This window comes from Myiozetetes cayanensis, unplaced genomic scaffold (assembly GCF_022539395.1).
Source record: "Myiozetetes cayanensis isolate MyiCay16 unplaced genomic scaffold, myiCay2020 scf12, whole genome shotgun sequence".
NCBI classification, from domain to species: Eukaryota; Metazoa; Chordata; class Aves; order Passeriformes; family Tyrannidae; genus Myiozetetes; species Myiozetetes cayanensis.
The window spans coordinates 17,067,725-17,139,813 of NW_026086826.1; the positions used below are offsets into that span (position 1 = coordinate 17,067,725).

Consider the following 72,089-nt stretch of genomic DNA (forward strand, 5'->3'; position numbering starts at 1 on the left):
TTCCCTGTGACGTGCTTCATGAGCACCTGCACGCAATACCAAAAAAATAGGCTCATGTGGCACGTGTGTTGTATTATCCCCTCACCTCACATGCCTTGGTTTTAACAGCTGTTTTAAGTACCAGCATTTTATTTGTTTTCTTATTTCCAGGCTTATTCCTGACTTTTGACTACAAAATCAAATCTGGTTAAAATTCTGTTTGTCCAACAAATTCTAAAAAAAATCCCTAGTAATCTCTCCAGCACCACAATATTTCTCTAAAATTAACAGAATTTAGAAATTACCTGAAAAGAGAACTTCGAAAATATGCACACTCGTGTATAGAGTGTGCTCATAGGCCAATATTTTAATTTTCAAGAATAATGCTTTCCAGCACTCAAACCATTTCTTAATCAGATATTCTGACCCAGGCAGAAGAGCACATCCCTGGACACAGCCTCACTAAAAAGCTAACACAATTAGTGCTAACCCAATTTTGCCTAGGCTAACTGCAGGAGTGGGTGTGTATAAATAAATCTTCTATAGATAAGCAAACATATCTATGTGTGTGTAAAGAAACCTACACATACACAAGTCGTGGCTTTCTCATTTAAGTTTTGCACCCAGCTATCTTAAACTGCTAGGAAAACACAAGTTGAAGGTTTTTAGCTGTTTCCTATGTATTTCAGGGGCCTTGTCCCATAAAATAGGTAAGGAGTGACCTGAGGAACAAGAATGGCAAGTTCTGTCAAACTGGGATCAAATGATAAAAAGAATCTGAGTTACTAAGAAAAGGCTCCATGAAACCTCTGTTTGAAAGGTATATTTTTACTAATCAAAGACAATCAGAATCAGACTCTTCCACATGTCAAACACAGGGAATCTTAAATAGATTCCATGCATGTGCAAAAACAGTGGTTGGCTAATTACCCCAATCTGTGGATAAACATGCACAAAAGCACGGCGAGTAGAAACTCAAAAGGCATGTTTTCTAATTCTGGCATAATTCAGTTTACTTCATATAGACAACATTTTGTCATCCAGCTGCGTAAGGGCTGAGGAGTGAGGATTTTCCTAGAATTCACCTTCCTCAAACATTTTACATTTTAGAAGATTTAGGATAGTTTTTTCTTCTACCTGTGAGTAAAAACACTTTCCATGGATCCCTTGGATCTCTAAATTAGAAAAAGAATTCTCCGCTCTCTGAATAAAAATGGGCATGGAGATGGAGCATTTTATTTAGAATGGCTTGTCTCCAAAGAACCCTCCTGTGAAACTGACTTGCATGAATATTCAAAATAATGTAGTTTGTAAATATCAGACATTCCCTGCCCCTCCCTCCTCCAACTTTGCTAATGGAAGTTGTAACATCTGGTTTGTTTCATTTTCCCAAAGTATTAAGTTTATGTGTACATTGACAAGCGGGATGGCCCAGTAAGAGCAGCTTCATAGTGAAACAGTGAGTGCTGAGGACCCGGGACACACACACTGCTTGCCTAAGGGTTACTTCAGATGAGCTCCATAGACTGAACAAGCATTAGCAGCTGCAGCACATCAGGTTTGCTGCTGAAGCACACGTTCCAGTTTAGTCTCACCCAAAGAGAATCAAGTTGTGTGCTCTGAGCTCACTCTGTACCGTGAGCCACAGTGACACGCAGAGAAGTCACTTGAAAAGTACAAACATGCTCTGAGCTGTTACCAACATTAGCATATGTGCACAAAGTGCCTTCGCAGAGCATGTCGTGTCTGCTTTCAGATTAATTCTATTAGGGCTCTGTTTTGCTACAGAAGCTAAAGAATTCACAGATTTTTCAAGCAAAACACAGACTTCTTAAACAGAAGCAATAAAAAGTTTGAAAACTTACCACAAAAGCTTACCTCATGTGCAGCACTGCTGAAAGAGGAAGGTTTCTGAAGGAATGTTCAGCTTGGTGGCAAAGAAACACATATCTTAGATGCAGTTAGTGCTTGCAGAATAACACCGCTCAGTTATAAGGAGATTGTTTTAATCCCCTACTCGATACAGAACAGCTCAATCGGTGAGTTTAAGGACTCCTGAATAAAAATACTCGCAAATATCCAATGTCACCAGCACAAGCAGTCAAGTCTGTACGAGGAAGCTGATATTTCTGAGTGTGTTTCTTCCTATCTGAACAAACTCTCTATTTGAAAAGATGGTAGTTCTGGGAGCATCAGGGGCCCTACTAAATCAAACACCTGCCATGACTAATTAGGTCAGAGACTTACAGAAGTCGGTAGGTTGCCAAAGCTTTAAGAGGGATGAGGCAGTGCATTACGACTTCAGAAAATGCAATTACCAACCAAATCTGACAGAAAAGGTTTCCTCCCCAGAGGACAAGCCGCAGGGTTACGACACTTTGCATGACCTGGGGCAGGTGGGTGGGATTGCTGCAGTTCGGTCAGTGTGAAGCCATTTCAGAGCAAGACCAAGGGAAATCTGCATCAGAACCGAAAGAAACAACAGGGGCCATTAATAACATTTCCAGTCCCGAAGGCAGTCGAAGTCTTTTCCACCAGGTTTAAGGCTCTGCTGCCGTGGCTGGCTCCTCACGCCTCTTCCTGTGCCGGCTGAGGCACCCGCCACCCCCGCTCCCTCACAGGGCGGAGGAGGGCTCTGTGTACGAGCCCGGACAAAACACGGCCGTGACGCCAGCGTGTAAACATGGACGAAAATTTACCAATTAACAAGTCACACACTGGCCCTTCAGCCGCTGCCTCCCAGCCTTCCCCACTGGCTGCCCTGTCCCAGGCCTGGCTGGAGGGCTCCTGAGGACCACCCCTCCCTCCACCTTCTGTGGTGCTGGCAGGCTGGGCAGCAGGGTCACAACTCTTACATAAGCTTCAGAGGTTTAATTTCCAAAGAAGTGGCTTTGCTCCTTCACCTGTATTGCATACAAACAGTCGAAAGCATTATAAAGTTGGGTCATGCGTAATTCATCTATTGAAATTGATTATATTTTTCATGAAATATCGAGATCTGAGACCCCCGTCCTCACTCACAGTGGCGCTGCGCTACCCGAGCCCGGCCCAGCCCGCTGGCACCGGCCTGGCTGTGGGAAACACCAGAGACCCAAAGTGCATTTCAAAGAGCAGACACCTCTCTCACTGGCACAACAGGGAAGGACATGATACATAAAAAGCAGTATGGCAACAACCAGTAGAACCTTGTATTATGACTTAATTAAGAAACATTTGTCTGTTTCTCACAGATTAGTATTTGATGTTGTAATTCTCCATCTCAGCAGCTTTCTCTGGCCCTAATCAATACCGACCAGCAGCATCCTTTCACAGCTGTGCTATCAAGTTCTGCTCCAATGTCTGTAATGATTCATTAACCAACTGTGTGCATTATATTCGGCTCCTCCATTGTCAAAGTAGAACAAACTCCACCCATGTCAAGAAGCCTTTATCTCTCCACTTATTTTGTTATGCAACTCACAACACGCATATGGGCAGACAGCATCTGGGATCTTCAGCTTTTCTGTAGTATGAGCTCCCCAAGGAAACAGTCCTAGCATGGCCAGAACCATCCAGTGATAGCATGGCCTTTTCCAAGAATGCAAGCTATGCTTCCATGGAATGTGATAAGGAAGCAGAAGTTCAGCTTTGTGAGTTTAGTATCTTTTGTTCTGGAAATTAAAATCAGATTATTTTACTTGGGATATTTTGGGAAGATGAGCAAAGGTAATAGAGTAGGAAAGTCCAGTGTGTTTCACATGGTAAAAACAGAAAAGTGATCCTTTGCTTTTGCTATCCTTGCAGAGTCATTTTCATTCTTATATCAGTAGAAAGTACCATACCAAAGTAACTGTACTCTACAGTATGAGAGAAAGGGTCATACTAATAGTAATCCCATTAAAAAAAGTGTGCCCCATCCCCAGAAGACAGATGCAGCAGAGTACTATACTATTGCAAAGGCCAAATGTCTGTATTTTAATAAGTTAGAAGAAATCCAGATATAGAAGCCGTAGAGTCACTGAAATGTTAACACGTTAATATATTTTAAAGTAAATATAATGCAGTGTACACATAAGAACCATTTAATACAAAGTGAAAACCATTAGATGCACCTACCAATGCAGATTTTTGGTTATTTTCAGCTCTTTCACTGAAACTTGGAAACAATGCTCTTCATTTCAGTTACACCATGTTAAGTGGTGAAACTGATCTACAGCAAGCAAACCACTGCCTTTTCATTCACCTGGGAAAGACAGCACCACTGCAACTGATAGTCTCTCCAGAAGGGCATCCAAACAAAACAGGCTCTGCACATTTGCCCCACTTGCTAAGCTATACAAGAAACCAGATGTGAATTGATTGCTGCTTCTGAATAATAAAGCTCAGTAAGTGCATCCTTGCTGTACAAAAAAAAAAAAAAATTAAAGTGACAACATAGAAAACTGGCAACAGATAACCATGTCTGTCTAAAATATACACATATTATACATAATTGTGGCCATGCTGGCCAGTATGTAAGCCTGTTCAGGAGCAAAGCTTTAATTGCACAGATTAGAAAAATGAACAAATGCTTTTACAGAGCAAAGCACAAGCTTTGGTTTATGCTTAGATGGTGAACGTTAAATCTTCCATTTTTATTATAACATCTATTAAAAAAAAATAACTTTCTCTATGAATAAGCACTCCATTCCACACAATGAAATGAAGCTCAGTGTCTTATTCAATTAAATCTTTAACTGTATCTAGACTGGGAATGTGATACATCTTTATTGAAAGCTACTGAACTACAAAAAGTTTGACTTATTTCATTCACAATTCCCCAGCCCTCCCCCCAGTTTTAAAATGCTGCATATATAAAAATAACTCCAATATGGCACAAAAGTGGGATTCTCCAGGGAAGGCGAAGGATAAAGGGGTAAAGGGAAGCCTCCACTGGCAACATCAACAATTTGCATACAGTCCAAGAGGAATTTGCACCCTATACAAAATGAGCTTCCCTGTGTTCCAGTTCTTGCATCCTTTTTGGTCTCAATCTCTGGTAAGCAGGCTTCAGATCTGTGGGGTGAATATCCTCTGAGCTAGCTTTCTGTTCATCTGTGTTTTGTTCAGGATCACCTGATGGAAGTGCAGAGCTCCTAGCCAGTTTCACAGTACTGTCCTGGTGAAGCACAGAGCTAGCACTGGTTGGTGCACCAGCTTTAGCAGAGGAACCATCTCCATTTTCTTTTGACTTGTTAGAAGGTGGTTTATAAAATGTCCCTGGGGGTGGCTGCAATGTTCGTGGTGCCCTAAAGGCAGCAAGAGGATTAACATCAGGACCATTCTCTTCTGTTGCTGTCCTTCCTGACCCAACAACAGAATATGGCTTACTAGGAAGAATGGCATTAGCTGAATTGTCATCAACACTGCATGATGAAGATAAAGCACCTGCAGTTCCACTCTCAAGTGCTCGGTTCTCCTGGGGCACATTAGTCACAATCATTGCTGTCCTTGCTGTGATATCATACTGTTTATATTGCTTGTCCCAAGTTTTTCGCAGCATCTGGGTGTCGTAACAAGGAAATCTACAGCAGGTATTACCACCAGGGAGTGCCTTCACCTCTGAAACTTCTTCAATAGTAGGGCTCCTGCCCAGCTTCTCTGAACTTACTGCTCCTACATTTCGTGAATTTCTTTCATTCAGAACACACGGGGGAAGTATTCGGTCCACAGGCAGGCTCACAGGGCGAGAAGCTGCTTTTGTCCTTGGAACCCGCAATGGAACTTTGGTAATCTGACGGTTGGGTTTTGCAGGAAGTAAGTTCATTTTACAGCTGTCTTCCCCTAGAGAAATGAATGGATCGCTGTCTTTCTCTGAAGTTGGGCTCACAGCATCACCTAGAAACACACAAATAGATGTGACTGGATCTTTGCGCCAAATATAAAGAGAAGTCAGCAAGATTTTTATTAATGATCCCTTAGTAGTTGGTATTTTAATGGGATAATAATTTTTAGGGATAGCTTGTATACATACTAGGAGTATCCTACTCTAACCAAGTGTTAGCACTTCAATAGCAGTAAAACACATACTGTACAGCTGTAACCAAGGAAGACACCCAGGAGAAAACAGCCAAAGAGACACTGTTTTTATGGCTGGTGTTTTCCCACCCCTGAATATTTTCAGTTTTAGTATGTTTTAGGATGTTGCACTATTAATGTACAGGACATGACTGAACAGGAAGTATCAGCTGAAAATCAGTATAATTAAAAGGGATTATGCATAGCTACTCCTAAATAAAGTAGATGAAATCATACCTACATTAAAACAAACCACTGTAGTAGCACAGGCAGATAAACAGAAAAAAATGTAGAGTTAGTTAGGTTAGCAAACCTGGCATTTTTTGAGCAGAAATACTGATATCCAAAATGCTCTTAGCTGATGATTCTGTCAGAGAATTACTGTTCCCAAAGCCTTCTGGTTTAATTCCAGTGAGCAGCATTGATACACATTCTGGGGGAGAAAAATGGTCAAAACACATTAATTGCTGGGTATTAGTTTGCAGCATTGTAGTGGATTTCAAAGATCCATGGGCACAGTCTGTGACTTGGTTTTGTTTAATTTTTCTAAAAAAGGGAGAAACCAACACAGTTGTATTCTCTTACCAAATATTTTAAACTCCAATTCCATAAGTTTCTTGAAAGCCTTTGGAAAGATTTAATTCTCTGTTCTTCTTACAAAAAGAAACAGCATATCAAGTAGTGATAAGCAGGTTTTATCACTTGCTTCTGTCTAAATTGAAGAGCTACATGCACTACAACCTAACGCATTGAGGACTCCTATTCACCCACTCCCCAGAGTTCATAGCATACTAACCAGTTACACATGTATCTCTGTTTTCTTTTGTATTCTTGCTGTTGTTCAATTCCAAAAACGCTGCAGCTGTTTCTGAAGCTCTGCTTTCACTCGGAGCTATTAGAATACCCTGCTAACAAAAGTCAGAGCAACAGTAAATGAGAACTCAAGAGAAAAGGCACTCCTCAACAAAAAAACCCACAAAGATTTATTAGAAATGTGCTGTGGAATGCTGCAGCATTTAACACAGAAGTTAAGATGCCGCAGGTAGCATTGTGGCAGCACAATAGTCACTCACTTCCTTTACAGCAACAAATGATTTCCTCTGCTGCTGTGGCTCCTTCTCATCTGCTCCTAAAGCAACTCTGACCGTAACAGCTGTTTCTTCAGACTGAGATGTGCTCAGAAGTGGCTTCAATGAGACGTCAAATATCTTTTCATAGTATGTTATGAGCAGCTCCACTACCCGGGCCTGATAAGGGTAGTCCTCAAGTGACGACAGAGAAACTGTAGCATCAGTTTGACGTGGTCTGATCAGAGTTGGGCCAAATATTATGCCAAGGTTGCTGGCTGACATTTTATTTTCATCAGACTGTTCCATGACTCTGCATAAGGAGGGGGAAAAGAAAACACAAAACAAACCTCCAGGAGTTAGAGGGTTTTATTACTTTAGAAATATTTTAGATATTAAATTATTATCTTATGTCTAAAGAGGATAAAATGCAATGAAAAACTGAAAGTGGGTTTGGTAGGCAGGCAGAATCTTCAGTGCAGACTGCTTTTAAGAGTAGCTTGGACTTTCCACATAGGGAGATTTTATGTCCAGTTTGTTAATATTATCTGTGGCTATTTGGCATTTTTGGTGTTGGGGAAAAGAGCATTTATCACTCTCAGTAATAATATAGCTGTGGCCCAATATTACCCACTTCTGTTGGTAGTCACCAGCTTGGTACACCACCATACAAACCAGCATTTCGAAAACAAGGAAGTGAAATGAAACTGGAGAACAGTCATTTAAGAGACATGATACAAGTTTAAATGCTCTGTTAACAGCCTCCCAATTGCTGCCCCGCCTGTGTGACATCACAATTTAAATCGCACCTAGGTCCCTGCACATGACACTGGTTACTACTGACTGACCACAATGCTAACAGTGAATAAAAAATAATGGAGCTCAGGACTTTCTCTGCTTCACTTCCCTTTCATATTCTTCTCTCACTTGAGAATTCATTACAAGGAAAAAAGAAACAGCAACAGAAAAGTGTTTTCTAAGGTATACTCGACTTCTTCCTCTAAGTCATTAAAAGTGTAGAAGAGATTCCCTATCATGCAGCATGTAGCAGTTTATTTTTCACAATCAGTTTGCATTTAAAGTCTTTTCTCACCTGTGAAGGTGTCCAATAAGGTACTGAAGAGTGTTATAGTTTGGTACAGGCAGTTGTTTCAGAAGATCTTTAATTTTAATGATGATCCTATTCAGTTCAATACAGATTGACTGCCTTTTCTTTGACCTGGGACTAGCTTTAGCATCCAACTCCTCATTAACGTTCTGGCTTTCTTTTGCAAGTCCAATGAACTCATTATAAAGCCGAAACAAAATCAAGGGCTCCGGAAGCTGAAGAAATAAGAACATTTCAGAAACATACTCAAAACTGAATTTAAACTTGAGTTTCCTTCCTGATTTTCTTCAGCTTTTGTCTGGTCTAGGATCTTTTCTTTGACGATGACTTTGTTCAATCCTTGTTCATTAGCTCAAAGGCCAATTTTCTCAAAACCAATCCCAGGTTAACAAGAACACTCCTTCCTACAATGGTCTTCATAAATCTTTTGCTAGCCCTTTCCCACAATAACTTCAGAACTGAGCATTTATCAATACTTTATTGAAATAATATTTCAAGAAAGTGATTGCTATGAGGGAAGGGGTTACACCACATGTGCTCAAAATACCATAGTAATAGAGCAGTTATTTTTTCTTCCAGTCTTTGACAGTATATCAATAGTATATGATTAGTTTTAATAATCAGTCTCAAAATAGGGTTTAACTCAGGATTCTCTCTAAAAATACCTTAACTGCATGCTTTTAGCACTGCTCCTGTGTTTAAAACAAGCAGGTTTACCTAAAAGCCACACCAACAGATCAGTGACAAAGGAAGTAACAAGACCAGAAGAAAATATTTTGATATTTTTCTTTTTAATTATAAGCCCTATTCAAAATACAGCACAGTACCCTAGTATTACGTATGTAGCATGCTACCTTCTTACTTGAATGTGTAGGCAGGGTACATCTTAGTAATTTTTCAGGATCACTTAATGGCAATGATCACAGGATTGGAATGCTCATCTCTGACAGCCAGTGTAAGGAAGAGGACAGGACTATGCAGCTAAGGATTATTTCTTTCAGGGCTAACAAGTTTTCAATCACACGGTAATTTCCCTTGGCAACATTCCAGCTTCATTTTTTCAGATACGTATTGAAACTGGTTTGGAAAATTCAATCATGAAGCTTTAAAGCTTCATTTTGAAAGAAAAAGATGGATAGTCCCTCCATAATGAACAAATCATAACTATTATGAGTGTTTCATGAAATTTTTGGTTGTGGATATTAACAGCAATAGCAGCATCTGTCTGCATGAGAACACAAGAACATGGGAATCTTTTAAGCTTCACCTTAGACAGGCAAATTCACTAATTAGAAAGGTTTTAGAAATTAAAGCTTCACTATGAGCAGACAAAAAAAAGCTTGTTCTGCATATGGTACTAATAGTTAAGGAGCCATAACACATTTCACATATATGAAATACATATTGTTATACCAGCAGCTTTCCCTGCCCTTGTCACAGGCTCCACGTGCAAATAAAGAAGTCTTCTGCAAATATACAAGGCCCTCATTTAATCTTCTGCTGTGGGACTACGGAAAAGGATTGGTATTTCCTATTGTACTGTAGAAATATACTAGAATATTTCAGTCTTCCATCTGACCTCCCAGCTCCATACCTGGCGGAGATACAACTTGAGAACGTTGCTGATATCATGTGCATAGAGTTCAGAGAGCTCGACCAAATCCTTTCCATTTTCAAAAGCTTGACAAAGCTTTTCAACTCTTAATTTGGCTCCATTCACACGATAGATGCCCTGAAATTAAAAGACCAGCACAACTCTATTTCATTTTGAAAAGACAGTGTAGAACAGAAATATTGACAGTACAGCATTACCACCCTAAAAGAATTTTTTTTGGTAAAGATTGTCTATAAAACTTAAGCATGACCAAACTTGAGTATACCTTGACATTCAGTGCTCTGCTTTCAATTTCTGACGTACACTTTTTGATGATGAAGGGAACGCCATCGGGAACATTTTTAGCAGCTTGGGCAAATTCCACTCCAAACAAGTGAAGCCTTCCATGAAGTTTTTTGTGCCCACATTGAATAGCTAAAGTCTCTAAACATTTTTTATGGCATGCAAGTGAACACTACAGGGGAGACAAAAAAAAGGCACATCGTTTGATACAAATTGACACTATAAGAAACATCTTTGATGTTTGTCACCCCATATGTGAGCAAAAGGCAAGATTTATTAATGCTGTGCCTCTGCTTTGAGTTCACAGTGATTATATGAGCCACAAACTGTATAGTGTTTATACAGGAACATAATTCAAGTTTCCAAAACTCTCAACTTTACAAAAATCCCAAGCAGAAATGTAAACTAATTTTTAACTTACCTCCTCACATTCAGCTCCGTGGAACACCACTAAGCTGTCACACTCTCTGCATTTAGATGGAGCTCTCAGCTTCCGTAGTTTGTGTGTTTGTGCTGCTTTAGACATATTAGCATTTCTAAAAGGTCCTGGAGAATTTGCAGTTTCACATGTCAGATCATTTAAACCTGGAGAGAATTTCTCTATTATAATCATTGTATTATCTACTACTGGGATAGTATTTATTCTGATTTTTTACAACTGTGGTGCAGAACACAGAATTCTGTAAGTAATAACAACTATCAAAGTAATTAAAAACATTTCAGCCACAAGAAAGTAAAACTATGTTACAGTTTACATAACAGACACATTAACTATCAAAGAATCTTACATAAAAGTGTAATCAAACAATACTTTTTGCATTTTTTAGTACTCCAGTTTTCTCCTGTATTAATGGCACGTAAAAATATCAGGACATAACATCCAGCTGCCCTGCACTTCAGGCAACGATTCATTAAAGTTTCATTTTATGTATTTCAAAGTCCTGTACGAGAGGATGAAAGATGACAATATGCTTTGGCCTGTAATGTTTCTGAAATACTTAAAAAAAGAATACTTTGCAGCAGAGAAGAATTAACACTCATGGCTGAATGCATATAAAATAAAAAATTACTGATTCTCAGTTTCCTATAACAACATCAAACTATTTTTTAGAGGATTCTAAAGCTAAAGAGAATAGCAACTGGTCCTTTTTGTGTCCATTTTTTTTCAAGCAATTTACTTAAAATGCTACCAACAACTTTGGAAACCAAAATACTTTGGTTTGCAGATAACTCAAAATTAGCACATACAGTTAATTGTCCAGAAAGCTTTTAAAAGCTCAAACATAGATTAAACAATATCACTCCAAGTGAAAGTTTGCATCCATTACCACACTGCCATTAACACATGCTTTGAATCTTGATCTAAACTAATGTTGTTAACCACAGATTCATTCCTAGAAGGCAAAGTATACACTTAGGAAATAAGGACTAACTGAATAATTTCTTAGGGGCTTTACTCAGCAAGTGCCACAAGTTTGTGAGTACTGTAGAACTATTCCCATAGAACTATTTCTGAAAATCCAGTTATTCAGGTTTCAATGCCTGTGGCAACATTGTCTTTACACAGTCAAAATTAATTTGAAAATTAGAAATGGCCTGGTCAAATCTGGGACAGACATTACTGAAGTTGTTTATGTTAGTTGAAAGGGTAGAATCTCAGTTATTACCCTAAACATTTGGAATTGTGTTTTTCCAATTTTCCAATTACCAACTCTATGCATCTGTGCATTTTACCTCAAAGTTTAGAAGTCACCTTACATAACTCAGTGCCATGCAGCTAAATTTAAATGCAAAAGTCTGGAGGGAATGGTTAGTGGGTCATTTGTTTTACCTCAGGAGGGTGAAGACACTAGAAATGTTCAGCAGCTGCCCAGAGAGTTCCCCTAAATGTATAAAGACAATTCTGCACCACTTAATTAAAATGACTTGAACTTTATTCTTCAGCTCTCAATCTCAAGTGGATGCCCACTGTATTGAAAAACAGTGCTGCTGCTAATCATAGCCTTGTTAAAGTATTTTCTTAAGCACATTAAAAAGAAGAGCCACATTCTGCAATAAAAATCATCCTCTGAGGTCTTCAGGTATGGAAATAACATTACCACAGTCTGAAGGAGATGGTGGCTCTCTTTCATCAAGATCATCTGCAGATGACATAGTACCAGTGGAAGGTGTTCGGGGAAGTCGTCTTTTAAAATCCCCTGGCAAATAAGAAAAATTTTCAGGAAGCTGTAATTATCACTTCTACCCAACTGTTCATTTTCACCATATGCTTTGTTCAATACTTGCTTATCTAACAACGATATCTTCGTTAATGTAAAGCAGTGCAAAGGAAAGACTTCTGATCAGTATAGCAATGAATGGAGCTGTACCTGGGCTGGCAGATGGAGAATCCATGGATCGTGACTCACTGCTTCCTCCTGCACTTTCAGAATCACTGCACATTCCTCCACTCTGGTTGCCAACTGACCATGATCTGAATGGTGGCGGCCCTCGCACTGCTTTTGAAAAGAAAATCCACTAAATCTAAATGCCAAGGACAAAAATTACTTTTTTTTAATTTAAAGACTATTGATTATATTCAAATAGGAAAATACCGCAAAAGTTACATGAGCATGCAATGTAGTGAAAAAACCCCACAGCATATATTCCTTTAAAAGCTTCAGGATCTAAGAAAACAAATGTCAGAAACTCGATATTTGTGCTTTTACAGAAGACCTGAAATCAACACAGCATTTACACATCCAATGGATTTTCAATGGTCAAAGCTATTTGAAAGAGTTTAGTCTGCTGAGTTTGACAGTAATTGCTGTTTGAATTGCACTTCACCTTTCTTCTTGAAGAATCTAGGTATGCATGCAGACAGTTTTCCATTTTATAGGCTTCAAACTCTATAGTACATTTTAACCCTTCAGTCCTATGTTTCTGAGACATCAAGCATACTTTTTAAAATTTTTTTAATTTTTATTTATTTAGAGACTGAGCTCCAGATGAAATGCAGAAGAACTACCTTGAATATCCGTGTTGCTGGAAGATCTCTTCTCTCTAACCTTTTGTGAACGACGATAAACTGGGCTGCCCACATCATCTGATGTCTGTACAGGAAAGTCTCCTGAACACTGAGATAAGTTACCATGTGATGTATGGACGCTGTTTGTTGATTGCTTATTAAAAACCCTTCAGGAAGAAGAAAGTAATTTGAGGAATGAATAAGACAGAATTGCGTGCAAATCAATGTATTTTTTACATCCCTGAGCATTAAAAATGCTTGATTTAGTTACTACTCATGAACATATGTATTTGACATGCAATTTCTAAAGTCCAAATTCAAAAAACTAAAAAAATTAAGGTGGACATTTATTTTTTATTAAATATGTGTGATTTTCCAGTGTTTTCTCCCCATGCCATAAATCAACTTTTCCACACCTCTATAAAGTATTATGAACATTATCGTGCAGACTTTGAAAAAACAGCCAATCTATTCATCTGAAGATCAGAATAATTCAGAAGCCGTGGCATTTTACGGTTATGGTTTCCCCTCCAAAAGATTCTCTACCCAGCCATCAGGACCATCCACCTATAAACATACAGGTGTTAATATACTGTGCTCTTCAAAAAGCACAGAAAATGTGTTGAAGCTGTCAGAGAGCCAATCAGTTGTGAAAATCTGCTCTCACAATAAGGACAGAATACTGTTACCAGTCATTAATGTAAAATGCTGAAGCACCCTGTGGACAAAATGGCCTGCTGGCCAAGTTTAGCAGTCAGGAAGCTGTTCCTTAATCAGTTCTACCCTACCAAGCGTAAGGAAATAAGAGACTGAAAAACATTAAAATTTGCATTTTCAAGCTACTGTCCCTTAAATTAATGCAGGTCTAAACAATAAAAATGATCACTTCAAGTACGTGAAGAATCACGAAGCCAGGACAAAGATTACAAAAGGTGGGGAGAGAGGAGAAGAACCACACTCCTATAAATCTTAAGCAGCAAATAGCTGGGAGAGCACACAAAGAGCTGGAAATTTCATGCTCATCAGTTTCTCAGGGAGCTACATAGTTAAATACCTCTAAGTCGAAGGTTATGAGTACAGCCTAAATCAGTCTTAAAAGGCAGGAAATTTATAGACAAGAACTAAGAATCTCAGCTTTAACTTTGAATTTCCTGGTTTTTGTTGGTAGAAGTCTGACTCAAGCATTCATTTTTTTGTATTTAGTTTCCTTTTGAAAAACGATGACGACACTTTCCTGTAGAACTGTGAAACACACAGATTGGAATAAATATTCTGGTGCTTTAGTGCCAAGATGACTGTTTTACAAATTAAAGGTGGAAAAGCATTTGGCATGCTGACACAAGGAGCTGTGTTTCTGTCTTGAAGTCTTTCCTTCCACATTACCTGGATGTTTCACAGATTAGCAGTAAAAGAACTTGCATTTCACACAGGTTGGAAAAAAATATTTACATTACAACATGTCCCTACAAATGGACTCTGAGCTTTTTTTAGTCACATAGCATGAGACAGAAATCAAGCAACACTTCCTGCCAAAAAGTTGTCAAGTGTAAACAATATGAAAGAAGCTACTGTAGCAGCAAGGCCTGTAGAGGAAAACTACCTCTTCAGACTTTCTAAACTACTCATCAAATACTACTGCCACAAGTCCAGAATCTACATTTTTGATATTAACCTGTATCTACATGAAAATAGTAACAAGCCAAGTCTTGCACAACAATTGGCATTGTTTTTAGCAGAAAATGCATGAAATGACATTCTGCTTGGAATTTACAGGCAGGTTTTAATGTCAACATTATATATAATCTACCAAAAGATGGGACAAAGACAGAAAAGTAAGGCAGAGTAAAATACCAGGATTCCCTTAATTCCTCCAAAAATCATGTTTTATTGTTAAATACTTCTCCCCAGTGTTCCATTCTAAACCAAGCAAATGCCACTTGCTCTTTGGGACTTACCCATCAACCTGGGAGCTCTGGGTTTCCAAAGAGCCTGATTCCATAGGAACACCATCCTTTGGCAAACTTTTCACAAACTCTGAATACTGCTGACCAGGGTCGTAGAGTTTGGCACTCTCACAGAGGGACTGGCAATTAACTGGAAGAGATACAACCTGAGCATGCTGCAGCTGGAACAGGTTAACTGTTGCCTGTTGGGGGAAAAAAACTTGCATTATTTGTAGATCATTTACTAGATATTTCACTTGCACTTTGCTCAACAGAAATTATTATCCCAACACAAGATTATTTAAACAACAAGACTAGAAAAAATCTAGAAAATCATAACATGTTACTTTATGCAAGATCCTGAAAGTCAACTGTAAAAACCTGATCTGTAATATAGATATGAGCATTTCTCTTCTCTCTGGGTTATTGAATCCTCCTGGTAGCAAAGGTAATTCCAATGGCTTCCCACTTTGGGTTGATCAAGATCAACAGGAAGTTTTTTTTGCTACCAAAAAGGTATTTTTCATGCTCTGGGGGGAATCTGAGTCAGTATTACAACGATGAAGCAGCTGGAATTCCAAATCCAAGTGAACTCCATATTGCCTTGAGATATGAAACAGATAAAATTCTATCCCAACAGACACATTAATTGAACACTTTCTTCATTAAATTACATAACTCTTCTAAATGATTTTATCACAAGTCAGAGACCAGAAAAGGGGACTCTGTGTGGCTGCTTCTTCAGCTTTGGGGCTGCAAAGCAGTTTGCAATTTATACTTGAACTGACAAGTCTAAGTTTTCTATTGGTCTTACAGCTTGGTTTTGGGGTTGCTTGGGGATGGAGGGTGTGTGATGTCTTATTTTCCCTCCCTGCCCTGGCATTAAATTGTCTTGGCCTTATCTTGAAAAAAACCCCAAAATAATGACCTCTTGACACAATGTGTTCTTAAAGCTTTTTTAGAACTTGTGCATGTAGTATTAGTAATATACTAGAAAGAGAACACCACAAATAAATGAAAAGTTTTCCTTTTTATACTGGCTTGGCCTCTGTTCTTTGAAAACGTTTTATTTTAAGCGGTAACACTATAGATCGGCTTTCTGTTACTCTTAACAATATTTATATATCTGTGCAAAACATATTTAAAAACCATGCTTACAGCTTTAAGAGTAAGATCACACTGGTAAATAATCTCCCGAAGCTGTGTTAAAACATCACTTTTAAAGCTTTCCAAATCATTTCTTTTTTCTTCAATCTCTGCCATGCTTGCTTTATAGTGTTCATTGGCCTCTTCAGCCTGGAGAAAACACAAGTATAAAGGGTTGATGGACTGCAGGCCTTGATACTAGAAGCAAGAATAAAAACCCCACACCAGATGCTTGTAATTACAGAGTCCCATTTAGGGTAAGAGCCCAAAAGAGCACAGAATGATTAAAATTAAAATTATGAGCTGAACTCTAAGTCAAATATTCCCATTAGGAAAGCATGATTAGAACCAGTGTAAGCTTAACTTCAAAAGCAAGGAACTCTTTACCTTTTGAAGAGCCTCCTCTTCTAGCCTTCGTTTTTTTTCCAATTGCTTGCTGAAATCCTTCACAAAGCTTCCACTTGAGCTGAGATGGTCCTCCTCAGCACGAGCAGTGCATGATTTTGCCTTTTCATACTCATCTTGACGCTGTGTATAAAGCAACTTTGCTTTTCTTAGAGCAGCTTCCAGCTCTTGCTGCGGAATGTAATGAAAGACAAAGCAGAAGAAAACCTGATATTAATTTTTCAGTTATTTAATGTGATGTTTAAAGAGGCTGTTATGCACAGGTCTGTATGCTGCAGTTCAAAGTACACAGAAAGACAACTGCTTAAAAATACCAGATTGTCATCAAATTGACAGTACGTGCTACTTTCAATAAGCCCTACAGACTGTACTTGTAAGTTCATAACAGCCTAGCTTGAAAGTTTCTTCCTTTTGAAGAATTTCAGACTGAACCGTTAGATATGAAAGAATTACCAACCATTTTTTTCTGTTCTCGCTGCCAAAGCTCCTTGATATCTTTCCTTTGTCTATCCAACTCATTTTTCCTTCCAAGAAGAGGCTAGATAGGAAATATTAATACAGTACATTAAAGGCTTATAGGCTGCAAGTTCATTCTTTTAAATATTCTGTGGTGTCACAAAACTTAAAAAAACCCTAAAGAACATTTTGGTCTTTTTTCTTTAAGCTTACCTGCACAAATTTGTTAGACTGGAGAGCAGCAGTTGTTTGTTGCCAAAGCTGATTGTTCTCAATATCATTTTGAAAAGCATTAACGAATATTGATTGGAATGGCATATAATCCTAAAATTACACAAAACACATTAATGTTCTAGGTAAGATAGAGGTATGCTGACATTCTAAAAGTCTGTATAGCTGAACTAGATTTTCAATTAAATTTTGTAAGTATTTATATGTGTGTGAAAGATATGAATGTAGAAAATTACTGATTTCTCATCTCCGTTTCATTTACTAGGAAAAATGTCTACAAGTCCAAATCACAAAGCATGCAAGATATCAGACAAAAAAACACACACTGTGAAAACTATTCTGCATATTCAACAAAAACAATTTTATATATCCAAATTTCCATAGCAAATGGAAGACAAAATAGAGCAAATCTTTTAACCAGTACTTGAAGGTATAAACCAATTCTATATCAACTTAAAAATCCACTCCTCAATATCCCTGAATTTTACTTTTCAGCAAGGCATTCAATATTTTGATTCAATACTAAGATTTAAGACTAAGATAAAGCCCCTAAGGTGTACTCACCTGGTGTCCAACAATAGCTTTAGTAGTTTCAGCCATTTTTGCTAAGTTTCTAGAACACTCCAGTTCTGTTAAAAAAATTTCACAGTTACTGTTTACACTAACAATTGCAACACATGCTAAATGCTTTTTACAGTCTTCCTTTAACAAACAGGCTACAGAGGGGACCACCTTCACTTTGTTACAGGCCTTTAATTATAGGAAATGCACGACAGTTCTGTCCACTTCAGCGGAACAGCTACTAATTTAGAAATCACATTACTGACAGTCTGCAGCACAGAGGCCTGACAACAGATTTAATTTCATCATGACAAAGCTGATTAAATGCCAGAAAGAGCCACTCACCCACGCTAAGCTTTTTTTCTACCCATGCGACTACATCCTTGATATATTTTGACAATGCTTTGGCATAGGACAGAGCTGATTCGATCCCACTGTCATTTCTTAGGAGCATGCTATCAACCTCCTCTGCTCGAAGATGTCCTGCAAATAAAGCATCCAACACAAAGAAGTGATTTTTAGACATGACCACACACTGAGAGCAAAGCCAGTATTAGCCAACTGTGAATGCCTAAGCAGCTCTGATCTTGAGATGGTCTTTAATGCTAGTTGACTCTAAACAGGACTGACAGAGGTTTTAGAACAAATTAAAGGGTCACAGTATTTTATCTGGAGTAGTCATATGGTCAGCATAACTTTCTTCAAGAAAGTGACCCAACAAAACACCAATCATATGATGAGATACAGAAGATCTTCAGGCCTTGGTTCTTTCCCCCTCTCCCCCCTTCCAAAAGGCAACCAGGTTAATTATTTACAAAAGAAAACCTCTGCAATAGCCTTTATTTTTTTTTTTTTTTGCAACTGACTTAAAACATGTTTAGAAGAAATAAACCCCACAGATTCAAAGTGGTGTTTATCAATGTTAAATGAATTACCTACCTTGAATATCATCCCTTTCAGGCAGTGAACCCCCAGACTCCACAGAAAGATTTTCAAAAGACTGGTGTACAAGAAAGAAAACTTGAAGTTAGCAAAGAAAAGCTCTCACTGGAACTGACAGGCTAACCAAATAAATGGCATTATCTGCCCCTTTCCTTTTTTTGCAGATAAGGCAAACTGCAATGTAACTCCCTCTCAACTAAGGCACAACACCTTCTAACCTCCCACAGCTGTCAAAGGAGACATAATAAATAGCAAGAAATCATTATATACCTTTAAATCAACAGTCTTGAAAGGCTATGATGAAACAGTTAAACATCAACCAGATTTGTTGAAGAATTAAGTGAGTTCCAGGTTTTCTTAGATCACTACTTGTCTTTTAAAAACCTTTTCATACAGACCTAATGTCATATACAATGTAACAAGCCATTAGAATCCTCTATTTCTTCCTCAAAGGAATAAAGTTACTTCTCCTAAATGACTTGCAGGTGTGCACTGTAGGCACAACAGCTGACCAGTAGCACTTGCTAATGAAGCCCTGACAATCAATACAACCCGACAGAAAGTAATCCAATAATAAAAGGAATGTAGCACATCATGTCATCCCTACCTTTGTCCTCATGCTGCATTTTGCTACCCCTTTATTTCTGCAAGTTGAACTACTTGTAGGACTGTTCTGCAGACTTGACTGGTCAACACATTTAAATGAATAAAAATTTTACCTAGTAATTACTATCCCCTTAAAAACCAAAACAAAGAAAAACAACAAACCCTACATAATTTTAAATGGAGAAACTACTCCTGACAACTTCGAAGCACAGGGCAGACAGAAAACAAAGGCTAAGAAATAGCTGCAGAGTGCCCTTAAGCTTTACAAGAACAGCTTGTTTCCATTTAGACTTTGGAGCTGGTTTATTTTCAGACATTTGCTAAAATGGAGCACAGTATCAATGATGCAAGTAGTTTTGGTTTGTTGGGGTTTTTAAATGTAACTGAAAATGGCTCATAAATCACATAAAAATCCCTCAAGAATAATTGTTTACTTCACAGCAAAAGCAGCTTTTCCAAAGACCAAAACATGGAAGGTATTAATCATCAGGTCAACATTGAACAGAATTAAACTAAGTCTCAAGAGCTGCTCCATTCCTAAAAGTGGAACACTAGTATAACTGCTGTATACTATAAGAGAGTTTTAACAAAATAAAAGGGCTCTTCCAGAACAAGTGGAAAATCTATCCAAAACTGTCCATCAACCAAACTGTTATAAAGAAAAAAAAATCTTAATTTAACAATGGATCAATATTCAATTGCAGAGAAAGTTTGAACATTCCTAGACTTAGTTCAGATTTTGTAAAACCCCATTATTTTATAACAGCTTGAAGTACATATAAGTTTTGGTCCTAAGAATTATTACCCATTCTGTAAGACCTAAATCACTGCAGTCCTGAAAACTGTTCAATCCTTTCCATCCATCAGGCACACAGAGTAGTTAGGGCAGCTAATCAAAGATCACTCATCCTTTCACATTCTCCCCACTGTAAATACATAATACCACATTTTTAAAGCAAACGTGAGCAACTGTTTTCACATATGTCCTACAACTTATTATCAGAACTTGATCCATACAGCTTGCCCTCTCAAGCAACCCATGACTCATCCTGGCAGTCCTAGCCAAAATGAAAAGCCCAACTTCTAGATAAGATTTCACTTCAAAATTCAGCAAGTCTCTTTCTTTTCTTCCTTCCCATTACCCAAGACTCTCACCCTGACAGAGGCAAATCTCTTCACACAGTTTCAACATTTTATCCTACTCCTTTATTATGCTCTTAGACCTGCAGAGCATCAAATAGCATTCAAATAGCTTGCTGAGTAACCAAAGGTCAGACATGTCTGTCTCGTCTCTTCCAGTATATTCTAAAGCACTTCTGGTTTTAATTAAAAAATATTTTTGCTTCTACCTTGTATGTCTGGTTGCACTATGAGGGCTAAAGTGAGAACAATTACATTTGCTAAGAGGGGGTATACATATCACTTAACTTAAACTTCCAAGTGGAATGCCTGAAGTAAAGAATGTAGACTCCCCTGCAGTCGAGAGAAGCAAGATCAGAGCTGCTCAACCCCCTCCTCCTTGGAGCAATCTTCAACAGCTTAGTTAGGGTAGTCCCCAACTAAACAGGCAATTAAAATCTTTCTCCTTAACCAACCCTCAAAAAATTTACATGTTATATTCTACCAAAATGTTATGCTCTAGCTATTTAAGATACAGCTGGCTGCTATGATCAACCACTGAACATAAACATCTACAGGAAAAGTTTATATAGCCCTTATTGCATTTAACTCCTTCTAACACTCAACTCTTAGCTGGCCTCCCAGTTGCTCTCTGAATTGCACATCTAAGTGAAATGATTCATCTGTTAAATGTGTATTTATTTGCCTAAATGAAAATGCGCTTAAGACAGATTTCTAAGAAATTTAACTATGTTATCCCACTTCAAAATTTATAATTGTTTACCTGCACATTAGAAAAAGCAAGAGACACAACAAAGAAGGGATTTTAATATAAGTTGGTAACTTCTGAAGCACCTAGAATAGAATTCCTTCTTCATTTCACTGTATTCTAATCTCCCCTTGGCCTTCCCCCCACCTTTATGTTCAGAAGAGTGATCTTTCAGGCAATCATTCACTTCACAATACAATATATAAGATCATCTCATTCCACAGACAGATTTTTGACATGCATAAGAATTTCAAGATTAAAATGTTGGCAAATTCATCATCTTCCTTCTTCTGGTGAACCAATCAGATAAAGTAGTACTTGTTCCAGTAATCTCATTTAACTTATATGAGATGCATGGTTTTATGCTATTTTATTTCATGCTTTTTATCAACAATCTGATTCTAAGGTTGCTGGAACCAGTTTTCTGCATAGCCTACTTCTCCTCCATATTGTTTATGAAGAGGAGTTTTGTAGAAACTACAGAAGTAGAACTTGTATGATAATGCATCTTTCTCCCATGTGTGAAAATTAAAAAAGTGAAATCTCTCATAGCGAAAATTAAAAAAGACTGTAGCTGCACATCACTACTATGATCAAGTCTGTGTGAAGAAATGCTAAGCCTTAAGTATGTTTCAAAGTAGCCTTCAAAAAAACACCACAATCTAAAATTTTTAACCTTGCTACAACTTAGCCTGTCATATGCACTAATCACCAACGTCATTTACCTTGCATGTAACTTCTAATTTTATCTGATTTTCTTGAAAGTCTGCTTCTAGATACACAAAAATTCAGGACAGAATTTGGAACTGAGCATTTTTCAATCACACCTTCAAAATGTTTAAAGGGGAGATTAAAATGCTAAAGTTATTCTTTGACTACCTATAAGTTGACAATTATCTTAGTGAATTGTTGCTGAAACAATTACAGCACAAGCTGGGCTCTGGAAGAAGAAAAGGTTATTTTGTAATGAATATTAGTAGTTAAAAGTCAAAATCATCAAAAAAACCCATTAAACCTTTAGCTTCTAGGTTTAACAGGTGTATTCTAACTACTCCAGCATGTAAATCATTCAAGTATCTTACTCTGCAGTATTTATTTATTTTCAGTTGACCACTTCAAAAATCTCAGAAACAATTGCAGCAGCTTATAATTTACATATTTGAGTACCAGCCCAACTGAGTCATCACTGTCCTTGGGAACTGAGAATACATTCAAGTATCTGAAACCTTGAATACACATTTTTCATGGGTTTAATCTAGTTTTAACACTCAGACGACTCCAAGTGTCCCATCCCCACGATGCACAGAGTTTCAGTGGAAATGGAAGTCTCCTTTAAAAGATATCATTCCCCACTCCAAGAGAACGTGTTTAGCCTACCCGACTTCTCCGAGATACAGGAAGTCCCAATGACGAGCCATTGTCTACATCTCCCATAAGGAAGTCTGAAACCCTGCCAGAAAAACAAAGAATTGAATTGTGTCACTTCATTACTTTACCTCACCAAGCAATTTTGTATCACTGAAAACAAGAATTCAGATAGTGTTTCTAACATCCTTTAAAATGTCTGCAAACCATTTTTAGGAGTACTCTTACATTCCCCTGTCATTTCTACGCCATCATTGATTTCCTTGTTAAGAAACAAAGCAAACAAACACTCAAAGCAGTAAAATTGTTCTAGATGTGGTTAACTCAGTTTGTCAGCTAAACAAAAGTTTTTATTGTTATTTAGTCTTAATTTGATTCAGCTCCGTTGATCTCTTTAAAAACTCCTTCCGCATTCCAACTTACACGTTTCCAAAGGTGAATGCCAATGTTTCAATGGAAGAAAATATTTCACTGAAGATTTCTCTCTTGTTTTCTTCGTTAACTTCTTTGAAGTTCACCGCTTAGGGAAAAAAAGAAAACCAGAGGGTGAGAGGTGACGTCAAGCAAGCAGGTTTACCAGGCCTAAAGACAAATTTTATATGCAGTCTCCTACAGAACATGCAACATTATACTTTCCTGAATAATTGAAAAAACACGGTTTTAAAGAAGATTAGTAAGAAAGTAAACACTATAGGAAAGAAATTAACACAATCCAGATGCTTCCCACAATGAAATCAGATTACTGTTTCACTTCCTGTATCTTCCCACTTAAGCAGCAGCTTTGTGTGGGAACATGTTGGTAATGTGATGGGAAGAGAAAAACAGTCATTTACCAACAAGTCAAATCACACAGCAGCAGCAGCACCACTGCCAAGCAGCTCACAAATGCAGTCAGGTATTTGAAAAACCGTTTCTTTTCCGAGTAGAAATTTTAGAACTCAGAACAGGAGCAGTCATTTATGGGGGTGCTCCCCCAAATGTATGCAATGCAGAACACAAGCCATTTCTGGCTTGAGTACAAGCAAAGAGAAAGGTATCAAAAGGTAGCGTCCATTGCAAAATCCTTTAATTATTTGCTCCATAGTCTGGCAAAAGCCCCTCAGTTTTTCCTGCTAAAAGTCTCATACACTCCTTTAAGCCAAAGCTGTGCCCTCTGGATGGAAGTTTTCACCAATGTTACATTGTGAGAAGTGACAATTTCACATTAGCATTTGTTTTTTGAAAGCTTATTTTTTGAAGCAATGTGTTGTTCTCAATTCTCTAGATGCACAAGTCACACATGCTTACATCTGTTTCAGACAACTGCAGTGACACACAAACAGGTACTTCACCCCACTCATCGTTTTTGCAAAACTCGTAACAAGGTTCATTTCTGTATCTTCCTTACACTTCGAATATAAATATGGAAATAATGGGCTACAATGACTTCTAGAAGCAGCAAAAATGAAAATCATGTTAAATTGTTACCCATTCTATACACATTTTCCTAGCAAATTAAATTAACAGGCTTTAATCTTAAGAAGTATTCAAACTTCCTGCCAGGTGCCTAAACACTAATGGGTAACAAACAAAGAAAGTACAGTAATCTACTCCCCCGTTAGACTTCCTTTGTGAAAGGAAAAGTTTTTAACCAGTAAAGTTATACAGTTAAATCCATTCCTTTCTACACAGCACATCAACAGACCCAGTCAACATTTTTATAACTATTTCTATACAAAGCTATTACAGAAAATACATATTCCTCTCATGGGCTATATTTACAATTACTTGCAGATATGGAATAACGTGTTTTAATAAGCCTACAGCAAAAAACAATCACCACATATTACAAAAATATTACCAGTCTCTGTTGCCCCAGTTAACTGCTAAACTACAGCTTCTCCTACTCTTCATTTGCTACACTTTGTAATTACATTAAAAAATGCCTCCGGCACCTTTGTTTGAAATAAGCCTTATTAAAGGTCCACAGATGAAAATTTTTTAACAACTTCGTAAAGAGCAGTGACTTTATTTATTTTTTTTTAATTCAGGTTAGTTGTAAACCTCAACTTTCCAGAAATATTGCTACCTACAAATCCAAATAAATTCCAAATCATTAAGCAACAACAGTTACCATGAGACCTATTGATTACCAGCCACTAATAACTGGAAAAATCATTTGAGTGCCAGCATTGAGTGCAAACTGCTTCAACATTAAAAGGAACCAACAAAAACTGTCTATACATTCAAAGCACTTACCACTGAAACATTTGTATATCCATCAGCCACAGCGTCTTCAGAGAAAGAGCACTTCTTTTACTCAGTTAACGAGACATTTATAGAGAGAGCCTTTCCCTAAAGAAATGCCGTCTGTTTCACTCTGCCTTCCTGTTCCAGGAAGAGTTTTGTTAAGCTTTACAGTTTATATGCCAAGCAAATCCTTTCCTTTCAGGATCCATCCCAAAAGGAATAACCAATCTCAAATTTTTCAGAATTGCCACTTCTCCCAAAACAGGTTAGTCCAATTTCTTAGTAATTCAGTAGAATACGAACAGCTTTCTTCTAGCTTACCACCAGTGGAATGCTGATGTACTTAACATCAACTTTAAACCACGCACTCTCTTTCCCCAGGACATCCTGACTGCACACAATAGCTCCTGACAACAATGAACTATGGTAATCCTGCCATGTCTGGAAATGACAACTATCTATCTATAGTTCCACAGATTTCAAAGTGAGTTTACAGTTTGACAACCCTTTTAAGTAAGATTTCAGATGACACACAATGAAGTTCAAAAAAAAAAAACATATGATAGTGGTACATTAAAACCCAGTACATGAAATACACACCTAGCTTAGAGTGGATCTTTATTTCCAAAGTTGTCTTCAAACTGCAGCGGGTTTGGCAATCTCATCAAAATGCTGTGAGATGCTGCAGTTTCTGTTCTTCAGTCGTGCCATCAAAACCTTTCTGAATCAAGCACAGCCCGGTCTGGGGAACCCAGAACAGCCATGGAAGTTTTGGAAGTGACAATCCCAGGAGCTGAAGCACTGCCTGAGGACATCTGAGCAATGCTTCTGACACTACCAAGAAGAGGCTGACAACTGTCAAGACCAAAGTGCAACCAGGGCCTTTAAAAGGTGATGCTTGGACAGTTCACAGTGATGACAGCACAGCTCACAGGTACACAAGGCATGGGACACAGCCATGCTGGAGTGCAGAAGTTCACTTGCTTCCTCAACCCCCCTCCCCACAGACACGTGCAGGACTGGCAGCAGCAATGCTACCCTGCCAGCTTCTGCAGAGCCTGGACAAGTCAAAACCAAGCTTGCAGAATTTGGACTTTTGGGTCAATTTTCTCATACCTAATACACTAATGTGATGACATCATCTAATTTTTTTCAGGCAGGAATATACCTACAATCCATACTTTACTAGCTGACTTTTAAGCAGTAAGCAACTGGATGACTTCTTAAAACTGAATACCTTTGCAACAAATTTTTATCTTTCAACTCCCAACAATGCTTTCAAGAACCTTTCACAACTATTTCAAAAACAAAATCACCACTCAAGCAAACAAAAAAAACCCAAAAACCAACCAACAACCCACGACCAAAAAAATACTCCCTCTCCCAAAAAAACAAGAGTTATAATACTTCTTATTATTGCCTCTCTTCTTTAAAAAAGTGTAAAATAAAGGGGGGAGCAGTACTACAGAGACCAGAAAGAGGAAGAAGAGTATTCTTGGAATTTCCCAGTTAGAGAGGATCAGCAGGCTGTCCAGTCCCTACTGTTCTACTTTTAGTTGTCAGTGCCATATAATTTCACAGCCTGTACTTACTACCAGGTTTGGCAGCCTCCTCAACTTGAGCTGGATGCCAACAAGACAAGTTTGAGGAACTGTTTCCTTCTTTTTTCATAATAAATTTTGCTTGGAATTTACATCCCATATACACCAACAAAACTGAAATTACTTGTTGTTCCTTGAGGTATTTCATTTTGATGCAAAACTACTGTAAAAACCCTCCATGCTTAAATAGGAAATTTCTACAAGACAAGTGCAATTTCAGCTTTACCAGGAATCTGTGTCCATTCTAATGATTCAGTTAAGTCAAAAGGTGTAATTTAGAACAAAAGAACAGTACAGACTTGAATTTGGGATCAGGAGAATCATACACTCTGGGGTCATCAACTATTCAAAGGTACCAAGTGGGAAAATAACTACGAAAATGATGGTGTGCCAGACTGGGAAGTGACTTCCAGAAACAGGAGTCTAAACAGGTTCTAAGCAAGATGCTTCATTAAGTTGCAATCCTTCCAGGTTAAGTGAGGTGTCATTTAAAAGACACTCTTCACAAAGCACTCAAGTAGGCAAGTATAGAGTCCAAAGAGGCCCAGTGAACCACGTCATGCCTGAGATATAACCAGAGAAATTAAATGTGTCACATCCCATCCCACCCCTCTCCACACCATTTTCCTTCAACCTCAGTCCGAAATGGTACAGGTCTAACATTATCTATTCTGCCAAGTATCATTCTCTGCAGGAAAATTCAGATAAAATAGCTAGTTTTTCCCTCAATCTGTCTAAAGGGAAAAGCATTAGGCATCCAAAGCAGAACTACAAGCACATTTATATAATTTCCATACTAAGATCCTCAGAAATGGCTGAGAGGCTTGAAGGAGGGACATAAGCACTCTAATTTCTGCTAGCAGTAATTTAAAGGGGGTGGCCTCCCTGCAGTGGACATTTCGTTTAAAGCACAGTGCAACTTGTCAGTTATGAGAATACTTCAGAAGACACAGTTATTGTAACTGATTTAATGAAGAGCAAAAGGCATTCATTTGTTAAAATAGTAGTTTGTCCCTATATGAAGTTCCAAAGATAAACTAGATTTGAAACCCTGGCATTATACAAAGACTCAAAAAATAGGGGGTGGAATCACACATAAATCCCAGCTTGTGTCTATTTCATCCTCCTAAATAAACATCAGAAGTTTTCCATGCCAGGTTAATTCTCTTCCTAGTCATAAATCTGACTACAAATACACAGTGCTTCTATATCTTTTTATAGTTCTGTCCTCCAATGACAAGAAACAGATGAGTCACATGAACTTCTTTCATAATGTCACATTAACACAGACAGGGAAGACAGAGGAAAAAGGATACTGGTTCTGTTCTACCAGCTCCTCACATTCTTGTAGTTTCCTGTTTATTCAAAAGCTACATTACCTCTAGTGAAATAACCACAGCTGAAAACCTGTGAACAAGTGTGTTACAGATAGGCCACTGTAAGCAAACTGGAAGTCTAATATGCTTACAATTCTCAACATGCTGTATTTTTACTTCTACTTCCTTGGTACCAGCAGTCATACATTTCAGTTTGAATACAAACATGGAGCAGTCTGATCCCTACACAAAAAGCAGCTGCAAAACCCAAACAGGTGCTGAAGACGAACCACCTTCACATTTACCACATTATGTTGGGGCGAAGGCAGTCTGTTTTCACACAGCAAAGGTTTAGCTGTTCTCAGAGAAGTAGTATTTAACTACGAGTCAGAAAGAGCTGAAGTCTTGTAGCTCCCTGCTTTTGAAGCAGCCCAGGATTTCTGACCTATGAGCACACATTGCCGGGTCGTGCTGAACTTCTCATCCACCCACACCCCCAAGTCCTTCTCCTCAGAGCTGCTCCAATCCATTCTCTGCCCAGCCTGTCTTAGTGCTTGGGATTGCCCTGACCCAGGTGCAGGACCTTGCACTTGGCCGTGTTGAATTCCAAGAGGTTCACACAGACCCACCTCTCAAGCCTGCCCAGGTCCCTCTGATGGCCGCCCTTCCCTCCAGCGCGTTGGCCACACCACACAGCTCGGTGACACCGGCAAACTGGCTCAGGGTGCACTCCATCCCACTGTCCATGTCCCCAGCCAAGATGCTAAACAGTGTCAGTCCCAACACCAACCCCTGAGGGTACATCACTGTACTCTGCATCCTGTCACAGGAGTCCTACAGCTCAATCTTCAGTACTGTCAAACCACTGCCAATGAGACAATCATTCACAGAGTAATATAACTAGGGGGGGAACAAAGTTAAAACTTGAGTTTAGTTCCAGCTCATGGATCAAGACTGCCACCATAACTACATCAACTTCTTTCACGCCTTTTTTTTTTTAAGAATTTTAAAAAAAATTTTAAGAAAATCATATTTATCATATTTAAGATAGTTCAAGTGAGTAATGGCTGAGCACAGACTTTTATTATGTACCTCAAGTATGGTCTTACAACAACTTGACCAACCTGAACACATTTGACAGAAAAATGGAAGACGTAACTGCAGTGCTTCTGTGCCAAGTGTCATTCTTACAGCAATAATGAATGGAGTTACTTTCAAAATTCTGTAATTACACAATATGCACAGTACTTTCCTAGGAGTAGTTTTTCTTTCCATATAGAAAATAATGCAATTCCTCCATGACTGTAGCTCCTCTTAAACTCAACATATTAACAGTAAGTGAAGTCTACAATAAGGGTGTTATCAGTCAAGTGAAAACATACTTATTACAACAACTAAAATCTGTTCAGGGAAGAAAAAGCCAACAACTGTTTGTGAATATCTGCATTGCCAAAAAAAACACTTGGTGCTAAAGTTATTTCTTCTGCTCACTGTCAAGGGACATGAACGAATCCTAAAAAATCTACTCAGTGAACAGCTACTCATAAAATCAGACAGAAACAGAAAGCACATAAAGAAATGGATGAAACAACAATGCATCTGCCCAGGGTTCAGTGCTGTTGAAACTGCACAATGGAACACTTTGCACCAAGAAGAGAAAAATTAAGTACGGCATCAAATTCAGAAAACTGCAGGTACTCTGGAAGAATGGATTATGTAACAAAACAAAAGTGATTAATTCTCTACTTCTGAAGGGTAGGAGAGAGAATACATAAATCTAGATCTGGAAAACTGGTTCAGCACTAGAACTATAGAAAGTAACGCTGGACTTATCATGGGCTTTTAAATTGAACGTGAAAATTGACAAAAAAAGCCAACATAATTATGGACTCAATCAGTGTTACCATGCAAGACAAGGAAAATAATTCCACCACTTTACCCTGTAAACTTGGACATTATAGTCAGGGATCAATTTGGGGCACTGCACATCAAGAACAATCTTCCTATATTATGTAGTCCAGTGAGGATAGATATTGTTGCAATGGTTTTTGAAAACATGATTTAGCAAATGTTGATGTGATACCATTTACCTTAAGTCACTTGTCCTCAACATTTCTTAAAGAAAGAACAGTTTTCCACTGAAATTAGGGGAGAGTGGAAAACACAGGAATATCATCATAGCACCTAAGCATGGAAGCAGCTTGTCTAGAGCGGACATAGAATTGTGTTCACTGAACATTTATCCTGTTCTCAGGGGTAAATACCTTGTATGTGTGCACTTAACTCTCCCCAAGAAGAGCAAGCAAACAGCAATCTCTCAGGGATACCCTCTGCATTTCTAATGTTATGTACAAATCTTTAAGGCAAGTTCAGAAGTGACAGAGTTATAGTCCAAAGATCATTTCAAATACCAGCTACAGATCTATAAGAAATTCTACTTATATCAGGAAGAAAGTGCAAAGTAGGCTGCTCGTATCTGCCAAGATCAAACAAATTGGCAAAACTATGTAAGGAAGAATCCATAATAGCCTTGGAAGAATCCCAGGTATAGGAATCAGGCAGCTAAACACCGTGGCATTTTAACTCATATTCCCACTTTACTGAATAAGCAGTGTATATTCAGACATACTAACATAATTATAAAACAAGAGGGAAAACACTAGAACAAGGAGAAAAACTCAACTATGTGTCTCTGAAAGAAGGTATTCCATATTATTTAAGACAGGCAAGAGGTGGAGATTTAACCCTACACTAAGCTGGTTCCATAGTAATATACCAGACTTATTCCAGAGCAGGGAGAGCTGCAGTTAAAGGTTCCACAGGGAAGAGAGAGTTACAGTTTATGGGGCTGGAGCAATTCAGTGCTTCACTGTTTACATTTGTGGAAGCAGAGGTCAGCAATAAAAAGTATTAACACATGTTATGTCTGCAAGGCTTTTTTTTTTTTAAATTGTTGTTGAGACCTTTACCATTGCTATGATCTATCTGTTTAATTAATAACTGTTAGGCATTCAGATATTTCTTCACTTGATTTAAATACAATACCAGAATGTTATCACATCAATGAGAGAACAAGCTATTTAATATTACTCTTCACTTAGAAAAGGTATTTTTAAACAAATATTTAAGTATTACTCTTTAAAAAAATAGAATTCTATGTATACAGAAGAAACTATCTATAACTACGAGCCAGAGTCAATCAAGTCAGTAATTACAAGAACTTTCCAAGAATATTAAAGCTAGTAATTCCTTACCTTTTACTTTTGCAATAACTGTTCCCGCAGCACTAAGAATATCAACTGAATTTAGAGTCTGATGTTTATTTATCACTGCTTTTAAAACGCGTAGCAACTCCCCCAGGCGCTCGTGCACTACCTGATGCAGACCATCTTGATTTTCTGAAAGAAAGTCAAGGAGAAACTACATTAAAACACTGCATTAACACCCAGTTACATTACAAACCACTCTGATGGTATTCAGCTGCATGGAATCCTAGGCCATATTGAAGTTGGGCCTACCCAGAACAAAGAAATTGTTAAAAAATAGTTATATTAGCAGTTGCCAACAGTTTACTTGCAATGTTGTATATCATTTACATATAAACTCATTTCTCACAGAAAGTCAAGCAAGTATACTTAAAAATAAAAAAAAAAAAAAAAGGTGTTGGGGGAATTCAACACCAATACCCTAAAGTTTCTGAATTAAACCATCTTTATCTCATGTCATTTTATCCATCACCATCTTGATAATTATACATATGCAAAAAAGGTATCAACAAAAGTAGATTTGGATTGTTCACTAAATATTTCTTCACCTGATACAAATTCTACACCATTTCTGTATATTCACAGAATTAAACAAAAATTTCTGGCAAATGTTGGCTAGTTTTTAACTCAAGTGTCAATGATATCTTAAGCATCTTTAGTATATAAGCCTAGATCTGCAAAGGTCTGTCTTTAAGGATGTCAGTTCTGAAAAATAAGTTCAACATCTAAATTATTTTGTAAATTAGGTCTAATCAGAAAAATTGTCAAACACACATTGCACAACGGTGCTGCTTTGCAGCATATGCCTCTTGCTATGTGCCCCTAAATCCCACCCCGTCTTAGTTTTATTTAAAAATAGTTCTTGTTGCATACATGGCACAGGTTCAACCACAAGCTCTTCCATTCTGTTACAGAAGAGGTGCTGGTGCATGGAATTAAAGTTTCACATGCACTAGAGTGCTGCGTTGCAAGTTGTAGTAAAAAGCTTTCAAATTCAGGAAAGTCTAGCTTATGAAAAAGAAAAAGAGGATCTAATACAAGCTGACTCACTTCCCTACTGAGCAAAAAGGAATGGCAACTCTCTGTTGTCTGTGGCCATGATAACAAACAGGTCAATACACACAATTACTGTACAGTGCAAATTGAGCCAGTGCTACTCAGAGAACAGTTTCAAATCAGAGCCATTTTGTTCTGGTGACAACACACTGTATTTAGGCTAGAGGCACCTAAATTCTTCTGAGGATCAACAATGTACAAGAGGACACATCAGTACAGGGATATCACTGCTGTCAAGTGGAGGGACTACATACAAATGGCACATGACTGTATCAGGTGCAACAGCAAGTCTCTTATGGATGCTGTGCTTCAGGCTTGACCTCCCTACATGTCAAATATCAGGAGATTTTTTTCCCCAACTCAGACTGGTTTATACATGGTCAAAGGAAAAACCTTGACACAGGAAGTGGACTAAGGCAAAAACTTTATCTACCATTCACTGGCACTTTGCATGTTTTTTCCTGCTGGAAGGGAGTAGGAAGCTCTATCTGTAACAGGACACACAAAAGTCTATGAAAACTCATCTTACACAGTAGTAAATTAAGAAAGTTCAACGCAATTTGTTAAAGAAACACAGCTGTGGCTTTATCTTCATTTACACATACACATAATAATTTTTAACTGAAGACTCAAACACAGCAAAGAGGAAAAAAAAAAAGTCAAAAGCCTGGTACTAAACGTGGCCACGATTCAGTGCTTCCACATTAGCAGCAGAGGTTGTTCTGACAAACACACATCGATCTAAAGGCATGCTATAGCTCAGAGTTTTGAACTTATTGGGGAAAGCAATCCAGGCTGGAAGCAGTTTCCATACAAGCAACAATAGCACAAGCTGTGACCTTGGATAAGAAATGATTTATAGGGGATATGAAAGGTCAGAAAATTATAAACCCCATGAAAATAGTGGGTAGAATCAATTGCTTATCCATGTCTCTCAGTTATATGTAAACACATCAGATGATTAGACTAAGCAAGGAGGAGCCAGATTCAAAGCAGAAAAGGGTGATTCTTCATGTAAGAAACCTGTGGAATTTCTTGCCAAAACACAGCACTGACACAAGAAGTTTACATGGAAACAAGGAGAGAGGAGACAAGTTCTTTTAAGTTTCCCTGTGGGTTACTAATGAGTCAGTAAATGCCTCAGCAGGTCTGGCTGTGGGTTCTGCTGGCTTGTGCCTTTCACAGCAGTGGGTGATGCTGCTTAGGAGACTACACCAGACTGACTGCTTTCAGCAGTCCGGTCACCCAGCATCCACAACTGCTGCACAGCTGTTCTATGCACCTAAGTACTACCTACAGCATTGCTGTCTTTGAATTAATTCCTTCTGAACTTGCCTCCATAACTTCACTCAACTACTCCACTCCTTACTCTTCTGAACTATTAATAAGCACTGTACTAAAACAAACTTGTAACAGCTCAAGAATTCTAAACAAAAGCAGTTCAGTAAATATGTCCAACTTGCCATTTTTACTCTTCTCTAGCTATTCACTTTCAGCAATCATCAGAACTCAGACACTTAGACACAGCTTTAGCCTAAGCCACCTCCTAACACTCAGACATTTTATAGCTGTCAAAATGAAACCAAATAATTTTAATGGTCCCTTCAGGCTTTAATCCATCAAAGCCTCAATTGTACTCCATCAATGCAGGAATAAATTGCTGTTGGGAGTAGCAGGCAGCTCCAGGCAAAGGCAATGACGAAAATGAAAGACAGCAGAGCTGTACTGATGCCCACAAACCCAAAGTGGATCAGTCAACATAGAAAATCTATCTTAAAATCATAATAACATGTTATCTTCAGGAATTAGGATATTTAAAGATAGTTCAAACTGGTTCACTAAGAAAGACATACATCAAACTGCACAAATGATTCTTGTGAGTTCAGGGTGACCCACAACTACTACAGACTTGTCATTATGTGATTAAAAAAGTCTCTTAGGGTTCCTTACAGGTTAGGTGAAGGCAGAAAAAATATACAGAAGACTTATTAATGCATATCTGATCCCAAAATGCAGTTTCTTCGTAATAAAATTTAGTATTATCTTACCAGAACAATAGAGTTGGGGAAAAAGGAAAATAAGTGGGAGGGGAAGAAAGGAAAAAAAACTTGAAGAGGACACAAGCCTCTTCAAGTTCTGGAACAGAAGCAGCAAGCTTAAAAGGGAAATGCAAGTTGAAAATAACTTCTGAGTTGAATTAGATGTTTATCATACCATCCAGAAGAACACTATCACTAAAATAATGCACTCAGGCATGAGATTACTTATTTGTACTCTCAAAAGCAAAGGCCTGGTTACACCCAACTGAGATTTCTTTGTATTCCATCACTGTATCATTTGTTTACAAAACATCTGAAACATTGTTTCTGTGCCTCCAGAAGACAAAAGGCTTGTGACACAAGTGGTGCTTGGGGAGAGGTGGGGGCAGAAGTCCTCAGGAACCACAACTACACTGCATTCAGTGACTGATACCAAACAGACACTAAACCAGAGATTTCCTGTTCAGGACAGATTTAGAAACTTCAGGTAGCAAAACAACCTAAATATGCCAAATCAACAGAAACATAGTTTTAATGCTAAGAAGTCTGAAAATGGCTGAGACCAAAACAACATCAGTGCAAATACAGCTTACAGTGAGAGGAATGTATGAGGAAGCGTGGCTCCAAAAAGTTCCCACAGCAATTCAATCTGACTTCAGTAGTCATAAAAAAAATACTTTCAGTTTTTCTTCTATCCCTTTTATCACTGTACACATTTATTTATCTACATGAAGTCAAGCGGAAATTCTCCACCAGTGGATGCTATATTGTTTTAAAATCTCTCTCAAGTTTAACAACATGAATTCCAATACCACAGAAAGCTAAGATCGTGACTGCCAATGCTCCTGCAACACAAAGGACCTCTCTGGGCACTGGAGTTCAGCTGTTTGCTGAGGTGACTTCCAGTTTCCTGGCATCTCCTGGAGGAATGAGTCAGGCCCCTACATCTCAAAAGGAAAAAAACAACTCTTAAAACTGAAGGGGGAAAAAAAAGGCTTGGAGAGAGCTCAGTAGCCTATCTGCAAATCTTTCATTAGGTTTAAACAAGCTCTTCCAAAATGAAAGAATCCTCTGTAGGAGAAGTGGAGAGAGAACAGGGTGAAAAAAGCATGTATTCAAAGCTGACAAACCTAATGCACAAGAATGACAGTACAAAGCAGCTGGGAAGTCTATCAGTGTTTGCCAAGCCATCTCAGTAGCACGTTGTTGTCATTAGCATCCCACTCCTCAATGGTTTTGGTCACCACATTTTATAACCATTCAACCATCTTTTATATAAAACCACCACAATCTATGTATTTTCTAATTTTAGATATTTCTCAAATGGAAGCCTTTGTTTAGAAGTTACTAAGCAATAGTGGCCTTACAGCTATGGATTCTATTCACGCAAAACAAAATCAAATTTGCTCATCAAGTTTGTCAGCGCCAGTCACCCTCCCTGCCAAGTCAGGGCTGGTCACAATACACACAGTCAGGAAAGGCACTGCTGTGTCAGTTGGCTGGCATTCTTTTGTCTGACCTGATTTATTGTTGGCCCAAACATTTCTGAAGCTGTTTATGTCAACAAATGTTTGCCAGGACAAGTTTAAATACAAACTAAGAGTTTTTTCCTTCCGTGGCCACTGCATATCCTGCACTGTTGTTCAGACCCACACAGAAGATGTGTGTGCAATTACTGGTTCTCCACCTTGAACATTAATGCTTTTTAACAGCAGCCTCTCCCCCTACTACCCAATTTCCACCAGTCACAAGAGAAAGGAAACCACTAATACAACTACTGTTATACAGTGGTTAAAAGTTTGTTTCTAACAGAAGTCGATCACACTGAAGAAAGACAGGGTAACAATATAGATAAAACAACTGAAAAGTAACACATCTATGAAAATTTTTTGAGTCAGAATACATATAAGACTTGCAAAGCTAATATTCTAGTTCTCACCATTTAATAAGGTCCTACTTTCCATAAGAGGCTTTTTACAAAGAGAAAGGTGTGATTAGTTATGTAATGCATTCAATGGCTCTCAAGAATGTTATACAGTGTGGAACAACCTGCCATGTATAATCTCTACAGTGATAAATTTATATACATAGACCAATCTCTTTTGACTGGGGGGGGAGAATATACACAACTCATCTCACTTCTTGTGGAAAATCTTACTATGAACAAGGTAACTTGTATTTTTGCACAAATATTTTCTCCATCTACCTCCATGAACACAATTAAATGCCTTGACTATGATAAGTGTCTCCTGTGAACTCACTCCATGGATCTTACCACTGGAATAAATGCAACTGGATGAGAACACTCAAATGTTGGTTGTAACCACCACCCTCACTTGGTCTAGTCCTCATCTGAAAACTCCTTTAGTAAATCTGTTCTCCTGGGATCAGCAGAAGAGCATGTACTTCAGCTCCCTTTTTACTTCCACTGAAATATAGGAGTCTCAATTCTGGTTTTAAGTACCACTTCACACCTTCTGCATAACTGCAAACTCTTTCAGGACAAAGGGAGAAGCCAGACAAAACAGTGTTGCAGGATGATGGTGAAAACAAGCACACAAACTGCAAAAATTTTTTCCCAGTATCGGAATATTTGGATCCAGAACTTTAATAGAAAGTTTCACCTTATGGCATGCAAACAGTCAGCTCCTCATCACTTTCAGTCTTGGAAGGATTCAGAAGAAAGAGTTTTGAGTAACCAACGTTTCAGTCTGCAAGACCAACACCTTGGCTACAAGACTGCCCACTCTGACTTACTAAAAACCTCATTTTTGACCACAAGGTAAATTACACTCTGTTTCTATTATGTTATGTAGAAGGATTACATTAACTAGTGACTAGTTATACCACCTAGAGCAGGGAGTAAAGTCTGAATTGGAATGAAGTTGATCCAAAGTAAAACAGATTTCAACTAAAATCACATTACTATCCTCTTCATCAGTGTCCATATTGTGTACTAGGAAACTGTCGGCACTCAGGTCTGAATCTGATCCAGACTAAGAGACTTCCCAAAGACATCACAGCAAAACAATCATACAAAAATGAACTGTGCGGAAATCACCTAATTCCTATATCTGCACTTCGGGAAACGGTCTCAGATTAAAGCATCATTTTATTTTTGCCCTCCTCTCCCTGTCAGCCCCATTCTAACACAATTAACAGCCTAGCATATTTGTCTGATTTAACACAGGTCACAACCACGCTCAAAAGGCCACAAGAATTAATCAAACACACGGTGAAAACACATTTTACATTGTGGTTTGACCATAGCAAAGTTGATCTATATCACTGCTGTCCAGTCTAGTGTCAAGAAAGCTTTTTTAAAAACAATAAATGTATGAGGTAAATGTGATTTTCATTGATTGTATGGATACAAAATGAACACAACTTTTTCCTTTAATGGTGGTGTAGATATTTTTGTTTGTTGATGGTCTTAGTTCAGGAGTGATGAGAAAACAGCACTCTTAGTTATCACATTTCTTCCTTTATTTGACTGCATGCTGCAGACACAAGGAATGAAACCTTTTAATTCACTGAAAACCAAAAACTCAGAGAACTTCTGCATGACTTTCTGCTTGTAAACTCTCCAGCAAGGTTGGAAGTTGCCAAAGGCACTACTAAAGTCATCACCTTCCAACCCTGTGTTATGATGAAGAATTAGAAGTTATCTACCAATCCCTCTGTCAAGAAACATCATACTTGAAGCTTCCAAAACAGCCAATCCTAGCTTTTTTGTTAATCAGTACCATGGCAACCCTTGTTGTCATGGCATCGTTAAAAGACACTACACCAAATTCAGTCTTTGGCAACAAGTGCTCCAAATCCACTGCAACCAATTTTTTAATCACATTGTATTACAGCAAAAATGACAATTCATGGAAAACAATCAGTTTTGCAATTATTTCAATGAAGAAAATCTAGGGACATGTGAAGTTTGATTAGGAACAAGGAAAAGAAAGTAACAAAAATAGTGACCCAAACCCCCTACATTTGATATGAAAGCAATGAAGTTTGGTAAGGTTGTTCAGTTGCTGGTTTGTTTGTTGTTTTTTTTTTTGAGAAGAGCAATCTACTGACCTGATTCAGTGAGAATGCATTGAAATTTCCTGCAAATAGCTCACTGAATACAGTATATTGAAAGTAGCAATGTTTTATGCCAGCTTTTATATGCAAATAATGTTTTTATAATACAAGAAAGTATTAAACATTCGGCAAGTCAGTTGCCTATTTCCTGTTAAACTACTAAATTTGATCTTAAAATTAGGTTGAACAAATTTAGTTTAAGACAAAAAGCACCTGGTACTTACTCTTTTTTTGGTATTTTAAGGGTGGAAATTCTGTCTTTACTTTTTGAAATTAACAGTGTGAATAATGCAGCCTTGCGATTTTTGCAGAAAAATCGTTCCTGGATAAAACACAAAACTATCCCCCATTAGTTCAACCTAAAACAGGTTAAGATTTCTAGCGTGATGACCTTTTGTTGTGCACCACAAATACCCAAACAGATTTGTCATTTGCTACGAGAGATAGGCCAAAATACATCAATCTATCCATTTAGATTCAACCATTAACCATCCTGACTAGCCTCTGATATGTCCTTGAGCTGTGGCAGGGTTTTTTGTTGTTGTTGTTTGTTTTGGTTTTTGTTGTTGGTTTTTGTTTGTTTGTTTTGTTTTTTTTTTAATTAAACTGGGCTAACATTCCTACCCCATTTCACTTATGGACCAATTCTGTACTTGTGAAGTCAAAACTTACATAAGAAGTCCTTCTTGACTACAGATGTACAGCAAAACAAGACTAAACTCCTTTTCAGAAATTAAATTTACAAAACCAAAGATGTCTTAAAATAATCTTTTCAAAAAGTCAATAAAATACGTGTACATGCAAAATACATCAGAATAATCAAAATTCTTGTAATTCTGCCTACGCTGAAAGCAGCAACATATTTTCCTTTTGTTGGTTTGCCAACTGACATCAGCAGAATAGTTGTTACTTCACATTCATTTCACATTTAAATTCATAGATGAACTCCCCATTTGTGCATGTGGGGAAGCCTTTCAGAAAAAAAACTACCACAACGCAGCTTTTCATTAATCTATTTCAATATGCTGTACACTACATTCCTTCAACTTTTTTATTCTTCTAGCCCTGAGATTCCAGTCAACTAACCTAGATGCGTTCAGCCATGCAGTTTAATCTTCAGAATACATTAATCTTTTATTAACCCAAAATTTAAAGAGCACAAACTAGTCATGAAAATTGCTAGTGTTTGCTTATTTACCTATTTCTGACAAATCAAAATATTACATAGCCATTTTAGCCACTGTTCATATAATTTCCCTGAATCTTCCAGGACACTAAGAATAAAGTTAGGTGAGGATAATGCTTCCCAAGTGTCAGAACGCATTTTAAGTTAGAACTGTAAATAGTCAAGTGGACATCATACTACATTCTTTATGATGAATACATTTGCAGTAAGTCTGATCAGTCACAGTTCACCAGAAAGTCATATCCATCAGGATAGGCGACTATACCACCAGTAGTAGTGACTTGCTACCTATTTCTTCCTTTAAGGCATTTCACTAAAACTTCATCAGTCACTGGACTGAACAGTTGCCAATGGAAGACACTTAAAGTATCTTATGCTTTAAGCAACTCTGTTCCTCACATATAGGTTCAAGTTTTGAAAGCACATGAAGTAATACTCAACATTCACAGCACACATTTCTGAAAAAAGAGCAAGGCAGAAAATGAAAGAAAATCCTCAGCAATTTGATCACACCATATCAAACTGGCACACAGAAAGGGGAGCAAGAAAGGTATGGTTTGTGCATTTTAAATAAAATAAATTTAACCTTTGCTAACCAACACCAAGAGATTATGAAACAATACTTAACCTTTAGCTTATTTTGAGTCTGAAATACTGTTTGTTCTACATGGCTGCTCCTTCCACTTTTAGCCCAAGTCACTGATTGAACGAAGAAGCTATTTTATTGCTGCCTGCCCACCTAGTTTTCAAAAGACCACACAAAGCCAGGATTATGAGATTATCTAGTGTTAAACAAGAGGTACACTACTTTGAGCATTTATTTTAAAGTATCTTTTGAACACAACTGTTGTAGGATGTGATAGTAGTCCATTTCTGTTTTGCTGGTGAAAACAAAAAAGTTACTCAAAATCAATTTAGATATTAAGTGGTATTCAAATCACTAAAGCAGCAGCCAGTAACAAAACTAGTGAACACAAAGGATTAAGGATTATTTGATGTTTCTGCACTGAGGTCCTGCTGAAACAACCACCCAAGAGAGTAAAGCCTGACTGCATAACTCACACAGGTGACACAGAGCCATTTGAACTCTCCAAAGAAAATTATTTAAAAGTCTTCCCATTTCCTAGACTCAGGAAGAGTCAATCCCCTCTGCAATATAATGTTTTGGTATCAGTTATTTCACACCAAAATATCTTTGATTTTGTATGAAGAGAAAACACAACAATGCTGTCATTAATGCAGTAACTGATGTCACACTGTCACTTGCATGTTCTAAAAGACAACAGTAACCCCCTGCACATCTCATTATTAATTTTTAATTGAGTAGTATTTCTTCACAAATACCTTGCAATAAAAAGGTGAAAAAGACAAAGCACAGACTTTGTTTGCTTTGTGGTTGTGGATTGACATAGCTGTTTCTCCCTAGTACCACTGAAGTCGTCATCCCAGCTAGTCAATGCTACATTAAAAAAAACACAACAAACAAACCCAATACAAAACACAAGAGATGTGCAGTCCAGCAAAGCTACAGAATGCGAGAATTATAACAGAAACAGAAAGAACATGGTCAACTACATATTTAAACAGTAGCCCTATGCATTTAGTTCTTCACCAATGGTATGCAGCATTTGATGCTGTACAACAAGCTTCTTCAGTTATTAAGAATCCAATTTATTTATATGTTCCAGACCCATTGCTTTCTTTCCAAATTCTCAGCCATCTTCTCTAAAATCTCATGTCTAGTCATTATCTGAAGCCAACCACAGCTAGAAAGAGTTCTCCGTTCCTTGCTGAATTTGTTTGCTTGTCTTTAACACGAGGGCTTGCACACGAATACCACAAAGCATTTAAATCAGACCACTCTGCAGTCTTAATCCTACTTCCTCACCACTGGCATAAGCTATTTATCATGGTACTTTGTCAAGGCCCTTCACAGACTGTCTTCACTCAACTATCACAATTCACATATGCTACTATGCTTTCAGATAAACAATTAGCACCTTACCCAATGAAGCACAAAGCAGATATGACTATCCCTCCAAAAAGCTGCCTCCTTCAACTGCTCTTCTGTTGGGAGCCATTAACCTACTTGTGAGCTGAGACCACAGCCCATTTTCTTGACCAGTAGTGTTCAGGTTCTCTTCACCTCCACTCTAGTGATTCCAGTAAACTTTTTTTTTTCTACTTGTCAGCAGTGGAGAACTTCTGGACAGACCTTTCAGCTTCATAGCTGTGGTAGCACAAAGTACTTTATATACACCCTATACAATTAATGAATGGAAGAAAAAGTCCACAGGAGAAACAAACAAACAAACAAATCAGACAAAAATCCCACAAAAAGCATTCTACTAAAGAACCTGTTCCTACCATTATCAAAACTAAAACATCAAGACGAATTTGTGAACACTGAGCAGTCTTTAAGCTAATGCTTCAGGAATACCTTGTCCACAACTATTTCAGCATTATCTGATCTTACAAATCAAGCTAAGAATATGCTCTCATCCCAAAGTAGAATATTAACTGAAATGTTATATTTCTCACAAGACAGAGCTCTAAAACAATCACACCTGCATACACTAGAAAAATTTTAAAACAATACTCAGAGAAGAGCACCCTTTGGAAATGCTGGGCTACAAAATTGAAATTTGTCCCTAAGTCCTAATGATGTCAATGGCTCTTATTGAAAAGGCATGAGGTGAGAAAGAGAATACACTTGTGCTTTAACTCCACCATACAACTACAATTCCTGCAACTTATTGATCTACAGCCCCGCAATTCATTTTTTCAATTGTTTTTAATGCATCTGCTTTGAAACTTCCTCATCAGGCCTTCCACTTCTTGGAGATTTCTAAAACTAGAAAAGGATTGAGACATTACAAGAGTTAGAAGAAACACCTGATTATTTCCAAAGAACCTTCCTTTCCCTTTTGCATGTATGTGTAGACAACATAGATAATCCCACAGTCGTCAAGTAGTAGTAACAAAACTTTCAGAAATGTAATGAACTGCTGCAACACCCACCTATTGGCCCTGAACCCAAATTATAAACATCACAGAGAATCAACACATTTGAAAAAGGGAACATGTTATATTACTAAAACAGCTTAACTATCTGAAGCAGTTCAGACACGACAAAGAACAGAACACTGAAGAGGTAAGTTTTGTCAATTTAAGATTAAAACTGATTTATCAACTAAAAATAACCAGAATCAGCAAATAAAAATTCCAACATACTTTAAAAAATTAGTCCAAGAAAGTATGCAAGCAGTAAAGAAGGAAAAAAGGATTAAAAAGAAAAATACTTTGTTCAGCTAAATCACAGCCTCTACAAAAAAACCCTCAAGCCCTAGGGTTTGCAGTTACACTGTTCTGCAGTGAATGCCATTAAGATGAAAGTTTAACTCAAACTTAACTATTTTTACAGCCTTACATGAGTCACCTCAGTCTTCTATAAAAAGGGGCATTTTAGGCAGACAAAGGAATGAGTCCCCATAAAATCCCTCCTTTCCTTAAAAAAGGGAAGTAGTTACCTATGAAGATCAAGGTCCAGGCTCTGTATCCAATCTCCTACCTTGCCATGCACTTCTAACTCTAATCCATTACCAAGACATTAGATCTAATATGTGGAGCCCCTGGTGGTCTAGTGGTAAAGGCGCGGTGCTATCACCGCCGAGGCCCGGGTTCGATTCCCGGTCAGGGCCACTCCCGGGCAGGTGGGGCTCATTAGCCCTTAAAGGCAACCCACCTACGTCCTAAGGACCTCGCTGCCACCGTCCAAGCTCGCCTGGCCCCGGCAGATGAACCTTAGGATTAAAGGGTGGGCTCAGTTCCGCGCACACTGTGTCTCACCTAAAAAATCCAATGCGCAGGCTGGAAGGTGGAAAGACCTTCCCCGGATCTTCGCTCGCGAAAACTGGCCATTATTATTAAAAGATCTAATATAATCAAATCACTGCAATTGCCAGACTGCTCAGAATTAGGAAAAAAGTCAGCTTCAGTTCTGTGACCAAGCTACGTAAATAAGAACAAACACTTCCAATAAAACTGGTGGAAATGGAATGTTTTAGTCCATGAAATCTTCATGAAGTCAAGACCATCAAGATGACAATCACAACTCTACAATTCCAGGCTGTCAGGCACACCAAAATTATTCGTATTGATATTTTAAGTTGCAACTTTGATAAATTGATGCATCAGAGACATGAGAAAATGGAATATTTTAGTGGATACACTGTAATATATTTTGCCAAGAGCAGGAAAATATTTTAGGGTGAGGGATTTTTGTTTTGTTTTTAAACACAAGAACTCCTACATCCACATGGCAATTGCTGTTTAGAACACAAGACTTCACACTGGATATGGATCAAATCTTTTCTTTCAGGTGCTACAGCAGAATTCTTTGAGGGATACAAGTTGCTCTTTTGTTCAAATGTTCCCGTTTCTCAAGCATCAAACTACATTAGAAGAATTTTTGCTTGAAAGGTCTAGTTTTACTTTCAAACAGAAAATCTGACTATTCATCCTCTTCCTTACTAGTCACCTTGCATCCTATTAATCTTGTAATTTCAGTTTCATTACTCTAGTTGCTGTGATGGAAAGGGAAGGTAATTCTAATTTATAAACCAGCTAAGGCTCTTCAAGTGTTTTGAGATCCTTTTGTACATCAGAAATGCAAAAAGGAGAGGAATAGAGTTTTTCCTTGTATTTTTGCACTTCAAAAGCAACATAATAATGGAAAATGCTCAAGCTTTCCTATAAATAGTTCAGAGTTTTCCTAAATAGAGATATGGTAATTATTTAGGTCAACAAAAATATCCGGACTGCACGCAAGGGTTGATTTTACATTTTAAACACTCACAGGCCTTCAAGACACACACCCCCTCCTGACTGCTGATCTTAGACACTATAGCAACAAGTGAACATTTGTTCTGAAGGAATGTGGAGTATGCAACTGGGGGAGGGGTAGTACTATCAGCCACAAACTTATCTCCTGGTCCACTAAGTTATTATTTAACTTCAATCTTCCCTGAAACTGAAGAAACAACATTTCCTATTCAACATCAGCAACCTGCATTTAATAGGCAGCTTACACTTTGACTATGAAGAACACAGATTTGCTTGAACTCAACTTCCAGAGGAGGTTGGTTTTTTCCTCCTGTTCAGATTAGTGGAAACAGCACAAGTGTTCCATGACTGCAGATGAATTAAGCAGTGCTCTATCACTGCAAACATGCAAAGCAAAACAAAATGCCCAGCTCCTCTGGCTCTGGTCACAGCATCTGCTAGTCCAAGACTTCGTAACAAAAGCCTGCAAGATAGACTCTGAGAAAAGAGAAGGTCTGGCCAAAACAGATTGTGGAATGATCTGAAGTGAAATGGAAAGAAAGGAGGAAAGTTCTCTCTCTCCACTTGAGAGCAACATTCCTGGGAAAAGAATCCTTGCACCTATACAGTCAAAGTTTATGGAGACAAGCAAACTACTTTCTGTTGGATTGTTATGGGATTGTCTTCATTCACACTGTACATCAAACTTCTGTTTTCTTCGCAGAACCTCTCAAGTTTGAGGAATCTGGCACTGGACAGGAACAGGATTTGCAGCCAGGGATCTCAGTGCTTTCTGTTCACGTGAGGGATCAAGAAAGGATGGTGCGAAAGCAAGGGAAGCAAGGGAAAATGACCAGGAGGTCTCTGCCTTGTTGTGGTCCCAGAGTTCCACTAAAAGAAGTAGTTCATAAGCCCAACTAATTTTTTCCTTTGAGTTTTGCCATCAAAAAAAAAACCACTAGAAGCTGTCAAAAAAAAAAAAAAAACCAACCCAACAAAACAAAACACAAAACCCACACAAAAAACCCAGCAAAACAAAACCACTACTATTAGCTTTAAGTTCTTAGTTTAAGGAAATGTTTACTTTGTTCTTATCCTTGTTTACATACTTCACATCTTTTAGCTTGAAAGACTATTTCAGACTCGTGAAAGAACAATTTCAAATTGACAGAACTAATATTTAGCAGTGATTACTACTTGGAGGTATGTGAAAGGGTGTACTAATGAATATCCAGGTCAGGAAGATCGGAAGCATGTATGACTTTGCACATAAGAAGCGGATTTTAGGAAGGTGAGTTTAAAAGAGACCGTCAAATTCAAATATGCCAAAAGCTCAGAGCCAATGCCATCTACAAAGGGCATTTTCTGTTTGCTGTTCTCCCCATCACCACTCCACCTTTCCTATACCCCCATCAAACTTTGCATTCAGTAAGGGAGACAAAAGAACTAGTACAGGGTTTAGCAGTGTATGCTAAATGGGGATGCCAGGGTGGAATGCCACATCAATTCTGCCTAGAGTTCACAGTCTTGATCCATTTTAACCTCTGGCCCCTTGCTCCTTGGCCAGCCACCTTCTCCCTTTTGGCTGGTACTCAGTACAACCTTACAGTCACCACATGGTACTGATCTGGCTAAAACCTCGTTCTTTTCATCCTGGGACTAGTTTTCAGGGAGATATGCCCCCAAAGCTGGCTTGCTATGCACTCAGCAGAGAACCACTCCAGTGCCAGGAAGAAGTGGTGAGATCACAGCAGCTCACACTTAAGTTTCTTCCATAAACTGCTGGCGAAACAGACTATTAACATGTTTAAAACAGAGTCATAAACACAAGAAACCAGCAGTTTTAGATGCATCTTCTGTCACAAAACCATACCAACAATTCAGCTGTTGGTGGGGAGGGGAAAAATGAGTTTCAGCAGGAGCACCTTGAGAAGTTACTCCTTCCAGCTGCCTTATACCTGTCCCAGCCTGGTTTAGTCCCGGCCTCCCTGGTACTGTAGCACACAAGGACACTTCTGCTAACTCTGCCATGGGAACAGTAACACCCAAAGTAGCAAATTCAAATTGTCAGAATTCACCTTTTAACACTTAATTTGGTTCAGCAAGAGGATGAATAATCTTATTACAGGCTGATACACAAAAAACCATGCAGTTAGTTCCTTGTGGACCAAGTTTGAATAGAATTTGAATAGTAATGTATCACAAAATTAATCTTCGGATATTGCAAGTAGATTACACTTTGGTAGATTCTAGAAGTGAAAAATATTAAAATTCTACTTCAGAATATTTGTCAACATCCTCAAATAAGTTTAATTCCATAATATGATTTATTAGCTCCTAGCTAGTTTGTTCCCCCACTTTTTTTTGTGCTACATGGAATAAGAGGACCAATGTGCTACCCTGTGCTACATGGATTCCTCTGCCTTTTTCTAAGAATCTCAAAGGTCATTTAATAATTCACAAGCAGATTGTTTACACATTTGATAATCACTGTGTTCTCAGAGTCTCCAAAAGTTACCTACCCTGGCAGAATTTTACTTTTCCTTCTTTCATAAAAGTTTTTTATTTATCACACAAAATACTATTGAGCAGAAAACCAGAACCGTCTTCCACAAAAAGTTAAAAGAAAGCAGTCCAACTTCCCTCAAAACAGAACAAATATACCCCCCCAAAACATTCCTTCCAGAAAGTGTTGCAAAGAAAGGTAAACACTTTATCAGATCCTTGTTTAGAGCAGTTTGCCCACCTACCAAGTACTCATAGTATAAGGTGTCATTAGACAGGTAAATACATCTAAGTTTAAGGGTGTATCAAAGACAGCACCTTTCACTGAGAAACATCAAAACTGGAATACAGAACAAACAGCAAAATTACACCCAGTACTATAAATTATCATAAATTCAATCTGCAATCTTCACTGCAATAGTTAATGAACTTCAGATTTCCCTAACAAAACAGGGCAAACTGACTTTCACAAACGCCACCACAGAAACAGGACATTAATATTTGAGACTATATGAAAATACAGAAATAAAAATCAAAGGCTAAAAATACTACAGTGCCTTAATTATACCAAAAATACAAACAGTATATGTTATCAAACCAGGAAGGGCTGAAGAGAAATCATTCATCTTTGAGCCTCAGGCACTATATTCAGTAAATGGCTTCTGACTTTCAGTGTAGCATGCCATTAACACCGATCTCCACGGTGCTAAAAGAAGGTTTTGAAGTCACTAGAGATTACAAGTTCCTTATTTTGAGGAAACTATTTAACTTGACACACCTCTAAAATTGTCCCACTGGGTCGAATATCTTACCCTTCAAAAGTAAGGACCTGATAGGTTTCAAGTTAGGTAGCATTCCTGATCCTTTTGAAAGTATTGGTGCTACCATGCAGAGGATGCAGACATTCCTGAGCAGGCCATCCAGCTTCACCAGTATTGTTACTCTGCTTCAGTTTAAAAAAAAAGACCTGAAAACTTGTAAATTCTAAGAAATCATATGCAAAACCTGATCCTCATAGAGAAATCCGTGAGGAAAGGTAAGAGGTTTTATCTTCCTACTCTGGTTTCTAAAATACCTGGAGAAACAATATACTAACATTTTAGAAAGAACTACAATTTATATTAGTTGAAGATGGGATGAACTTGAGGAAAAAAGTTTTTGCTCATGAAAAGGATGCAGAATTACCCACATGAAGCACACAATATCACACTTTGAAGATAACTTCAAAGTTTGTGATAAAGTAAGCAATAATTCCAAAATATATTCTAAAGTACAGTCAAGAAGACTATATATTAAAGTGTAATTACCCCTGCACTTTTAAACCACATGCAAATTTTAGCCTGAGAGCTACTCATAACGAAACACAGTATTTCCCACAGTCCCAAGGGCAGACCTTACAGTATACATTACATTCCTTAAAAAGATATATATATAAAAAAATGCAGATGTCACAAAACTAGTGGCTAACTATCGTCAGAGTAGGGAAACAGGAATGCATACCTCCTCTCTAATGCAACAGAAGTAAAAGTTACTATGTACTGTTTAAAGGTGAAATACTTAGTCTGAGTTCCTAGTTAGAAGATATTTTACTGTCCTAAATACTCTTTTGTGTGGTCCTTTTACACCTGAGTAAAGGAATTTCATTTGAGCAAAGACCACATAGTGGCATTATTTGCCAACAGTAAAATTGATTCTATAAAGTAAAAGCATAGACTGTAGTCAATCTCATACATAAACACCTATTAAATAGATGCTCAACTTTGCATATCAATGCAATAAGCAATACTATTTCTGCACTGATAAATTCTCTAATACATGTTTGTAAGAGGTAGGTCCTGCATATTTTTTCCCAAAAAGTGGTTGATGTGCTTCCTATATAACTTCTATGAGGCACAGGTAAGTTTATCTTTTGGAAAGACTGGAAAGATATAGCAATTACCCCACATCTCCTGTTCTTCAAAACAATGTACTACGCATGTAGAAGCCACCCAGCATCAAAATTCAACATGGTTTACTTGCAGATGCATTAACCCCTTGCTTTAGGACAAGAAGTAACCTCTTCAAGTTTTGGACATACCTTAAATATACCTCAAACATTTCAAATTTTTAAGTATTCTCAATACTGTGCTCAGGTTGTTAAGCCCTCAGCAAGTTTCCATGGGAGGCAAACAACTTCTCAGTTCCTAAAACATTCTTTATCATGGGAAGTTCTTGAGTGCCACTACCTCTGAAGAACACAGATGGCTCCAGACTCTAGACTGTACTTCACTGTATGTCCTACCTTTCCAAAGAGGGGTGCAAGTTGAAGGCAACAATTAGATTCTCACCCTCTCAATCAGATGTTACTCCTGGACCTCAAAGCACAAAAGAGAAAACTCACCAACTTTCAAGCCATTAAGTCTTAACAATTTGTACTTGGGATGTGCATTAAAACTGAAAGAACTAAAGCTGGGGCACATCAGGAAAACAGAATGCTGTCCATAAAACTGAACAGTTAAATGAACAGTGCTAAGAGTAGCACAAATTACAGGTAACAATCTGAGTCTTCTAAGTTTATTCAACATATACTCTCAAGCATGGCCTTCCAGGCAGAGATTTTATTTTCATTTTCTTCTCATCAGAAAAGAAAGAAGATTAACTTATTTTAAGTCTCCTAATATATTTCAGTTACCTCTGACTTCATAAAATACGAATGCCACAGATGAAGACAACCTTTCAGTTCAAACACAAAACCACGATGACAACAGAACTATCCTTACTAATATCAGCCATCAGACAATCTTGTTCATCTGGAAATTGACCTGAAGACTGGACCAAGAGACAGATGCAGTAACTGCATCACCCGCACTAACAACCAATACAGTTTCAGCCTGTCATCAACTACTATTAAATACAAAATTTTTGTGAAACAGCACATTGACCTAGGTTCAAAAACTGCCCAGAGCTCTTCTTAATGAAGACAATGGTAAAGTATCTTGATCCTATACTTCAGATTGGATGACTAGTAACAGAATGTTTTGTTCAATGAGTACAAGACTGAGATTCAGAAGGGAATTTAAAAGAAGACACCAAGAACTGGAGTGTATGGAACACAGGGTATTTCACTCCACACAAAAGGCAACTGCAGCTCCCTCATGTCCAAACAAGTGACAAACTTTTAAACTCAGCAGTTACATTCAGAGGATGTTTTGTTTGTATGTTTAGGTGTTTTGTTTGGTTGGTTGTTGGTTTGGGCTTTTTTGAGGTGCGGGGTGGGTTTATGTGAAGTATCATTAATGGTAATTGGTACCAGCAAAGAGATTTCAAGTTTTTTAGATTTCAGTTTATACAGAAAACGTTGTTGGGCAAGAGTCTGAAAACAATCAAAGTAAGTTACAACACTGTGTTTAGCTTTGTTGAAAGGTATCCAAAATTTATTCAGCATTATGACAACTAGACTACTCTAAGAAATTAAATTATACTAGCAGAAGAAATGCAAAGAGAAATAGCCTTGATGTCTACCAAACCTTTCGTTTAGGTAACACTCCCCTTAAAAGAGACCTCAACTTGCTTTTCATGTTACCTATCAACTTGCATTAATACTGTAACAAAACAGTTCACGTCCGTAATCCCAAGGCACTTATGATCTAGTTTAGACACAAATGTATGTTATCATCCAAAATATCTTAGATTTTTCATCCAAGATTTCATCACTACATCAGATGAACATTAAGTGAACCATGGGTGAATAACTGCTGGACTCTTCCACGGCAGCTCAGGTCACACAAGCAGGTAACACAAGGCACTGCCAGCACAGACCCCGCAGCGGAACGGCCGGCCCTGGACAACAGGGTCAAAAGTGGAGCTACTGTGCATCAGAAGAGTTTAGACAAATCTGCCAGAGAGGCAATAATACAATTAATAGGTGATGTAGAAGCAGAGGGAATAATGGTCAGAGGCTGAAACATTCTAGGAACATTTCAAGGCAAATACAAACACTCACTGATGCAACTCTGTTACACCACTTATATTTGCCACTTCTGAACTGCCCACAGATACATGCAGGGTATGCACACCTGAGCCAAGTTTCACTATCCAACAAAGTCCACATCCAATTGATAGATTAATGCTGTATAAGAAAGGAAGAAATTAATTTCCTATCCCTGTAATTGAATCCACCTTGGAATAATTAATGCAATTAATTTCAGGATGGTGGTAAACTGCAAGCATTACAAATCAAAATTTCATGTGTAAGAACAACCTCAGTAAGTTTTTGTTAATTTTTGGGCAACTGTAAACATTTCCAAAGATTAATAAGACAGAGAAATGCAAACCAGAACATTTACAGGATGATGTTTCCAGCCTGCAATAAGCAAGCTCAATATTACAGAACTCACTATATTACGGGGACAGAGATCAAAAGAACACTCCCAACTGTGGAAAAGAAACATCTCTCCTTTATATGGACATCTCTCCTTTAAATGGACAACACTGTTTCACAAATGAACTATATAATGTAGTACAAAACAAGATGACAACTTCTGTCTTCCATGTTAGTTTTTTGGATCTTCTGAGGTTCAAAATTCAAACTGAACGTTAACTGCTGCTGCATGGCAACTGGAACACTAATATTCTGACAGTCCTTTTCTACAGGATGCCCATTTCAGCATCAGTAGGCACCAGACACCCAACCTCACAAATAACTGCTCATCCTGTGTGCTCAGCAAAAACTTTGTGGACACAAAGTGATCACTGCTGTCAAATTATTGCTTTGTTAATTGCTTACACCTTTTGGCAGTGGTATTTCAGCTGTGTGCACACACTCACTTGAACACAGAGGTGACTGCAAACGCTCAGCACTCAGGACCTCTTATACAAAACTGACCTGGATGTCATGTCAGCTATTAACCTAACAATATTTCTGTAGAAATTAGATAAAAGCTTTCCTCCAGATGACCAAAAACATGCTAATGCCATTTCCCTAGTGGAACAGAAATACACAATATCACACACCTCTCATAAGCAAGAAAATTTGCAGATTCCACCTGCTGGCAGGAGACGGTAAATACTTTTCTTGGAAAGGAAGAAAGTGCAAAGTTACATTCTACCTTAAAACTCAAATTACTAGCGTTTAAGACTTTCAAGAACCAAACTAAACCAGCCTAGAAAACTGAAACATCACCAAAACACTAAAAGAATCATTTGGAATTGCAAAAAACATGCAAGCAGTTAAAACTAATCTGTTGATGGTCTCACTAACTTTTAGCATCAGCCTAGGCAGCCTGCTAAGTGCCTATCTTCCCTTGTTATGATTATGAAAGAGATTGCACTGTTGTGATGAGGAAATACAGAACCCAAACTAAAAACCACGATTTCCCGTAATCATCATGCTGGGGGTGGGGAGGGGAGAGGAAGGGAGGATAAATGGTAAAGGGCAGGGGGGAACATCTACAGTAAACACCAGTTAAAACATAAGAATGGAGTTGTAAAAGTTTCATAAAATCTAAGAATTAAGAACAACTGACACACCTTCTGAAAGAATGGCTTCCTTCAAGTAGAGTAGCACATCTGCAAATTTTCTGACATCATTCACCAGTTGCATGATATACTCTGGATCCACAACAGGATTATCATAGCAGTCAGAGTTGGAGCTAATGCTGCTCAGAGAGCTGCTCTTGGTGCTGCGCCCCATTCCCCAATTTCCTGAATTAGAGACGGTGAAGAAGTTGGAGGTAGACAGTCGGGCTAATCCCAAACCACGCTTGTTACTCCCGCCGTTCTGTCGCAACATCCCAGCAGCCGCTGTGCTAATGGAGCTCCCGCAGTTAACACTCACTGCTGCTTAACGCCCATTTGACGAGCCAAAGGTGAAACCCCTGAAAATTGGGGAGGGGGAACGAGGTGGAGGAGAAGGAAAAATGCTGATCAGTACAGAAATATATATGAAGCAATACTTTCATACTGACAAGATGCAAAACTTCTTTCGAGATGATACTGCTTTGCATTACAACGCTGAACTGAGTATTATAAAGGTTTTCGACTGTTTGAAGTTATTTAAATTTGTACAGCACATAGATTGTTGCATAAAAGCAATCAATGCTACGCAGAAATTATTTCAAAAGCTATTTACGATGCATGCTTATCATGAGAAAAGTTTCTGCCATGAATATTTATTCTGCAAATCTTAAAAATCACATTCGTTATATTTACCAAGACCTATTCTTTACCATGAAATGTTACTACAACTGAATACAATTGCAAAAACACCTGATGTGATACAGACCAAACAACATCCCCTCTAGCATGAACCACCAAGCTGTATTCAGCATCCTGTCTCTTAAAATAATAGCCTTAATCTGATAGGATGAGTTTTCTTAGTGTAGATTGTGCCAAGCAAGTCATCATGGCCTATCACAGTTTGTCTCACAAAGGAAAACATCCTGAAAGAAGTTACGTGGGCTTTTCAGGCTGCTATCTTTTATTGTGAAAGGCAACCAAAGGAAAGACATAGGAAAGTGAGGAGATTGAAAAATATTCTAGTATCAAAGTTTATCTGCAAATCTCAGTGCAGTTATCTTGAAGGATGTTGCTCTGCTTTAGTCCACCTTAAAAGTTCCACCATAAAAATGGACAAATTTGGGGGAGTATAAGTAAGCAACTACCTGCATTCCTTTCATTTAGAAAAAAAAAAGAGGAAAGCTACTGCTAATTTCGCCATGTTGGGTTAAGTGATTCATTTCAAAGCAGCAAACTGCAGGTGGCAGAGTCAGGTACACTTCCAGCAGCTCCCACAACGACTGCTGTTGTTCTCTCAACACCAGGAGAAATCCTCAGTGTTTACACTCTAGCGTAAACACCACAGGGAAAAAAAACCAAAAACCAAATTGGAACATGACAGCTAGAAAGTTAATGTGGGTTGCAGATACGTCTGCAGTAATTTCTCAAAATAAATTCTTTTACCTAAAAATAAGTTATTATGAACTAAAAAATGCAGGTTGAAACTGGTTCTCCTGCATATGTTTGTATTTGGTTAGACCAACTGAAACAGTAGCACCTTTGAACACTCCCACTAGGAATTTCTACAGGCATTACTCTAACGCACTTAAATTATTTTTCCATTATTTCTGCTTTATTTCTCTTTGCAATTTAAAAATATCAGAGGAAACATGGTCAAAGCAGTTGTTTTTGTAATTAATCTGGCAGGCCTTGCAAGCAGCGTGCGTTGGGGGGAGGGGAAGAAAACTTCTGAATTTAACACAAATTAACTGCTCTAATTTCTGTTTACAGTTTTAAGTCTGTACCTATAAGAGTACACATGATACTATACAAATAATGCAGATAATTAAGCAATTTCAAACACCTCAAGTAGACTGAAGTGAGGTTTACATTAAACACAGTGTTTAAGCAAGTTTCTTCTGTTCCCACATATAATTCCCATGGCTATAAAGCTACTTTGCAATTCCACCTTGCAATTAAGGCAAAACAAGCCACATAACCTTCCCTCCTTTTAACAAGTGTGATATCTATTTATATCGAGACAGATATTTTCATATTATTTAAAAGACATGCCTCTTTTAAGTCTGCCAGCTTCAAAGACAACTTTAAGTAGCATGATGTGTTAGACCTGTTCCAGTGACAAGTCCATGCTTTTAAAGCTGTATTATTTCAGAGATGTTGCCTTTTTTTTGTTCAAGCAGTACAATAATACCACCACTCTAAAAATTATAAAAGTGGTGACAAAGTGTTTCTGAATTGGAAAAACTTGAGAGAAACTTCTGCTGTAAAGCTGCGGCATAACGAAAACTGAGCAGCTTAGTACAGCAGGCACCTTTTCCTGATAAATATTAGCCCTTACGTCCGTTCCTCCTGTGTTACAAGGCAGATGGGGAAAAGTTTCCCTCCCAGAACACATGCCTTTCATTACTAAGAAGTGTTTCATATTTCTTCAGGAGACTCTGGCTTTGAAAATGAAAAGCGTCCACCAGCTTTGCTATAAACGCCTCCAGACTCCTCCGGCTCAGAGCGAGCCACTGCCAGCCCCGACGGAAAAAAAAGAAAAAAAAAGAAAAAAAGGAAAAAACTAAAGCGCCAGATATTTCAGAAATTTGCTCTCCCAGCACAATTTCCCCGGTAGGGAGGGGAAGAAAGGAAAAAGAAAAAAAAAAAAAAAAAAAAAAGGAAGGTAATAAAGAAAAGGGGCCACGTCGCTGGCGGGCCGAGGGCAGGGCCGCCCCCGGTGTCCCGGGCGGGGGTCAGCGCTCGGCCCTGCCCGCCGCAGTGCCCGCCAGCCCGCACAGCCCCGCCGCAGGTAGCGGGGCATGGCGAAGGTGGGCGCTCGGGGAACCGCCCGGCACCGCGCCGGGCAGCGCCGGGTGGGGCGGCTCGGACGGGTCAGACCCGCAGCGGCAGAGGGAGCGGAGCGCCGGGCCCCTCCAGCCGCCCCCCGCTGCCCCGGCCGCTCACCGCCGCCCTGCCCCACGCGCTCGCCCGCGGCTCCTCCCGGCGGCGATAGGCGACACCCCCTCCCCGTCCCGTCCCGGCGCGTCCCCGCTCCCCCCGCGGCCCTTACCCGAGAGCGGCAGCCGAGCGCAGGCAGCAGCCGGGCCGGGCCCCGCGGGCCGTGGCGCGGCCGACCCGCTGCCCATGGAGCGCGCTCCCCTCCCCGCCGCGCGCCCCGCGCGCCACCCCCGCCCCCGGCATCGCCCCTGCCCCGCCATTGGCCCGTCCCGCCCCGGGGGCGGGGCCGCGCGCGGGACACGCGCCCTCGGCGCGCGCGGAGCCCGGCGCGCGAGGGGCGGCGAGGGAACAATGGCGGGGTGGGCGCGGCGGGGACGGGACGGGACGGGACGGGACGGGACAGGGCGACCCTCGGAGCCCGCCCCGGCGGCCTCTCCGTCCACCGGCACCGCCCGCCCGGCCCGCGCCTCCCGCGGGCAGCGGAGACCGACCGCGCCTTTGGCGTGCGGGCAAAGCTCGGGGAAAGGAGCTGCGCAGGAGCAACTGGTGTACACAAAACAAGGTTCAGAAGCGAGGAAAAGCCCGAACTCAGGCTACGTGGTGTTTCGCAAAACAGGATTTGCTTTTAAGTGATTTGCCCAACAAGAAACAAAAACACCGCGGCAAGAGAATGTGTTTCTCATGCTCAACCTCCCACGCTTTCTACTCCTGAATCCAGTTTATCGTTCGTTGTACAGCTTCCAGTATTGTTAAGAGTGAGAAATGTGTGCGTGCACAGACATACACTTTGCTTTCTACTGTACTCAGCCTGCTTTTATTCCTGGACAAACACTGTTGGAAAATCGAAATATAACAACATCAGTCTATGCCTGCAGGATGGGAGTGGATTCAGCTATCCAGACAGCCCAAATTTTGGCATAATGCAGATACATGCACAGTTTTCTGCTTGAGGAGAATTTGGAAAAGCAGACACTTGCATCATCATGATGCAGAAATTCAAACAGTTCCCGGTGACATAAGGACCTTTAGACCTCAGTACAGACTTCTCTTACGTCATTTCACAGTGACTGATGGCAGCAGTAGTTTTTCCATCTTCTAGAGGCAGGGACTACAGACCTACAGTTTTTTCCTCAATATTAAAAGGCCATTTAAATTCAGCAACCTTAGATCCAATGCCCAAGTTCTGAAATGGGACATACTTTCAATAAAGTATCAAAGCTCTCAGTATCTAATTCTTAGCCCAGTTCCTCTACTCTACCAGTTTTAGGCTTTACATATGGAATTTCCCCATCCTCGCATCCTTTCCCCAGCCATTCCAGCATACTACCCATGCAAGATTTTGTGTTAGAGCACCAATGTTCTCCTTTGTTCATCCTTCCTCTCCATATTTGCCATATTTTATTCTTTTGGAAGAATTTTATTCAATTTCTTTTGGAATTTATGAAACCTGAAATTAAGCAACCAAATTAAAACAAGTTGTGACATTTCTTATCTCTAGTGTCAATGCTAAGCACTGTTCAATACCTCTTCTTCACCTTGAAAAAATCCTAAATAAAGTGTGATGTAAATTCAGAAATTTACAGTGTTATAAATTCTTTAAGTTTCTAAAAAAAGCAAACAAAGAAAACAATACCCTGAGCTTCAAAAAGATTTTGATCATTCAGGTAATTGGTCCTGCAGATGTCAAATTCAGGCCAGAGTAAACAATTGTAAACTAATTAAATGTGAAAGCAAGGAATTATGGCAGGGATTGTGAGTTAAATAGTACAATCAGCAATCATATCATCAGAAAAAGCATTAAAAGTTTATTGTGGGAAAAGTCATTGAAACCATTAGATAAGTGTTCAACAGCAACAAAAAAGATAAACAAGAAATTCCACCTATACTTACTAATAGATAGAATACAAAGCAATGGATACTATTTGGTCTGCCAAATCTTGTTTAAAAGAAAAGCGTGTAGCTATAGCAGATTGTCTTGTCCTTACAGACACTCTTCTTGAAAATAGAAGGGACTTCATCTTGCCATAAGCACACCATCCCCAGGCACATTTTAGAAAATGCTAGGAAGAATAAACTGAGCCCTCCCAAATACATACCCACCTCTAATCTTTTCACTGTTTCTGAAGTAGACATACACTTCATTATGCTTCAGCCCCTCCATGAGTTAGTCTTGTCTCTCTCATCTCAGCTCCCACATAAGCTATCCTGTGTCCATACAAGAATTCAGCAAATTTATTGGTGAATTATTTGCAAAAACCCAAAAAAAACAAAAAACCCCTCACCAATCCCAGATGTCAAACTGAAAGTGACAAAGAAATAGAAATACTAGGATTACATATTTTTGTACTTTTGAAATACATTTTCAGTTACTTTTGATTTGAAACATAAAAGCGTTCTTCATTGTGGGAGGCCTAGCTTCAAACGTCTTTTGAAAAAAGGATTTGAGCCCACATCTGCCACATTATGGGAATGTTAAATGAAGTTTTGGGTTTTCCTCAAAGTAAAACAACAAACAATTGTCCTTTTGCATTTTCGTTGTTCAGAGGGTTTTTTTCCTCCCCATTTTCAGTTTGGCTGCCAAATTGAATACAGAGTCCTCTGCATTCCCCCTGAATCAAATCTAGCACAAAACAGCTGCAACCATGTCCCAGACTGCACAGGGTTGATTACCTCCTAAACTGCCTTGGAAAATATTACATGAAAGAGAAATGGAACTTACAGATCTACCTTCAGGAAAATATGGCTTGCATAAAGGCCCTGTGTACATCACAGGTTGCAACTTTTGCTGCAGCAGATAAACTGGAAGGAGGATTAAGGGTCTAACAGCTGCTGTTTGTTGGTCATCCTTTACTAGTTTACAGGGCTAACGCCCCTTTTTGAGCCAAGTATAATCTACAGCATCACTATTGCAGGCTTCAGGGCATTAACAGAAGCTGAGCAGGTGAAAGGTTGCTTAAAGTCACCTTTTTCTGCGCTTTATCCAACTATCATAGTTTGCTTGGAACAAACAATCAGGTTTTTCACTGAACAGTCAGTTATTAGGCAACTAGGGAAGACTGGGGTAATAAAAATAGTACAGTCTCAAGAAGAGACTGTAGTCTCCAAGAAGAGACACCAAAATTGAATTTGTTTTCATTAAAAATGCTGATTTTTCCTGAGAGCAGCCACTGCAGTCTCTAACTCATTAAGAGCTACTTGTATGATTCTTTTAACATGTTTTTTTTTCCTGATAGAGCATGTGTACACAATGAAATAAAAGCAATAGCACATCTCTGTTACAATAAAAAAGACAAACCAACAAAAAAAGCAAACTCCAAGTACATGTTTCTTCCTTCTTAGTGCTGAACAGTACTTTACTCACACAAAAAGTCAGTTTGAAATCCAAAGAAGTACCTGCATGATGAAAGCTGCTCTACTTTGCAGCTTGCAATTACTGTTAAGAAAAGAAACATTTCTAGGCTGCAGCATTAATGTAACTAGAACTGGGAAGGTGACTTCAGTTGAGGAATGAGTTTCAAAATACTGTCTATATTCTATGTATTTGCAGAAGTGCCAGATATTCTAGACTAGTTGGAAGACATAAATTATGAGTATATAGCTTGCTGTGAGCGATAAGCATTTGATACAGAGCTGGATTTTTGTTGTTAACAGCCAAGTCTGCAAGGGGAGTAGCAGCAAGGACCTCGATCCTGGCCACACACTGAGCATGACTTTAAATAATTTTTAACAAACAAGAGGTAACTTGGTAGAAATTTTCACCCTCTGCTTACATTCCAGTAAGCGGAATTCTGATCTCAAGAAGTATTTCCATAAACCATTTCTTTTTAAGAGCTCCTGCAAAAGGCCGACATAATCTGTATATCAGAAAACCACTGAAGACTCAGCTTCTGTGAAAGGAAATAATGTGATATTTTTGCTAAAACAAAACTTTGCCCACTGCTATAGTTTAAGTTTTAATGAATAGTCTGAAAATTATTTTTATAAAGTCTGAGAAAACTCAGAAAATTGATCCCCCAACCCCACTGCACCTACTGATAATTTATAAAATATTTATGTTTTTCTCTCACAAGATCTCCATTCTGGTTGTAGTAAATGCCACCCACATACCTGAGAAACCATCAAGATATAAAATTCATGCACCCTTCCTAGAACATCTTACATTTCAGTCAGTGCACCAAATGCCCCTAGGGGAGCTACGTGGGTGAAACTGCAGCAGCCACTCTGCACTGGAATGAACCTGCAGAGGCAACTGATAGAAAACAGGAGCAGCCCATGTCCTGTAGACGTGCTTCTCACACCATCTCTCTTCTCGCAGCCGTCTCTCTCTTCTCAGTCCTAATCCTCAAGGCAGACCACAAAACACTTCAAAAGATGAGCAAGGGTAATGAAATTTATAGCTTTAGCAGGTATTAAAAATGTATTTTTTGTTTAATGGCTCATTGCAATTCACCCCCAAGATATGTCCCTCCGTGCTTTTTAATATGATGAATGAGGCCTTTTTTCTATTGGAGATAATCACTCAATCACCTCTCCCCTCGCCAATAGTCCTCTTATCCACTAATCTCTCCTCTATTTTACAATTATTGCCTGTTTTTTAGCTTAATGCAGAGCCGTTATTCTCAAACCTGATGCCCCCAAATTGTTGACTTTTTCTTTTCGGTTAGTTCAACTGATCTAATTTAAAACTCATTCCCCAATCTTCCCTATTTTTACCTGGCATCCTGCCCTGCTCAGGATGAGCTACATAACATCCTAAATTATTCTTCAAAAATTATGCAAAGCTGGAAGCATGATGTGAGAAATGCAACTGGACACAGAACAACTCCATTTGCTAATCCTCCAGGGAAAAGGATTGCCACTGGCATGGGCAGCACCCCATTTCCTAACTTTTAACAAGCAGTTTCTTAAAAAACTTCCACCTTAACTAGCAATTGCCAAGGAGAACAGTGGGTGGTGAGGAATGAGAGGAAAGACTGCATGAAGGAAACAACTTCCAGAACGTTCGCAGCTTGCCAAACACACTATTAACCAACAGTAATTACGGCACAGCGACCTGCTGCTCTGGGAGCCAGGAGGCCTGAAGCTAACCTGGCTCGGTTAGCCCCACCTGCCCTACCGGTACCAGCAGGATTGAAGGGAGAGAAAGCCCAACAATTAAGGGTTAGTAGAGAAACAGCCTGTTTCTACAGGGAACAGGAGGTTTGGCTGGGAACTCCTTGTCGGCGGTATCTTGCCAAAGGCTGTCAGCTGGGCGCTGTTGGTCTGATGTGCTCTGGGCAGCCGGGCTACCGCCTGCCAGCCGAGAGAGGTGGTAAGGAAAACTGTCGTGCTGGATTTGCCTTGCAGGAGAAGGGGGTTGCGATGCAGCTTCTGTTGGCTCTGTGATTTGAATTAAGGGTTGGAAGTAGATTATACGCTACAGAGACAGTGTCACCCAGTTTCTGAAAGCCTTCGTGGTGCCGGGCCTGCAGGGTGCTGGGGAGGGCTCTTGCTGTTGGCTGGGTTTCTGTCTCACTGCTCTGAAGCATAGGAGGTCCTTCTGAGAGCACTGATTGTTGCTGCTCTCAGCCTTAAAGCAAAAATTCATTTGTATGTTCTTGACAGGTTTTAGTAGTTAAAGTGTTTGATAAATAAGGTTAAAAAAAATAGCGTGGCTAGAAACTTTTCCTTCCCCCAAAATTTGACTAATTATTAACACAACAGTTAAGTAAATTCAAACGCAGAAAATAAACCCTGTAATCCTCCATAGTTTCAGGAGGATTTAACATACACTGTTCTCTCTGGCAAAGAACAATTGTTAGAGGGAAAATGGAGTGTACTTCATGTTGGGAGAGCAGGTAAGGTCCTTAAGTAGCAATCAAATGCACTACATGTGATTAAGTGGTTTCTATTTCCAGATCTATGCTTTTGCCTCTTACTTCCTTCTCCTGCCACTGATGTTGTTCCAATCCAGACCAGACAAAATGATCTGGGTTAAAAGAACCCTTATGGTTAAAGGTCTTGCATTTCACTAGGATCATTTTGCCAATACAGAGAGCACGGCTTGCCTTGATGCTGGCAAACTGAAGTGTATTAGTTAGTGATGGGGTAGGGAGCTGTAACCTCACAACCTGCTTTAGGGGAAGCTGGAATAGTTTTTCTCATTGTGGTTTAGGTGGCTTTCTGTGCTAGTCTCAGGGACTCTACTTGGCTTCCATATGCAGTTTTGTTGCCAGGATTCATATTTTTATGTTGGAGCCTAGACAAAAAAAGCAAGATTCAGCTAAAGATCAGCACTGTTGATACCTCAGCTGTTACGCAGTTTGTGCAGGAAGAAACTGTTTCATATTCAGATTTTATGTCAATTTAACTGTTTCAGGTACAATTATGTATGTGTTCTGGGCATTTTTTTCCCAGCTTGGTGGCAGGGGGGAAAGAAAACACACACAAGAAGAGTTAAACCAAAGCCATTTCTAGCTGCTTTTAATTATATAAGAAAAACGCTGTCTTTTACCGGAATAAGATATTCTCAGTATATGTATCCTCATAATAAAGTAAGTGAACCTTATTTAATGAGTGTAATTAAAGCACAAAGCTGGCCGATTTTGGCTGCTAGGGACAATTGAGCTAATCACAGTGAAACTGAAGCATCCTCACTCTGTGTTGTTACAACAGATATATCTGAACTGTGCTGGGGGAGTGCTCAGATACTGTGAGGGAAAGGTGATGAACTGCATTCTCCTGTGTGTAACTAATGGCCACTATTTGGTATTTCAGGACCAAAAAGGACTGGAAAATAAAGGTTATTCTCATCAGTACAGAGCAAGGTATACTTTACCCTTACTAAAGCTCATAGATAATTAAGCTCTGTGCCAAAGTAGAGCTATGTGATTACTCTTCTTCTAACTACAGAGGCAGTATCTGACCATAATATTAGCAAGGCTAGGAAAACATAATCCAACTATAATGTATGGCTGAGCTAAAGCTTTACTGAATTTCATATGCTGGTCACATTACCTGAGGAAGTAATTTTTGCACAAGGAGCTCATTCTGTAGTTTTCATCCTGGACTTTAGAACCTGAATATCTCGGTCAAGTTCTTTCTAACATCTTCTTACCAAATTAGGTATTACAGTCTGCTTTGTGATAGAGTAGTTTTAATCACCTGTATTAACAGAGGTCTTTAAAATGACATCACACTTTATTGAGCACTAGTGTGCATATATATGCTAGAGGGTATAATATTGTTCAATGAAATTGCTAAAGTGATTATGATGTGTTCATAGGTTTTGAAAGTACAGTGCTATTGCCTGTGTCTTTTGTGTCAGTGAATGCAGATCAGTTTCCTGAGGCAATATTGTCATGAGAATTTTGTAGCATGTCTCTAGACTAGCATCAGGAGAGGGCTCTGCTCCTGTATAGCAGTTTACATAACTCATTGGTGGTATTTCTCATCTAAAAATATGTGCTCGCTCTGTCACTGACAATTATGAAAGCTTCTTGATCATGAATATGAGTTTCAGACAAAGGTTCTGGGAGAAGACTCACTACTCTCACTGGGCTTTTGTACCCATCGGTATTTAGTTTCTTTCAAAATATTGGATCGTCACTCAGGTGATATAATTACAGAGGAAAGAAACATCTGCCATGCAGTTGTGAGACTTGACCGTGTGAACCCATCTCCTACAAATAAGTGAGAATACAAAACATACAGGTATGGGCCCTTTAAAGGTGAGCGAGTTACTAAACACTCTCACATGCCTGAACTACTCTACAGAAGCTTCAGTAAAAATAGTGTACTCTGTACAGTTAGAACAGTTGTAGATGCTTGATCCCAAGAACAATTCCTGAGTGGCTCAGCCTTGGTGCAGCACCTGAATTCCTGACAGGGATTTCCTACTGACCTTAACTGCTCTTTGCTCAGGGCACAGGTTGTTCAGCTGTCCTATAATGAGGCTCTTAAATCTTCTCATTCACAATACAGGGAGTGTAGGTGCCTAATGCAGAATTCCCTGCAGGCCATGGGCTGGGACAAGTGTTATAGCCCATCAGTCTCTCACTGGACTTGGCCCAAAAATTCCTAATCCAACACCAACAGTGGTTCATCTGTTTTGTTTCCTGTTTTTGCTTTAAATAGTAATGATGAATCTGATTAGCTACAAGATAGCAGATGCTATGGCAATGTAATATTTGAATAACAGATGTGAGAACAGACTCTGGCCTTGTTTTAAATGACATGTTATTTTATATTAGTTATCATTTTTTTGTGTAATGGAAGCCAGGTTTTCTGCTCTTCCAGAAACTCTTTACTGAATAATGTGTACAAAATCAGGACCATTATTATTTTATGCATCTATATAAACCTCAGAAAATATAATTGTTGTATCTAAAAGAGCAGTATATACTTTGAAAGATGATACTAATCAAAGAAGGGCTAAAGTAATAGAACTGATCTATTTCTATCCTCTTGCCTATGTAAAATAATCCAACATGATACTTGCCGTTATAGGTCAATAACAAGTAAAAAGACTCAAAAAATGTGTCTTAGAGGTTTCTTTTAAGAGCCAGTTTTAGGCAACAGGCACACATGGGAATTCCCTGAGAGTATCCCAGCTTGACCCATGATTCACAAAGATGGGATGCCTCTGGGAGGAGGCTTAGCCTCACGTCAGGTCAAGGTGACTGCAGGTAGTCCTTTTGCTTTGGTAGGCACTGCTGGTAGCTGCTCTGGGAAGAGCAGTCTAAGTAGGTACAAGTCTACAGAGATGAAAATTCCGTTCTTCTAGAACCAGAGGTCTTTACCAAAGGCAGGCCACAAATCTGGGGTGGTTCCCTCCTTGTCACCCTCCTACTGTTGTGTGGAGCAGCTTTGGAGACCATCCCCTTCAGACAGATAGCCTCCAGTTCAAGATGCAGCCATGAGGCAGCATATAATCAAGAAAGCCACACTGGCAATCTTTTTAAGCGTAGGAATGTGACTCTAGTGTTGCTGGGGCATTTGCCGTCTAATTTCAGTAACTTCTTCCAACCAACAGAAAAATCTGAGACAGGCTTGGCTGCCAAGCATTACAGGCTTTGAAGTCCTCTGGCAGGTAAAAGCTGTATGTCAGTGACCTACAAAAACATCAAAAGGTATGTCAGAGAATGCTTTTGCAAGGGCTGGAAGCTGAAAATCTAAAAGAAAATCCTCAGAGATAACGCTAAAAGACTTCAAAGGTAGGAGATGTGCAGAAAATCAGCAACACTGGTCACAATCAGACAGAGAAACAAAAATTTTCTCTGACGAGTAGAAATTGGCAAGGAAAGAAAAGGGAGAAATATGTACTGCTTTTTATGGTCACGTGTACGTGTACTTTATAAGCAAGAGCTGTCTTGTCTTCAAAGTATATTTATTGCTATGCTCAGAATATAGACATAGGCAGTTAATGCCTCAAAAGGAAACTAATAATTGACATCCATATTTATCTTTTTACTCACATACCTAAAGGTACTGTAGAATAATTTCTTTTTAATAACATAGTCTATCACAGTGTAGCAAGTATGTAAGAGTGAAAGACACCACCATTAAGGATCGGGTCCTTCACATAACCTGCCAGCATCCACGTGTGACTGAAAATACTCAAAAGTGAAGGCATTAATGTAGGAAATTTGTTCAGCTATGCATTAAACTCAATAGTATAAGGTGTTTTTTAAATAATCTCTGATACTTTATCTCTTAAGCAAGGATTTTTCATCAATAAAAACCTGAGAACATAGAATTTACACAGAAGGAACTCTGGGACGGGGTAAGGCTTCAAAATAAGAATCTTACTCTGGGTAAGACTAAGGGTCCAGTAGAACCAGTATCCTGCTTCTCATAATAGCCATGAATGAATGCTTAAGAGAGATATGGAATGTTGGACAGGAATATATTCCTGAGCTTGCAGCCATTTGCAGCTGAGAAACTTCCTGAGCCAAGCGTGACTTCTGTATATCTAGTAATTCTCAGTGAATTCCTCTCCCATGTACTTGTGTCATCCTCTCCTGACACTAAATTTTTAGCAAGCACAAGATACTGTGGCAGGGAGAGTTCCCAGCTTTACAAACACACACTGCAAATAATTACTCCTTTTTTTTTTTTCTTTTTTTTTACCTCTCTCACCACTTTTGATATCTGAGAGTCACATCTACTGTACTGAGATTCATTCTGGGTTTCTGAATCTGGCTCCTGCCACAAAACCTGTTCTGTGAAGACAGGCTCTGTTGGAACAAGCTGCAGGAACGGGTCTTCCATCAATGCCACAAGTGACATGAATTGGAAAAGAGAAGGAAATAGCAGCAGCATATGGTCTTGAACATCAAAATGACCACAGGAAGACGTGTTCAAAATGCATTATAGCATACTTGTGTGTGCTCTCTGTGGTTTACCCTGGTGCCAGAGTGCACAGGGCTGTAGTTAAAATTCCATTGATTTTTTTTTTTCCTTTTTGTGAAGTTCTGTTTTCAATTTTCAGCATGCAGTAGCAGTGTTACCAAATATGGGAGAATCTGCAACCACTCTGGACCTGCATCTCTGCACTGGGAATGCATAACATAAATGGATTTCTTTTTAATTTACTTTTTTTATTTTTTTGTTATTCCAATGGTAAAGCACCGATTTCCTGTAGCCTCCAATATGGACAGAGAAGTTTACAGACAAACGATAAGGTAGATCAGATTTTTCCTACTTTGCATCCATGCAATTTAAAAAGAGAAAGAAGCTGTGAAAAGGAATGCTGTTGAATATATAAGATACAGTAAGAAGGGTTAAAAGGGTTAAGCTGTTCAGATCACCTGCTTCACATCCAACATAAAACCTTTTTTTTTTTTTCCCCTCCCTCCAGGAGGAAAATAAACAGTTCCCTTTTCCTTAGGGTGTTAGCAAGCCCTAACAAGGAAAAGCAGGACACATTCCTTCCTTCCTGCCTTTATAACCAGTCACTGAATTGCTCCCAACACATTCCAGATCTGGTAGGATAACTTAATTGTCTTCACCTGGAGGCCACTGCCTGAATTCCTGTCAGTTAAAATTGCACCTCTGGAGTGAGACACTATGATTTCTTTCTGATGAAAGTGGGTTAAGCACCCAGCCCCATGGTCATGAGCAGTTTCATAGGTTCATTCACATGTGAAGATTTATGAGTTTCTTGGGTGTAACTGTGCCTATAAAAGTTCGAGTCTGTAAGTGTCATCAAATATAATTACTGCCTAAAGACTTAGAACAGATATGAGGAAGATGAAGAACTGTTTATTGTAATAAATTGTGGTTATGAGTGAAATTTTTGCTTCCTTACAATGAAAGGTCTGCATGGAGAAGGGAGTGTTGCTGGTTTGTTTTCACTAGTGGTGAAAAAGGTAAATTTCTGTAACAATTCATGACCAGGTGTGCAGTGTTATTCCACAAGGCAGCTGAAATTTTGCAAAGCTATTCAGACAATAAATAATTCTTGTCACAAAACATTGTCAACCAGTATTCTGGGTCATAATTTCTCATTTCTATAGTTACCATTGACACAGAATATCAAGAGGAGTCTCAAGATTAAAATCCTAAATTACTAGTAAACCAAGAAATTTATACCTTTTTCCAATTAGACAATTAGACTTGAAACATTAAAATATGTAAGCGTATGGACTCAAAACAAGTAGTTTGTCCTTCTTATGCACTTGTTCTATTCCTACCATATTTTATGGAATAGAATTGAAAACAGTTGTTTCCCTGAAAATAATTTTTCTTTGTGTAAAGAACCTTATTATACCACAGGAAAGGAATGGAATACCTGTTTCTCAGGTGTCTTGTACCAATATGCTTCTTCATTAATCCCAAAACTACTGAAACATTACCCAAAGTAGGCCAACATTAGATTGGTTTACTATTATGATAGCAGAAGGAATATAGTCATTTAATTAATCTTTGGAAAAATCAAAGAAAAGGAGATCTGTAGATTATTAGCTCCACAGTTGGACTACTAAAATTATTTCTGCACAATTTGTATTCCATAAAATTAAAGTTACAAAGGCAAAGAGGGCTATGCTGTTTCATCAGCATGAGGTCCCTACTGTACAGATGTTCATTTTGGCTGTGATTAGTCCACAGACAGTCACCCCTAATACATATATGAGATTTGGGAATGAAGATCAGATGAGCAGAGACAAAGAAAATGGCAAACTCACCGGCAGAATTATCAAATGTAGATATTGCCAGCCATTAAGTGCACACCAGATTCCCTTTAGCATTTCGTTTTTCTAACTTCACTCAAGCAGCAGCTGAGTCACGCACAAATCTAACCCTGTGGCACCATCCTGTGGCACACCTGGCACTTGCACGGCTCTCGACTGCTCTTCCAGCTGCTGTTACCTGCCTGTGGCTGTCCCACCAACAGTGGTGGGGCAGAGGATGGTCTGGAGCTTTACTTTCATGTCTCTTCCTGTGGCTAAATATCACATTGGCTACTCCAGCAAAGTTTCACCTTGTTCGTGGGAAAGTGGTTTGAATGGAAGGGAGTTTCCCCTACTCTCCTAAGGCTGATTCAAATATACTAGTATATAAATACAAATTTATAGTATGATAAATACAAATAAAATATAGAATTGGGAGATATGTATTTGAAGAATAAATATTCACATAGGCTGCAAATATTTGTTCAATAATTATGAAAAAAAAAATTAGAATAAGATGTCTGTGGGATTGGTTCTGTGAGAAATATTTCCAGGAGAGTCAGGGTGGTATCTAACTGGAGAACTTGCAGAGGGAGGGAGAGGATGGAAGTGATTCGCGTCTCAGAAGTCCCTGAATTTTTTTTGTCTACAATAATTTAAAGCAAATGGTGAAGTGGTGAGTAATCAGAATACACAAGATCATGTTTGACTTAGCTGGACTTTCCTCAAAAATAATTTATGGAAATTGATTGATTTTCTAGGCAAAGACAATGGGACACATTTTATGGAAGTGAACCTTAATAAAAGATATTATATGGTGCCACTCAGAAATTTATTAAGTTGGGACAGCTGATAATTTTAATGCTGAATCCAATATAGTTATTAGTGACCTTATATAAATGGTATCAGTGCTCTGTTGACAAAAAAAAAAAAAAAAAAAAAAAAAAAGAAATCATTAATATCCTGCAATAAAAAATAGTTGATTCCAAGAAGTGGAAGTATTGCACAATGTTGGAGGCGACTATGTAGCTTTAAGGCAAATCTTAGATCACTGTAATCCTTATTCTCACGTTTGTTCCACTCTTCTAATACCTCTCTTGCAACTTGTTGCAGTTTTACTGAAATACAGCAAATTCCAAGAGCAAAAAAAGCAAAAATATCCTTAAAATATTAGCACTATGTTCACAGTAGAATTGCATTTTGTATTCAAAAAAAAGATGATGAATTTCAAATTTTTGGAGAAGAACCTTAAGGTTAGTTTGGATCATTAGGTTTGGAAGATGAATTAAAGTTTATTGAACCAGTGAGGTACTGCTTATGTGATCATAAATGAATCAAATAAATTTAGAGTCTAAGACTTGCTACTGTGAATGAGAGGTTCCATTATCCACCTCTAGAAATTCTCAGGAACAACCATTATGGCTTTAAATTACATTTATAAAAACCTCCCCCTTTTCTCTTTCCTCTTTCCGTAGACTTTTGTTGCTCATTTCAACCTTCTTTTCTGAGATTTCAATCCCTACTTTGCTTTTCTCCTTCATCCAGTGTAGGAGTCAGTGCTCTCCCTTCCCTAAGGTCGTACGTTATTCAGACAGGTAATCTTTTCCTCACAGATATTCCCCTCTCAGCAGCAGAGGCTGTGGTTGTGCTACATCACTACACAACTCTTATTTCTGTTAGGAACAAAAGCTGCAGTTTTTCCTTACTGAGGTGATCTTGAAAGAAGTAGAGACTTAGGTTTCTTAACCTGTGAAGGTCCTCCTGTAACTGGAACAATCGCTTTAAGCTGTGAGATGGCACAGAGGAGGAGCCTGTTGAGCAGCCACCTGAGAAATGGCAATTTCAACGGTGCCTGAATTAAACTTGCCAAATGTGCCTGCAAGAACTACTCAGTACTTGCATGTCTTGATCTCTTGCCTACTTTTAGCAATTCACCCTCCTCTTCTACCAGACTGCAGGCCTTCTTGGACAGAAAGGTGTTTCAAAAACACAATCCAGACAATACAACTGCTCTGCTTCTCATTTACCCTGACAGATATGTGAGTCAAGCCCTATGATTTACAATTTCAGATTACAAAAAGAAATATATAATAAGATTAAAAATTACAACACAGGTGTTTCTGAAAGCAAAATATTTGGCACAACTAAGTTTAGGGAAATAATTAGGAATAATAAGTTGGGGTTTTTTCCCTTAGTTATACACAACTTTTAGAGTTTTGGTCCATAGTTAGTATTTGGTTACTTCTGCTGCCTGTTTATGCTATTCCCATCAAGTTAGTGTGAAATAAATTAGCATGTGAACATTCAGTGCATTAACTAAGCTGTGATAATAACACGGAAACATGTCTTTACTTGTGGTAAAAACTCACTCTCATTTCAGATAACAGGGCAATTGGCAGCTGAGTTTTGACTTGGAATGATGTAATTTGGACAATTATTTACTTAATAGTTAAACTGTGTATCTTCTATTTATATGTTCTGCATTAAGATGGACTGTGTGGGTTCAGCCTTGATGAGCTGGAGCAAAGAATCCTGCTCTACCTTATAAACTGTGCCTTAGCTGGCAGGCAGAGAGGATGAGCTTTCAGCTGTGGCTTAGGGTGTAGGCTCTGTGTAGGAAGGAACAGAGAATTTTCTCACGTTGGTTAGAGACATGCAACTTTACCCCTTAAGGCTGAAGAGTAATATATTTCTTCCCTCTGCTAGAACGTGATAAAACTTCGCTGTTTATGTTTTTCCTAGGAAAGAAACATTAATTTATTTTCTGTATCAAAAAAGGAAAAAGTGTGCCTATGACTCTGTGCACACATGCACACATATGTCTATCTATATAACTACAGAAACTTTCACCATTTTTTTCTAAAACATGTAAGACACTGGCCTGTATAGCACAAAGGGAACCATCCTAATGAGCATCACATTGTACAGCTATGTCCATTAGATCTCCTGATAAATTCAGTTTAAAATTTTAATTTCTAGTCGACATGAGCTAGACTAAAAAGCCCTGTAATCAGCAAGATGTAATATTAATACATTAGTAGTAAAAATTAACATATATTAATAGCAATACATAATTTTAGTAAGTAGTAGTAATAGCAATAACATGTAGTAGTAGCATCCTTTTTTTGAAAACAACAAAAAAGAAAAGTAGAACATCAACAGCCTCCTTTTATGTATATTCATGGAGAGGAGCTTCATATTTCTTTAAAACTTTACTATTTTCTTACCATTCTTCAGGGATCTATTTTTTTGCCTTCTCCTCTACTGCTTTGATTCTATGCTTGTTTAACAAGAGCCCGTTTTTCACGTTTCCGAATTTTACTCCTTCAATGACACATTTTGTTACCTATTCTACAATACACTAGGATTGTATCTCTTCCTGCTTGTTCCGTGCAACTAAAAGGTTCACTGTGTTTCCCTGGCCTTCTCCATTCCTCTCATTCTATACCATCTTTGCTAAAGATCATCTGGATGATCCTGAAGGTATCCTCCAGCCTTGTTTTTTATGGTTCTATGATTGTTAATCAACAAAAAGATCTAAAGTCTCTCTTCCATTTCCTTTTCCTTCCAACTTTTAATGTGTTAGATAACTCAGGGGCAGCATCCTACAGTGATTCTGTGACAGAGTTAAAGTGGTAGTTCAGATCATTTTATCAGCATTTACCTGTCTTAGCCATAGAACTGTCATTCTTTTTTTCACCTGCCTCATATGCTGTGTCTCAAATTTTTTGTAATATATGACAGAGCAGACCTGTAGGCAACAGCCTACCTGTACAATCAGGATCTAGAACAGGTTTATGCAAGAAGGGAACTGGGGGTGTTTAGTCTGGAGAAAAGAAGGCTGAGAAGAGACCTTATCACTCTCTACAGCTACCTGAAAGGAGGTTATAGGCAGGTGTGCATTGGTCTCTCCTCCCAAATAACAAGTGGTAGGATGAGAAGAAATGGCCTCAAGATATACCTACCAGGGCAGGTTTTGATGGGATATTAGGAAAAAATTCTTCACCAAAAGAGCTGTCAAACATTGGAAAAGGCTGCCTAGTGAAGTAGTGGAGTCACCATCCTTGGATGCAGAGAAAAACATGTAGATGTGGCACTTCGGGACATGGCTTAGTGGGGGACTTGGCAGTGTTGGGTTAACAGTTGGACTTGATCTTAAGGGTCTTTTCCAACCTAAATGGTTTTATGATTCTAAGAACTGAACTCCTGCCATGATTCCCCCATTATGCCTTCTCTCAGCCCTTTTTATCTCCAGTTAGCTCTAAATCTCTCTGTTTTGTTCATAGTTCTCAGTCGCCCTCTTGTTTTGCAATATATATCCACTCTGCTTTTCTTGTCTAATGATTTAATTCCCTCCTAATACCAGAATCATTGTTCAGACCATGTAATCTCCTTGTTCAACTGGTCTCTAGGTCCATCCACTGCCTTCCTGACCCAAGGTGGCTCAGACTTCTTTTCTAAATACCATCTTGCTAAGCCACTCCAGGTTCTTTAGCCCTTCTTCAGTGATTTCTTGTCAAGCCATTTATTTCTCTTCCAGTCTCAGTCTTGCCTCATCCTAATGCATTCCTTTCACTTCTAATCTGGTTTTATCTTCTTGCATTCAAATCAGTGGGATAATTCTTAAAGTCAGAAACTGTTACTTATGTTCGGCCCCCATTTTGAACTGCATTTTGGTGTAAAAGACCCATTGCAGGAAAAGTCTTTGAGCCTGCACAGTATTTGATCAACAGCTGATTGCTCAGTCTGTATGAAGGAA

At 38.7% G+C, this 72,089-nt stretch overlaps 1 protein-coding gene across 9 annotated transcripts; it reads right to left on the reverse strand.

Moving 5' to 3' along the window:
- Window positions 1–3,907: 3,907 nt before the first annotated feature.
- ARHGAP29 (Rho GTPase activating protein 29) lies at window positions 3,908–55,396 on the reverse strand. Of its 9 annotated transcripts, none has more exons than XM_050307338.1 (24): window positions 55,291–55,396; window positions 52,251–52,597; window positions 31,038–31,181; window positions 23,061–23,157; window positions 22,650–22,722; window positions 18,776–18,836; window positions 18,182–18,319; window positions 17,840–17,904; window positions 17,258–17,368; window positions 17,046–17,126; window positions 16,571–16,759; window positions 16,196–16,333; window positions 15,050–15,240; window positions 13,095–13,261; window positions 12,457–12,582; window positions 12,187–12,285; window positions 10,509–10,672; window positions 10,071–10,259; window positions 9,785–9,922; window positions 8,176–8,405; window positions 7,089–7,395; window positions 6,812–6,923; window positions 6,329–6,448; window positions 3,908–5,835 (listed from the first exon to the last, which is right to left on the reverse strand). In XM_050307338.1, exons 2-24 carry the CDS (start codon window positions 52,510–52,512, stop codon window positions 4,937–4,939), a joined length of 4,101 nt encoding a protein of 1,366 aa, XP_050163295.1. In that variant the 5' UTR covers window positions 52,513–52,597; window positions 55,291–55,396; the 3' UTR covers window positions 3,908–4,936. The 9 variants fall into 9 exon arrangements, with proteins under 9 accessions (XP_050163295.1, XP_050163293.1, XP_050163296.1 ...); XM_050307336.1 differs by having other exon boundaries at window positions 12,190–12,285; window positions 12,457–12,585; XM_050307339.1 differs by having other exon boundaries at window positions 10,509–10,633; window positions 12,457–12,585.
- Window positions 55,397–72,089: the final 16,693 nt, after the last annotated feature.

What these genes read in the sequence shown, in the direction of transcription:
- ARHGAP29 (XM_050307334.1), bottom strand. Translation starts at nt 52,512, where the DNA reads ATGTTGCGACAGAACGGCGGGAGTAACAAGCGTGGTTTGGGATTAGCC. An exon ending in CTGTATCTCGGAGAAGTCGG is followed by an intron (nt 18,837 to 22,649) that starts GTAGGCTAAACA and finishes CTTGTACACCAG; the next exon opens with TCTTTTGAAAATCTTTCTGT. An exon ending in ACCATCTCCTTCAGACTGTG is followed by an intron (nt 10,673 to 12,186) that starts GTAATGTTATTT and finishes AATTCTCTCCAG; the next exon opens with GTTTAAATGATCTGACATGT.